General features: G+C 40.3%; 1 protein-coding gene across 20 annotated transcripts; it reads right to left on the bottom strand.

Moving 5' to 3' along the window:
- Window positions 1-5968: 5968 nt before the first annotated feature.
- Window positions 5969-31895, bottom strand: LOC107768932 (uncharacterized). Of its 20 annotated transcripts, none has more exons than XM_075225217.1 (10): window positions 31555-31895; window positions 31395-31437; window positions 30010-30213; window positions 18565-18651; window positions 18348-18473; window positions 15850-18242; window positions 15438-15505; window positions 14299-14359; window positions 13213-13777; window positions 5969-6285 (listed from the first exon to the last, which is right to left on the bottom strand). In XM_075225217.1, the coding sequence occupies exons 3-6, from the start codon at window positions 30085-30087 to the stop codon at window positions 18126-18128; spliced, it is 408 nt and encodes a 135-aa protein (XP_075081318.1). In that variant the 5' UTR covers window positions 30088-30213; window positions 31395-31437; window positions 31555-31895; the 3' UTR covers window positions 5969-6285; window positions 13213-13777; window positions 14299-14359; window positions 15438-15505; window positions 15850-18125. The 20 variants fall into 20 exon arrangements, 18 of the variants coding, with proteins under 18 accessions (XP_075081318.1, XP_075081322.1, XP_075081326.1 ...); XM_075225221.1 differs by having other exon boundaries at window positions 15438-15499; XM_075225225.1 differs by having other exon boundaries at window positions 17810-18242.
- Between the last annotated feature and the right edge of the window lie 34632 nt (window positions 31896-66527).

The raw sequence follows: 66527 nt of genomic DNA, 5'->3' as shown, positions 1-66527 counted from the left end.
GGCAGACGGCCTCGCCATGTTAGCAGCAACCACCAAAAACATTGCAAAAGAAAACGTGGTCACCCTCCTCCACTCGTTAATAGACCAACTTGAGGTACACTCTGTAAATTTGACTTAGGACTGGCGCAACCGTATTATAACATATTTGCAGGAGGGAGTACTCACATTAGACAAAAAGGAAGCCAAAAAGCTTCAAATGCAGGTGGCCATGTACAACATCATAAACCACGACCTATACAAAAGAACAATTTGGAGGCCCCTTGGAGAAATGCCTAGGGCCTAACCAAACAAGATGCATCCTCGAGGAGGTATACGAAGGCCATTGCATTGCCCATACCAGTAACCGAGCCCTCGTCAGATGCTTCATTCGAGTAGGTTATTATTGGCCCACAATGAAGAAGGAAGCCGTTGATTACATCAAGAAGTGCGAGCAGTGCAAGAAATATACTCCTATGATACATCAAGCAGGAGAGCACCTCCACTCGGTTGCATTTCCATGACCGTTCATCAAAAGGGGAAAGGACATTGTCGGACCCCTTCCAGCAGGGTGAGGTAATATACGATTTCTTTTGGTTTTAACTGACTATTTTTCCAAGTGGGTAGAAGCAGGTGTTTTCGCCCAAATACGTGAACAGGAAGTTATCACATTCATATGGAGAAACATCATTTGTCGCTTCGGCATCCCCAAAGAAATCAGCTGCGAATATGGACCCCAATTCACCGGAAAAAAAGATCGCCAAATTTTTCAAAAAATGGCACATCAAGGGAATACTCTCCATACTATATCACCATGCTGGTAATGGCCAGGTCGAATCCTCCAACAAAACAATACTAAACATCTTGAAGAAAAAGCTTGAGGAAGCCAAGGGACTATGGTCGGAATTGCTATCAGAAGTACTGTGGGCATATCGCACCACACCAAAAACAAGCACAGGAGAAACGTCATATTCACTAGTCTATGGGACTGACGCCGTGATACCAGTCGAGGTCGGGAACCTAGTTTGAATACTCCAATGAAAGCGGACCAAGCAACGACGAGAAAAGGAAACAAGACCTCAATGAAGCAGAGGAGCAAAGAGACATGGCTTACATAAGAATGATAGCCCAAAAACAACAAGCAGAACGGTACTACAACAAAAAGGACAAAGTACGACCACTCAAAGTCAGAGACTATGTACTCAAGGCCAAAACACAGACGAGCAAAGATTCAAGAGAAGGTAAACTAGGAACCAATTAGGACGGGCCATACAAAATCACGGCAGCAACAAACAAAGGATCATTCTAACTAGAAACAATGGAGGGAAAGCTACTACAAAACAATTGGAACGTCGCCTACCTCAAATACTTCAACTTCTGAAAATGGACGCCCTCCAAGTTGTACTCTTTTTCCATTGCCCGAGTTTTGTCCCAATTGGGTTTTCTCGGGGAGGTTTTTAATGAGGCGACGAAGGGGACGTCTAAAAGTTCAAGTATGATTCATCGCATTGCCTTCCAACTACTTCTCTAGGCCAAACGATGAAGGGACTGGGTACACTAGAACTTCTCCAATATATGCATGGAACAAACAGAAATATATAATATTCTCCAATGAATGAAATAAAACAGCATCTTTGCACTCCACCAAGTCACTTTACATTTCACATTCGACCTCGCTCGAATTATTTTACATTCGACCTTGATCGAATTATTTTACATTCGACCTTGCTCGAATTACTTTACATTCGGCCTCGCTCAGATTGTTTTACATTCCACCTTGCTCGAATTGTTTTACGCTCGACCTCACTTGAATTATTTTACGTTCGACCTCTCTCGAATTATCTTACGTTTGACCTCACTCAAATTACTTTACATTCGACCTTACTCGAATTACTTTACATTCGACCTCGCTCAAATTGTCTTACATTCGACCTCGTTCGAATTGTCTTACATTCGATCTCGCTCGAATTGTCTTACATTCGACCTCACTCGAATTACTTTACATTCGACCTTGCTCGAATTGTCTTACATTCGACCTCGCTCGAATTACTTTACATTCGACCTCGCTCGAATTGTTTTACATTCGACTTTGCTCAAATTATTTTACATTCGACCTTGCTCAAATTACTTCATATTCGACCTCGCTCAAATTGTTTGATATTTGACCTCATCAAACCTCGATCTCATTCGAGCTAAATTAAACCTCAGGTCAGTCTATGCTCAACTCAACCAATATCAACCATATACAAACAGTCAAAAAATCAGGGGCTTCCCCACATATCAAAAAGAAAAGAAAAGAAGAAAAGAGAACGGGAATCAAGAAGTACATAGCAAAAAGGAACTGTTCCATTTCAACTATTTAATTACAACACTTTTTACAAAGGGCCCAAAGACGACCTCACAAAAATAGCAAAGCAAAACAAAAACTAAGTACAACAGCTTCACGCCACATCATCCCCATCGACATACTCATCATCGTACCAAGGATCAAAGGCAAGCCTATTCGTGGCGTCATTATCCTCATCCCACCAGGCGTACCAGGGTCACACCCACAAGCTTTATGAGTTGCGCGTGCCTTGACACGGATGCCCTCAAGCTCTGCTTTGGAAACTTTCCCAATAGCCTTTAAAGATTTATACACGTCAAGTTGAGCCTCGGCATGAACCCACATCTCATACAACTCCCGCGGCACACCGGGATTGGTAGAAGTAAGAGATGTGGATGGTTGTGACTGCCGCCGCGCCTCCTCGTCCCTCAAGACAACGACCTGCTCGTTTAACCCAGACAACTCTGCCTCAAAATCATGGAACCATTCCTCTAACCTCGCCACCTTAAGCGTCGATGTCTCCACCTCATTAGCCCGCTCGGACCTGCAAATGCGGAGGGAATCTTCTAGGGCTACCGCTTCTGCCATAGCGGCCATTCTACCTTTCTCAGCATGACTCAATTTCTTCGGCCTTGGCACTCAGCGCACCCCTTAGATCGACGACACTTGCCTCCCTCCGCCCGAGTTCAGCCATTAAGGATTCCAATTGCGTTTGAAGGTCAGCATTCTCATCCATCAACCTCTTGCTCACCTCGAGCTCATTTTTTTTGGCCTTTAGAGATGCCTCAAGCTCGTTGCACCTACCTATATCCCTCATAAGCTCATAGTCCCTCTCTCTTAGCTCTTTATCTTTCTTCATCAGCTCATCATCTATCTGTTTAAGCCCATCACAAAGCGACTGAAATTTTCCATCCATGCTAAGGAAGTCAGCCAAGGTTCGGTGCTTAGTACGGTACTCCTTGTACTTGGAGGTCATATTCTTGAAGATGGTCATCCTTTTCTCCTCCCTCCAGTCACGCTCAATCCCCATGATAAGAGTCTAACAAGCAAAAAGAGAGGTGTCACTGTAAGAAAATTACACGTACTAAGCAAATCCTAACAAAAAAGGAGATCACTTTCTCGCAGAGCCATGCCGGATATGCCCAACGATAAATCCGCATCGTTCATCGCCTGTAGCGCATTGTTCTCAGAAGTTGCGCACAGGGGAGCAAAGGCAGGAACCTCCCGTTCTGAGTTGGCCAAAAGGTCGTAGTCCACGGGAATGACTATGTGCTGGTTGGGACCCTCCGTCCTTATCTCCACACGAGTGTTCCTCTCCAGGAAGGCTCGTATCTCCTCAAGGTCGATATCCGAGCCAGAGTCGTCGTCTCTCGCAGGGACCGCTCTATTTCCCTCGACCGCCAATGATGTGCTACCTTCTGCGGCACGTGTAAACTCTTCGCTACCACGAACCCTGTCAACCCCAGAGGGCCTCCTCTTCATAATGGCATCTATCGTGAAAAAGGTCTCTACGTCTGGTGTAATCGCAGATTCTGCTTCCAAAGCGATAAATTTTTCTGGTTCGACGCCAGCGACAATGGCCTTCCCTATTTCCACCCTTTCCTCGACGGTGACTCCTTGCCGATAGATGGCTCGTCTACAAGATGATAGATGGGCTGGGAAGATATTTCATCCTGCACGTCAACAGTTTGAGGGGTGGAGTCCCTCATCGGCGGAACTTGGGTCCACTTCCCCAAGTGGACTCAGCCAAGGCAAATTGCACTCCAACCGACGCGATAGCTTGGCAACTCGACGACCTAGCACCAAAGGGACATTGCATCAAAGAGCAATTGTAAACAACAATAATCTGAAGTAGAAATGACACTTACTAGATGGGTTCATGGGTCCAAAATGCCTCTGAAATGACTCTCAATCACAAATTCCTACGGTGTAGGGTAACACGCGAGCCACCCAATCTTCAATATCGAAGACGGGAGAAGGTGCATGCCTCTCAGCTAAAAAATAAAAAAGCTGCGAGTGATCCGAAAATAAAAGAATGAAAGAAAATAACGAGCATACATTAAGATACTTACAATTATAGTTCCATTGCTCAGGAAACCCAGTCGGGTCCGTCACCAGGTGCTCGATCTTGATGAAGAAATACTTATGCCAAAACCACCGATTCATCTTATCATCCATCCCGACCACCAATCCTCTGGTCCCACGATGTCGTAGGTGTACCAAGTACCTCTATAAAAGCTAGGAGAAAATAGATGCAACAGGTGGCGAACGTCGACCTCACAGCCGACCAACTCTGCATACTTTGCCAGCATCAGGAAATCTTTATACAAATAAAGGGAGAGTTGCGCCGGGCAGACATTGTAAAGTCGACAAAACTCTTCCACAAATGGGAGGAGAGTAAGAGAATAACCAATTAAGAATGGATAGATGTAGTAAGCACAATATCCGGGTCGATGAACCTCTACGATGTCACTTCTAGTCGGAACAATTTCGACGTGAGGAGGAATACAATATCTAGACCGGAGGTCAGCTATGTGAGGTGGTCTTGTCTCAGAAAGCTTCTGAGCAGGAGCAGAAGCGGGTTCCTTTGGGAAGTCAATTCTAACCAAAGGGTTCTTGGGGACTATCTCTTCCGCGGTGGGGAAGCTTTCTTCCTCTTCAGCCATGAATTCCTCACCGTCGGGAGGAAAGGCTACCGATAATGGAGTGGCATCGGAAACCTCGTCATGAATATGAGGGGATTTTGACATATTTCCATAGCAAAACGTATGCAAAAAAATCTAAAGAAGATATTGACTGGGTAAGAAGTAGGGATTAGAATTGATGAGGCTGCAAGGAATTGAAAGCGGAGATCGGAGAAGAAGATCAAAGAAGAGAAATGCACATGCGAAATGAGAAATGATGAAAATTTTAAAAAATGAAGACCTCTCTTTCCTCTCCCCCCCCCAATCTATTTATAGGGTTGGGTGGTACCAGAATCAAAATAGTAGACCGTCAATGGCACAAAAATCAAAATGACAGAAGCAAAAATGTTGCATCGGGAAGACGCATAATGATGACGCGTGTGGCCATGACATCACCCCACGCTAGCCACACCAATCGCGGCCTCACTGACCACGCCATTTTTATTGACCTCAGCCGATTCGACTTAATCAACACGACCAAATTTCTTCTAAACAGATGCAGACCGGGTCCGCTTATCGAGGGTGTCAAGACCACGACCTCAACAAGCGGAGGGACTAACTGTATTGGTCTAAATTTGGCAACTTAATAGCTGCAAATAAACAGGGTCGAGGATAGGGTCGACCATGACATTATAGCCAGAAGCCGTCCTCAGAAGCATTATCGCCAAGGACGAGCAGCTGGAGTAATGAGGTAACGGTAGGATAGGTTTAGATACGGACATAAGGATTATTCCTTTGGATATTCCTTATGTTATACTTTTTAGGGTTTCTTGTGAATATCCCTTATAAATAGGAAGAGATAAAGAACAAAAAGGGAGATCTTCATTTTTCTTGATAAGAACACTTTGAAAAGAGTTGACTACGAAGAATATACAAATGTTGTCTTGTTCAATGACTACTTGGCTCAACATACTGTCACGACCCTAAACCACCCCGATCGTGATGGTGCCTATCACAGTACTAGGCCAGCCGATTCAACATATAAAACATAAAGGTCTTTTGTAAATTCATTTTCTAATCAAATATGATCACAAATCTTTCCTTTTAATATGTCAAAACAAGCGGAAAATAAATACGCAAATACACCAAACACTGCCCGATCTTGGTGTCACTAGTCATGATCCACTAAGATACAGTCCAATAATGTATACTCAATACAAGATAAGACTGAAATATATATAATGTAAGGATAGGAATGAGGAAGGCAGGACTGCGGATGTCGTGCAACTACCTTGCTATCTTCAGAAAAATACTCAGAAGCTGTTGGATGCTCTCACTCGGATACTCTGTTACCTGGATCTGCACACAAGGTGTAGGAAGTAACGTGAGTACGCCAACTCAGTAAGTAACCAAAGTAAATAAAGGCTGAGTGCAGTAACGAGCATTTAAATCATATACATAGTCTAACATAGAATTTTAATAGAAATAATAAAGTCAAATCCGTAGTTCAATTTCCGAACATCTAGTAAAAATTCCAGTCTCAATCAAAGTTATTTAAAATATTTGTTCAACATTTTTCATTAGAGGCACAGTATAAAAGAAGAGTGAAAGCAGTAATTTCATAAACAAGACCCTCGGGAAAAGTATAACTCATATATATAGCCCCTCGGGCAAGCCTCTCCATCACTCGTGACTCAACTCTCGTCAATCAGAACTCACACTCAGCACTCCCACTCAAGAACTATATCATAATAATAATCGCTACGACGTGCAGCCCGATCCGTAAATATATTAGTCGACTGCGCTCACTATGGGTGTGCAGACTCAGGAGGGGCTCCTACAGCCGAAGCGCTTTATCGATGCGGCGTGCAGCTCGATCCAACATATCTCTGCATCATGAAACCCGATCCATATATATATATATATATATATATATATATATATATATATATATATATATATATATATATATATATATGTTGCGGCGTGCAACCCAATCCATAAATATAAAATCCTCACCATCAGGCCCTCGACCTCTCTCAGTCATCAACCTCGCAATCAGGCCATCTTAGTAAAAAAAATCAGGGAACTCTGCCGAAACAATTATCACATATTTAAAATAGAGTAATGAAACTGAATAAAAATAAACAGGTAAAAATCATGACTGAGGATATGCTTTCGAATCAGAACAGTGTGAGGAAAGTAGTAAAATACCCCTGAGGGTCCAATTAGTACGGCACAAGGCCCCAAACATGGCATTTAGCCCAAGTTAACAAAATTATCTCTAAACACATAAATTTCATATAAAGTTTATCAAAAATATACAACTCTTCAGTTGCCATGGGATGGACCAAGTCACAATCCCTACGGGTGCACGCCCACACGCCCATCACCTAGTATATGTGTCACCTCAGTTATCAAAATAGTACAAAGTTCTGGGGTTTCATACCCTCAGGTCTAGATTTACAATCGTTACTTACCTCGAACCAGACTAAAATCTACTCCGCAATGCCCTTGCCTCTCGACTCGGCCTCAAACCACCCCGAATCTATCCAAAATTAGAATCATAACATCAATACATGCCAAAGGAACAAAGTCCACGCGAAAATTATCAAATTAGCTCAAAAATTCCGAAATTAGTCAAACCCGACCCCCGAGTCCATGTCTCGGAATCGAATAAAAATCACAATACTAGACTCATTATCCTCTCACGAGTCTATACGTACCAAAATCATCAAAATCGGACCTCAAATGGCCCCTCAAATCCCCAATTTAAGCTCTCCAATTTCAAGCCCTAATTTCCTAATTTCTTCTATAATTTTCCCATAAATTTCATGATTAAACAATGGAATAATCACCATAAACACAAGATACAAAGCCCAAGTAGCTTACCTCTTTGAATACACTTGATTCCCTCTTGAAATCATAGCTTGGAGCTCCAAAATCGACCAAAAATGGTGGAAGAATGACTAAAATTCGCGAAGTGATGCTTATATAATTTCTGCCCAGTGATTTCCGCACCTGCGGTTCCCAATTCGCTTCTGCGACGCTGCACCTATGGAAAAAGCATCGCAGGTGCGGTTTACACTTGACCCTGAGAACTCCGCTTCTGCGGTCCCGCAGGTCCGGTCCTTAGTGCACACCTGCGGCTTTGCCTGAGTTCCAAATCTTCCACATCTGCGGCCTTGATCACGCACCTGCGTTCCCCAATCCGCAGGTGCGGATATGACAAAAGTAGCAGCTTCAGCTGCTCCAATTCAAGTTCAATCTTTCCGACAACCTTTCGGATTCATCCCAAGGCCCTCGGGATCCCAACTGAAAATACCAACAAGTCACATAATACTATTCAAACTTATTCCAACCTTCGGAACACTCAAAACAACATCGAAACACCAATTCACCCTCGGATTCAAGCTTAAAGATTTCAAAACTTTCGAATTCCGCAACCAATCCAAAAACCTATCAAATCTCACCCGAATGATTTGAAATTTTGCACACACATCACAAATGACACAATAGACCCAGTCCAATTTCCGAAATTCCATTCTGACACCGATATAAAGATTTCCACTGTCGATTAGAAAATGCCAAATTTCTAGTTTCGCCAATTCAAGTTTAAATCTACCACAGACCTCCAAATTACATTCTGAACACGCTTCTAAGTCCAAAATCATCTAACGAAGCTATCCAAGCCATCAGAATTCACATCCGAGAACTTCTTCATATAAGTCAACAACCGATTTACTTTTCCAACTTAAGCTTCCAAATAAGAGACTAAGTGTCTCATTTCACTCCATGACCATTCCGAACACAGAACAACCAATATGATATGATGAAATACATATGAACAACATATAAAGAAGCAGAAATGGGGAGAATGAGACTGTAACTCATGAAACGACCAGTCGGGTCATTACATCCTCCACCTCTTAAGCAAACGTTTATCCTCGAATGAGTCAAGAAACATACTTGGAACCTCAAATAGGTGATGATATATGCTCTGCATCTCCCGCTCAGTCTCCTAGATGGCCTCCTCTAAAGGTCAACCTCTCCACTGCACTTTCACTGAAGTTATATCCTTTGATCTCAACTTTCGATCCCGACGCTCCAAAATAGCAACTGGATCCACATCATAAGTCAAATCACCGTCTAACTGAACCGTGCTGAAATCCAAAACATGAGACGGATCACCAATATACTTTCGGAGCATAGAAATATGAAATACCGGATGCACACTCGACAAGCTAGGTGGCAAGGCAAGCTCATAAGCCATCTCCCCAATCCTCTGAAGCACCTCAAAAGGCCCAATGAATCGAGGACTCAATTTACCCTTCTTCCCAAATCTCATAACATCCTTCAACGGTGAAACCTTCAATAGAAGTTTCTCCCCAACCATGTAAGACACATCACGAATGTTCCTGTCAGCATAACTCTTCTGTCTTGATTGTACTGTACGAAGCTGCTCTTGAATCACTCTCACCTTGTCTAAAGCATCCTGTACCAAGTCTGTCCCCAAAAGCCTGGCCTCGCCCGGCTCAAACCATACTACTGGAGATCTACACCGTCTCCCATATAAAGCCTCATATGAAGCCATCTGAATACTCGACTGATAACTATTGTTATATGCAAACTCTGCGAGCAGTAGAAACTGATCCTATGAACCCCCAAAGTCAATGACACAAGTGCGCAACATGTCCTCCAGAATTTGAATAGTGTGCTCGGACTGGCCGTCCGTCTAAGGGTGAAAAGTTGTGCTCATCTCAACCTGAGTACCCAACTCTCATTGCACGGCCCTTAAAAACTGTGACGTAAACTGAGTACCTCTTTTTGAAATGATGGAAAATAGGACACCATGCAGGCGAACAATCTCTCGGATATAAATCTCTGCTAACCGCTCCGAAGAATAGGTAGTACACATAGGAATGAAGTGCGCGGACTTGGTCAGTCGATCCACAATTACCCAAATAGCATTGAACTTCCTCAAAGTCCGTGGGAGTCCAACTACAAAATCCATGGTGATCCTCTCCCACTTCCACTCCAGAATATCTACTCACTGAAGCAATCCATCCGGCCTCTGATGCTCATATTTCACCTGCTGACAATTGAGACACCGAGCTAGAAATCCCATAATATCCTTCTTCATTCTCCTCCACCAATAGTGATGTCTCAAATCCTGATACATCTTCGCGGCACCCAGATGGATGGAATACCGCGAGATATGGGCCTTATCTAGAATCAACTCCTAAAGCCCATCCACATTGGGCATACATATCTGGCCCTGAATCCTCAATACTCCGCCATCACCAATAGTCACATCTCTGGCATCGTCGTGCTGAACTCTATCCTTGAGAACAATCAAATGAGGATCATCATACTGGTGCTCTTTGATGCAATCTAGCAAGGAAGACCGAGAAACCACACAAGCTAAGATCTGACTAGGCTATGAAATATCCAATCTCCCAAACCGATTAGCCAAGGCCTGAACATCAACTACAAGAGGTCTCTTCCCAACAAGAATATATGCCAAACTGCCCATACTCACTTCCTTCCTACTCAAGGCATCAGCCACTATGAGATCCTTCTGAGATCCTTCTGAGATCCTTCTGCTTGAACAAGTGCTGGAGGCTACGATGATCAGTAAACACCTCACAAGACACACTATAAAGATAATGCCTCCAAATCTTCAATGCGTGAACAATGACAGTCAACTTCAAATCATGGACAAGGTAGTTCTTCTCATAGGGCTTCAACTGATGAGAAGCATAAGCAATTAGTCTACCCTCCTGAATCAACATACACCCAATACCAACTCGAGAAACATCACAATATACTATATAGGCACTAGAAGCTGATGACAAAACTAACATTAAAGCTATGTTCAAGGCAGTCTTAAGCTTCTGGAAGCTTGCCTCACACTCATCCGACCACCTGAATGGAACACCCTTCTGAGTCAATTTGGTCAAGGGTGATGCAATAGATGAAAACCCCTGAACGAACCGATGGTAATAACCCGCCAAACCAATAAAAGTTGTGAATCTCTACGGCTAAGGATGGTCTGGGCCAACTTTGAACCGCCTCTATCTTCTTCGGATCAACCTGGATACCCTCACTGGACACTACGTGCCTCAAGAAAGCCACTGAACTGAGCCAAAACTGACACTTGGAGAACTTTGCATAAAGTTTCTCCTCCCTCAATCGCTACAACACAACTCTCAGATTCTCAGCGTGCTTCTCCTGACTATGCGAATACACCAGAATATCATCAATGATAGAATAACAAACGAGTCAAGATAAGGCCAAAACATGATGTTCATCAAATGCATGAAAGATGATAGGGCATTTATCAGCCCAAAAGACATCATAAGGAACTCATAATGACCATATCGGGTCCTGAAAGTCGTCTTAAGAATAGAGTCCCTGATCTTCAACTGGTGATACCCTGACCAGAGATCAATCTTGGAGAACACTCTCGCTCCCTGAAGCTGGTCAAATAAATCATCCATACAAGTCAAAGGAAACTTGTTCTTGATTGTAACTTTGTTGAACTATCTGTAATCAATATACATTCTCATCGTGTCGTCCTTCTTCATCACAAATAGAACAGGTTCACCCCTAGGCGACACACTAGGCCAAATAAACCCTTTATCAAGAAGTTCCTGAAGTTGCTCATTCAACTCCTTCAACTCCGCCGGTGCCATGTGATACGGTAGAATAAAAATGGGATGAGTGCCCGGCACCAGGTCAATACCAAAATTAATATCCCTGTCTGGTGGCATGCCCGACAGGTCTGCAGGAAACACATCGGAAAAATCCCTCATAATTGGAACAGAATCAATACTGGGAGTCTCAGCACCAACATCCCTCACAAATGCTAGTTATGAAAGACAACCCTTCCCAACCATACACTAGGCTTTCAAGAATGAGATCACTCTACTGGGGACAAAATCAGTCGAACCTTGCTACTCAATCCGTGGCACACCAGGCATAGCTAACTTCAAAGTCTTAGCATAACAGTCCAAAATAGCACGACATGGAGATAGACAATCCATGCCTAGTATCACATCAAAATCCACCATACAAAGCAACAAAAGGTCCACTCGGGTCTCCAAACCCCAGATAGTCACCACACACGACCGATATATGCGGTCTACAATAATAGTATCGCAAACCGAAGTAGATACATGAATAGATGAAACAAGAGATTCACAGAGCGTATCCAAATAACGAGCAAAATATGATGACACATATGAAAAAGTAGAACCAGGATTAAATAACATAGAGGCATCTCTGTGGCAAACTGAAACAATACCTATAATCACGGTATCTGAAGCAATAGCATCTGGCCTAATTGGGAGTGCATAGAAACTGGCCTGACCACCAACTGAGCGATCTTTCCCTCTCAGGCGACCCCTAGCTAACTGACCCCTACTCCTAGCTGCCTGGGCTGGTGGTGAAGTGACTGGAGCTAAAGTCGAGGGCTGACTCCTCTACTTAGATAGACCCCCAAAAAGACAATGACACTGTCTCGTCATATGCCCAAACTCTCCGCACTTATAGCCACTCCCTAGTGCGGGGGACGAGGATTGAAGGGAACCCCTAGCACCGGGATGACCAGTAGAAGAACCTGGTATGGAAGAGCCCTGAACTGATGGAGCACGGGACAAACTCTCGGCTAGAAGGGCATTAAGTGATGAATGGCCCTGATGAGAATTATGGGAACCATGGTCCGATGATGCCCCAAGATGAACTGGGCGAGATGACTGAGCACGTCTGAATTGACGGCCTCTGCCGTGCTGAAACTAGCCTCTCGAAGGAGCACCACCAAAACTACTAGATCCCCGAGACCTCTTGGCCTCCCTCTCATCTCATTCCTGGCGATAAACTGACTAAACCTCTCGGTCAATATTAACAACCTACTAAAAAGTAGCACCCGACACCCTCTCTCTAGTCATGAGAATCCGAAGCTAGTATGTGAGGCCATCCATGAACCTCCTGATCCTCTAGCTATCCGCAGGAACCAACCAAAAAATATGACAAACTAGCTAAGAAAATCTTATCTCACACTACATCACAATCATATCATCTTGATACAATTTCTCGAACTACCCACGCAGCTCCTCTCTGCGAGACTGAGGCACATACTTCTCCAAAAAGAGAGCGGAGAACTGCTTCCAGGTAAGGGGCGCTGCATCAACATGCCTACGCCTCTTATAAGCCTCCCACCAAGTAAAGGCAACTCCTGAAAACTGGAAAGTAGTGAACGAGACCCACTAGTCTCCAAAATACCTGAAGTCCAAAGCATCCTCTAACACTTGTCCAAGAAACCTTGGGCGTCCTCGCCCTTTGCACCACTGAAAGTCGGAGGCTGAAGTCTACCAAACCTCTCCAATCGGTGTTGCTCATTGTCAGGCATAACTGGTACCACATAATCCTGAGCAGGCGTAACCGGCTGTGCTGGAGGTGTCCCAAGTGTCTGAAGTCCCTGCATAACTTGTTCAGGTGTGCGAGCGGCAGGAGTTTGGGTACCTCCTTCGGCCTGAGAAGTAGCTGCAGCCATAGTAACTGAGACCGTCTGAGCCAGGCTAGTGCACAATAACAGAATTTGGGCTAGGGCCTCCTAAAGGCCTGGAATAACAATCGACACAGCCGGTGTCTGAGCTGGTCTTACTGGAGCATCAACAACTAGGAACTGATCGTGAACTGGGGCGGTTGGTGTATCTATAGGTGCTGCTCTAGCTGTTTTGCCAGCTACAGCCCTGCCTCTACCACGGACTCGACCTCGCCCTCTAGTGGCCTCAATTGGTGGTACTGTTGGTCATCCGTCCTGACCAGTAGCACGCGTCCTCATCATCTATGAGAGAATAGAATAACAGAAATTTAGTTACCGGAATCAACAGATTCGCATGACAGGAATTCAAGAATGTGAAGTTTTTCCTAAAAGTTCTGCAGCCTCTCGAAGATAAGTACAAACATCTTCGTACCGATCCACAAGACTCTACTAAACTGGCTCATGACTGGTGAGACCTATGTAACCTAGCACTGATACCAACTTGTCACGACCCCAAACCACCCCGGTCGTGATGGCGCCTATCACAGTACTAGGCCAGCTGATTCAACATATAAAAACATAAAGGTCTTTTGTAAATTCATTTTCTAATTAAATATGATCAAAAATCTTTCCTTTTAATATGTCAAAATAAGCGGAAAAAGAAATACGCAAATACAACAAACACTGCCTGATCCTGGTGTCACTAGTCATGAGCCACTAAGATACAGTCCAATAATATCTACTCAATACAAGATAAGACTGAAATATATATAATATTAAGGATAGGAAGGAGGAAGGCAAGGCCGCGAACGCCATACAGCTACCTTGCTATCTCCGGAAAAATACTCAGAAGCTGTTGGATGCTCTCACTCGGATACTCTGGCACTGGATACACACAAGGTGCAGGAAGTAACATGAGTACGCCAACTCAGTAAGTAACCAAAGTAAATAAAGGCTGAGTGTTGTAACAAGCATTTAAATCATATACATAGTCTAACATAGAATTTCAATAGAAATAACAAAGTCAAATCCGTAGTTCAATTTCCGAACATCTAGTAAAAACTCCAGTTTCAATGAAAGTTATTTAAAACATTTACTCAACACTTTTCATTAAAGGCTTAGTACAAAAAAAGAGTGAAAACTGTAATTTCATAACAAGGCCCTCGGGCAAAGTATCACTCATATATATGGCCTATCGGGCAAGCCTCTTTGTTACTCGTAACTCAACTCTCGTCAATAAGCACTCACACTCAGTACTCCCGCTCAACAACTATCTCATAATAATAACTGCTACGACGTGCAACCTGATCCGTAAATATATATAGTCGACTGCTCACTAGGGGTGTGCAAACTCCGGAGGGGCTCCTACAGCCCAAGCGCTATATCGCTGCGGCGTGCAGCCCGATCCATCCATATATATATATATATATATATATATATATATATATATATATATATATTGATGCAGCGTGCAGCCCGATCCATAAATATATAATCCTCACCATTAGGCCCTCGGCCTCTCTCAGTCATCAACCTCGCAGCCACTCGGGTATCTCAGTAAAAAAAATTAGGGAACTCAAACCAAACAACTTTCACATATTTAAAACATAGTAATGAAACTGAATAAAAAAAACAGGTAAAAATCAAGACTGAGGATATGCTATTGAATCATAATAGTGTGAGGAAAGTAGTAAAATACCCTTGAGGGTCCAATCAGTAAGGCACAAGGCCCTAAACATGGCATTTAGCCCAAGTTAACAGAATTATCTCTAAACACATAAATTTCATATAAAGTTTATCAAAATATACAACTCTTTAGTTGCCAAGGGACGGACCAAGTCACAATATCTACGGATGCACGCCCACATGCCCGTCACCTAGCATGTGCGTCACCTCATTTATCAAATAGAACGAAGTTCCAGGGTTTCATACCCTCAGGTAAAAATTTACAATCGTTACTTACCTCGAACCAGACAAAAACCTACTCCGCAATGCCCTTGCCTCTCGATTCAGCCTCAAATCACCCTGAATCTATCCAAAATCAGAATCATAACATCAATACATGCCAAAGGAACAAATCCTACATGAAAATTATCAAATTATCTCAAAAATCCCAAAACGGGTCAAACCCGACCCCCGGGCACACGTCTCAGAATTCGATAAAAATCACAACACTAGACTCTTTATCCTCTTATGAGTCTATACATACCAAAATCATCAAAATCGGACCTCAAATGGCCCCTCAAATCCCCAATTTAAACTCTCTCATTTCAAGCCCTAATTTCCCAATTTCTTCTCTAATTTTTCCACCAATTTCATGATTAAACAATGGATTAATTATCATAAACACAAGATGCAAAGACCAAGTAGCTTACCTCTCTGAATACACTTTATTCCCTCTTGAAATCACAGCTTGAAGCTCCAAAATCGACTAAAAATTCGTGAAGTGATGCTTATATATTTTCTGCCCAGTGATTTCCACAACTGCGGTACCCAAGTTGCTTCTGCGATGCCACACCTGCGGAAAAACCATCGCAGGTACAGTTTTCACTGAACCGTGACAACTCCGCTTCTACGGTCCAGACCCACATCTGCAGTCCCGCAGGTGCGGTCCTTAGTGCACTACTGGAAAATTGGTCTATGGTAACGTTTGAAACACCGTTCCCATAGACTACCAAACCATTGCCATAGGGATACTGGGACGGTTTAAAGACCGTCACATCAGCCGGCATACCCATAGGTCTACTGGAACGGTTCTTGCAACGGTTTGCATCGCCGTGATAGTAGATACGTCTATCGCAACAGTTTTCCCTTTCTCTATCGAAACGGTTATATTCTTCAATTGGAACGGTTTTAAACCGTTACTATATTGTTTATACAACGGTTTTAAACCATTACCATATTATTTAAAGTAACACTTATATAAGCTATTGCTATGGTTATGTTGGATATAGCCACGATTTGTTTAGGCTATCGTAATGGTTATATTTTTATTTGGAACGGTTTGTAGATCATTTGGAATAGTTTATGGGACCTATTGCAACAGTTTACATTGTCTACTGGAATGCCATTTATGTCCTATTGCAACGGTTCTGGTAGGCTATTGTATCAGTACAGTTAAAACCAAAATATAACACTTGTTATAAATAAATATTTATACATATAATAAATTATAATAATACTCAAATTTAAATACATCATAAAATGAAACTATTATTAATAAAAAATTATCCATCAAACAAATAATATCCATAAAGCAAATATTTTACTCCATCAGTGCATAAGTTTAGTACCTTTCAAGAGAGTAAATAAGTTCAAAAATGTTGGTAACAAAAGATTCCTAGAACATTCATCTATAACAATTGAAAATTCATTTCATGTAAGGTCTAGTTCTACATCGTCTTCATCATTCATTTCCTGATCTACTCCACATACAAAAGAGGATAAATAAAGTTATTACCATTCAAGAGCTTATAATTAATTGTATGTGCAGGGCAATATTTAATACTTTAAGCAAAATAATTTTGATGGATCTCATCCATTTCTTGAGTTCTCAATGTGATTTTCTTTTAGGAATTTGAGTTCAATTCTCCATATGACAAAAACTTGTTTAAAAACAATAAAGTGTACCATGAGACTAGCTACAGCTATAATTCTTGTACAAGCAAAGTATCGAAAAGTTCAGAGTGTATCCACAACAATGATCGCAACTCACTCTTTTTGATTTATGATCATACGCACAACAGTTGGTGTTGCAATCATTCTGGACAATTCATCCAGAATTAAAAAGATGAAGTGCAGCTAAAAACCAAAACATGTAGAAGATTGCTAGGATAGCATATGGAATGATGGGGAAAATTATTAGTGCTTGTACTTCTCCAATAACTTTAGCAGCTTCTCCATTCAATATTTGACTAGTAGAATAGGAACTTTCACAATCTTATTATTTCATTTCAGTCAGTGAGTATTAAGGGGATTAGAAAATCAAAAGTTAAACTACCCAGCATAAAGGAATGGCAAATTCAGCAAATCATACAAAACCCATAAACCTGTGCATAGAAATAATAATTAATGTTTGTTTAAAGTTAACTTTTTAATCGGGAATTGAAAAATCAAGAATCAAACGGCCCAGTAAAGAAAAACGGTAATATCAGCAAATTATCAAGAAACTATGCGCAGACATGCTGAATCCTCATAGTATTATTCATATACTCCTACTAAATAGAAAAAGGATATTACCATATCCACTCTGCCTTGAACCAAAGCAAAATCCCAAGCAAGGAAAGAGGAGAAGAAGAAATAGAAAAAGATGTATAACATTTGGTACGTACTGACCTTGATTGTTACTACCAGCAGATGGTCGATTGTTTAGTTGAACAGTAGCTTGTTGTGTAGAGGAAACATTTATAGGTGAACGTGCACTGAACCTTAACATGCCAGGATCAAGTTCCGGGTTCAGACGCTGAAGTCGTGCAATGACATTCATTGTAATATTTTTTTCCATAGCATCCTTTTGTTCGTTCAACTTTTCATGCATTTTTTGTTGCATCCTCTCTTCCATTTCCTCTATTTTCTACTGCATCCTCTCATCAGCATCTAAAGAAGATCCAAGATTCCATGTTTGTCCTTTTAACAAAGTCTTGGTAACCCCTCATCCATACAATCTCACGCTACCTGGATGTTCAAGTCCCATGGCTAAAGCAAAAGCGTCAACTAAATGACTGCCATCTTCACTTTTCTGAGTTGATTGTATTCTCTCAATTTTAGCCTACAAACCAAATACGAGAGAAAAGAGTTTTAAGTAACTAAAATTGAATCAATAATTAAGAACAAATAAATAATCACGACAAACTTTAAATTAGAAATTTTGTACAATTTTACTAATCGTATTGTCATATGAGCTTTTGTATACTCGGCCAAGTTTTCTTTTTCTTGTAGCCATAAAAATGTCCTTACTTGATAGAGTATCTGAAGTATCAGAGATTTCCTTCTTTTTTTCCTAGTTACATAAAAATAGGTATAAGAATCTTTCCATATAAAGTTAGCAAGTTCATAATTTAAAAAAAAATAAGAAAGATAAAACATCAAACCTCGCGAATTAGAGCAAAAGGTGTCCTGCCAACAGTGTGCAGACACTTCAACTTATTTCGATTCTCTGTATTGGTTTCGGATATTTTCTGCAAATAAACGAGTCAACCAATAGGTGATTGATTTACTGCAATTGGGAATGCTTCTAATGGTTTTGGTTTTCAAGTGAATGAAATAGCAAATAGCTCAACTCGAACACCAAATAAGACAGTGATTTATCACGCTACTTTTGATCCTGATTGTATTTTTAGGCTTATACACACAGTTTTGAAGGCAGAGATGAATCGAGCTTGGAAATCAATTGGTCATCGTTACAAAATCAATGCCAAGCCAGCGGATTCTGTAGTGTAAATAGTTATTGTACTGCAAGAAATGGCAGCAATACAGGTGCTTGTTCTTGCTTACCGGGATTTTTAATGTCAACCATGAAATGAAGACATTTATTGAATCATGCTGATTAAAACAGTTATTGCATCATGTTGTCATTGACCATTGCTATCCAGTTAAGGGCTTAAGAAGAGAGGGATGGACCGCAGCCCAAGCCTGGTTCTGTAGACTACGTCAGTTGGCCAACCCAAACCATTTCCCAGATTAGCCATACTTACTGGATGACAAAAAAATGAGTTCAACAGATTCAATATACTATTCACAAACACCAGGCTGACATTACACGTCACAAACTGTTACACCCCAAGTTTTCATACGTGAGAGTACGTCGTAAGTCATTGATGTAACCTCGGAAATGAGATTCTATTTGGAAGCAAACAAAGTAAGTTAATCATGTTACCTTGGAGGTTACAAATATTTAAGATCATGAATAACGAGTACCAAGAGGGTTGGAAATCTTAGAAGCTAAACCAATTGAAGAAAATAAGTTTCGTCGAAAGTCGACAAGTATCGAATGTTATAACATGTACTTTGGGGTGAGACTAGGGTTCTTAACATGATAAGAAGTTTATTCTATGAGTTATTTTAGTCGTATGATATTCACTTTCTACATTTTGAAAGCAAGCAAGTTGTGGAACAAGAGTTGGCAAAGGTCATCACAAGTTACATTCATAAATTTGCTGAAATTTAGGTCAAATGTATCTGAGAATTTCTCCAAATATACTTGGAATCATGGGGTGTTCTATATACAAAATTGAAGGTCTACAATTCTAGTTTCTAACTCATTAAACCGTTCATCAATACAACATTGGAGTAGAGAGATATTTACGTTTTTGCGAGACCGCGCAAGCAGTTCTCAATGGGACCCACTTAGGCGGTGGTTGACCTACTTCAATTTATAAACGATTTGGACGCCTATTTTTGCTAATTTTTCAACTAAACTTCGTCTCCAAACTTCTCCTAATCCTCCTAAACATATACCACAAGGGTTTGAAGTGATTCCAAAGTGATTACACCATATTTCAACATCAAAACTTAGTTCTAGTGAAGAACAACACCTCTTTGAGGTTGTGTTTTCATTGAGGATTGTTGTGGGCTGTATTTGGATGAAATTCCAAGTTTTTGCTGCTGTCTAAGGTGAGTATAACAGCCTACTAATTGTGCTTAATCTTGCTTGTATGTTGGTTAAGTTGTTAGGATAATAAACTACAAGATAATACTTGGATTAGCTTAAGTCACTTCTATGGTGTTGTATTGCTATTAAGGGTTGTTGTAAACTGAATATAACTTGGATTTTGACTTGAAGTTACTGTATAAGGTATGTATATTGTGATCTTGCTTGTGCCTAAGGTTATCTTGATGTTGATTAAGTTAAATGGATGGGCTAGACATGAACTAGTGAATAAAGTTGCTAATTGAGGATAGTTGAAGTTGTGGATTATTTTCGTTGTTATAAATATATGGTTTAAGGATGGAATCATTGATTAATGACTTCATTATCATGTTAATGATACTTTTATGTTGAAGTAAGAAGTCTATAAGGATTGATAAGGGGTATACGGATTCCAATCGGAGCTTGTCTCGCTCGTCGTAATGTAGTTGTGACTTGTTGTTGTTATATGGTGTCTTGATATTGATAATTATGTATTGATGGATTGCTCTGGTCATTGTTGTTTGTATATGGTATTGGAGGAGGCCCTTGTTACAAGGGAGATGCTTCCAAAATTTACGTAAACGAGCTACTAGCTTAAGTCATAGACTTAGCCTTTGCTCAGCACTGATTTTGAATCTCCTTATACTATGATAGATTGAGTTGACTTGTTTGAAGAGTTGCTTGGAAGTGATTAAGGACTCAACGGGTTTAAGGTATGTTAAGGCACTTTCTTCTTTCTTTTGGCATGATCTAAAGTGTAATGAATACGCTATTTCATAACGGATCTACTCCTAGCAACTAAGGTTGTCCATGTTGTTCTTTCCTTATAAAATTATTCTAAGCAAGCGTGTATGATCCTTGAATCCTACTAAGGTTCATATTGAGGGTATGGATGTCTATAGTGTTCTTAAGTCACTCCAAAAGGTTTAGAAGGTGATTCCATGAGTCTAGCATGCATTATATATAGTATCTATTTTACTCTACCGAGCCGCTCTATAGTCGGCCGGGTACGGCACCTATTGTGCAACCACTGATCAGTTGGGTTTACCGAGCTCCACGTGGCCGGGTACGATTCTACCGAACCTTATGATGGTCGGGTACGCTTTTACCGAGTCCTCTTTGAGGCCGGGTACGATATGATGATGATGATGCCCACAGAGGCGAATGTTTTAAAAAGTTTATGTATATATATGTATTATGCATTTCATATCAGTAACCCCCAGAGGCACTCTGATGTTACAGGTTGTATCTCCTCTATCTCTCTCTTTACATTACTGTTCTTGTTTATGCTTTCCTGCCTAACATACTCGGTACTTTATTCGTACTGACGTCCCTTTTGCCTGGGGACGCTGCATTTCATGCCCGCAGGTCCCAATTGATAGGTTGACAGTCCTCCTAGTAGGCTATCAGCTCAACGAAGGTGTTGGTGCACTCCACTTGCTCCGGAGTTGCCTCTTTGGTCAGTATGCTTTGGATATGTATTGATTGGTATGGCGGGACCCTGTCCCGACCTTTATGATTTGATGTACTCTTAGAGGCTTGTAGACAGATGTCAGGTGTATGGATAATTGTATGGCCTTGTCGGTCTATGTTTCGAGTTTACTAATGGTCGTGTCGGCCTTATAGGCCCGTATGTCACATATATTAGTTTGTATATCATGTTGGGTCTTCATATGTTAAGTATTCCCTTATGTTTTATTCTTGTTATCTCATGACGGGTTTTCATGCTCTTTTACTCATTATAACATGATAAGAAAGATATGTTACGTTGGTACTCGGTTGAGTAAGGCACTGGGTGCCCGTCGCGGCCCTTCGGTTTGGGTCGTGACAGAAGTGGTATCAGAGCAATTCTGTCCTAGGGAGTCTACAAGCCGTGTCTAGTAGAGTCTTGTTTATGGGTGTGTTGTGCACCACACTTATAAGCAGGAGGCTACAGGGCATTTAAGTCTGTCACTATTTCTTCTTACTCTAGATCGTGCAGTAGAGCTCAGTTGTAAGAATTCAAACTCCTAAATTCGACTTTAGTCGTAATACAACAATACCTACTTCCACAAAGATAGTTGGTAAGAGATTGCATGTGGATGTGAAAGAGTTGAGTCAGAGGAACTCGATTTCACATCATGTTTATGATGAGTAAATATGAGGTCTTCAACAGATCATGGGTGTACTAAGATGTATATGCTTCTTAATAAGGAGCCTTAAGGCAAGGATATCTATTCATGAATATGGTGAAAATCTATGAGGGATACAGAAGCTAGATACAAGTTTCAACAAGTAAAAGAAGTAAGGTGAAGAGGGGTACGAGGCACCCAGATAATGAAGATTATCAATATTTTCAAATCAGGCAGAGAAATATAAGCATTTTGGTACCTTCATCAATGACAGAGGTAAGTACAATTGGCCACACCCATCTCAGTTATGTTCTATGGGAGCTAACAGATATTATTTAAGAGAAAGATGGGATATCAGGATCCAGTTGGAGTTAGAGTAACCCAAAAATTGTGGATAGGTTGTTATCATTAACTAACGTTTCCGAAAGATGGTGCAAATGTGGTAATATATCTCCTTCTAAGATACCCAGATGGTGAACTCTAGAGTAGTACAATTAGATACGAATACTGGAATATTCAAAAATTTCAAAAGATAGGCAGCGGGATCCTAGAAGGGACAAATATTTCCCTTAGTATGACTCTAGCCCCGAGTAAAAAAAAAAGAATGTTAGGCATTCCAATGAGATGAAGCTAAGGGAGCTTAAAGGGAAAGAACTTTTTGTTGAAGTTTTCAGAATAAAGTGATCGACAAAAAAATATTATCCGGAGAATAAGAAGAAAATAAATAAAGCATCATGAGTAAGATGTGATATAGGGGTGATAACAGTAAATCAAAATATGACACGATGACAGAGTCTATAGTCAAGTGAAGGAAAATACAAGAGGTGACAAGCCTTAAGGCAATAAAAGAGTATAAGCCATAAAGTCATATTCTTATTTCGAGAAATGAGTTGGTGACTTCAACGTGATTACCAGGAGGAAAGGTTAGACCCCGGAGTAATAAAATTAGTATGGGCTGGTGAATAAGATAAAATCGAACATGAATTAGGGATCGGAGGATTTGATAATGGTCGACATCGTGAGAATTTCAAAGATTGTGCTCCAACAATAATAGAATAGATAACATACGAATAACCTTTAAAGGTTATTTAGGAAGTCGCTTACCTAAAGCAAGCACTCTGAGCAGAGTTAATCTTAAGGGACTAAGTGTGCCAGTTACCGTAGGTGTCACCTTCGTGCGTAAGAAATTTAGTTATCCCTGGTACAGAAGGTTACCATAAGGTGATTAAGGTTCATTGATAATGTGAAAAGACGCCAAAGATGAAGAGGTAAAACAACTATAGGTAGATCGTCGTAGTACTAAATCTTAGTACTCCCCTAAAGGGGGAATATGGTGTGATATGATATTAAGTCGGAGTTAAGCGGTTCAGTTAACTATGGAATGGTAAAGAAAGAATGTGGTAAAAAGGAGAAAGGGATGATGTTGCATTTATTTAGTTCCTGCAGATATGTTGCGACTCCAGAACATTATACAAGCACGACACCGGGGAGAGGCAGTAAAAGTTTCCGGCCAGGATGTTATTGATAAATAAGTGTGAATGGACACTTGATACATTAGGAGCTAGTGGCGAGAGATAAGTTAAGACAAAGGATATATCCCAAGAGGGATTATGCAGAATATATATATATATATATATGAGATGGACAAGAGGGATTATATATATATATATAAGAATGGACCAACGAGTAATTAGTAGTTGATTCAGGAAGAGCCCAGTTATGGCTAGACAAGAGGTCACAGATAAATCAATAGATCATGCAAGATAAATGTAGTGAATCGCAGCATAGTGAATTCAATCTTGCAGATACGAGATCACAATCATTTGAAAAAATTTCAGATAGGAGTTGAGGCAGTTAAAGGTACCATTTTTAAGGTTTATAAAAATAAGAGAGAGTGCCACTAAGGAGACAATAAAAATTTGATCTTAGAAGTAACCCTACAAGCACAAAGGCATAAATTTATGTAACTAAGGATTATTATAGGTGAGTAAGAATAACGAAAATTTCCTTCGGGTGTATGATATATCAAGTTCGCAACTTTACAAGAGCCAGAAGGTCTCCCCAAGTACTACAATGAAAGACTAGCTGAGGAAATAAGAAAGAAGGTTTCCACCTAAGCATAGTGAGCTAAAGAGTAAATGATCTTGTAACAACAGTATCACTACAATATTGTATACACTCCAAAAGAAAGTGGCACCTATCATGGCTAATGAATGGTAAAAAAAAAGCCATCAAAGGTGATGTTTGAGATCATATGAGGTACAAGAAATTATAGTATTCGTGGGCAAAAAGACAAGCCAAGTATTCATGCAACATGTGATAGAACGACCAGCAAAAGTAATTGCTTACATTTAAGGACAACTGAGAAGGCACGAAAGGAAATTTATGGTGCTAGCAAGTTAAAGGAAGGTTTCAAGTAGAATAAATAGATCGGTGTAGGTCCTAAGGTAAAGTATTGTAGAGCAACAAGGTTTTAGGAAGATAGGTATAATGATATGAAAAAGGTGAGTGAGAAGGTGACGAGAATATGTATGTCCTCAGGATTAAACCCATCAAAACAAGGGAGCTGATGATTTCCATATGTAATAAAAAGCTCGGTACAGCCTGAATGAACACAGAGGATTCTGAGACTAGGTGCATTTAGAAGAGATGGAATGTTGCCCTGGCGGTAGAATAAGGGTGTAATTGTGATAGATAAGAGGATGATTCTTAGGCCTTTGATTGAGTAATGATTTAACGAGAAAGGGATTTCATTATTGCACGGGATTAGAATGCCCCCATAAGATGAATCGCGTTGGGATGCAATGAAATACGGTTATTGAAGTATAGTATTATCCCTAGGTGGATCAGGAAAATCACTTCAGATGTTCCCCAATAAGATGTGAGCCCTAGTGACAGTGTATTACGTAAGAGGTTGCAAGTTATCAGTGATAGATTATAGATCAACATTAAGGTGAATAAAAAATAGATGGGTACAAGTTCCAAAGTATGAGATGAGATTTATTTGTTATTCTTGAGATGAATAAAACTAAGGAAGCACTAAAGGACTTAGATTTATACATATAGGATAAGCAGCGAGAGAGTAACCTGGAGTTGGGTAGCAAGCCTCGGTAATTATAAAACGAAGTAAGTTTTATGGTATAGTATAACCTACCTAGATGTAGTAAATCCATAAGGATAGATATGCAAGGCTATGAAACAAGAGATAGCAATAGTCTTATGTTCGATAAAGTACCAAGCGAAAGACATCAATACACCTATAGATGCCTAGAGGGACAGCTTGTCATAATTCTGTATATGTTCTTACGGTGAGGCTTATAGATTGGCTAAAATATGGAGGAAAAAGGGAATACGAGTCGCTAGGCGCTCATACAAGGACATAGTTGTACATACTGCATGACATAAGGTATCAAATGTTACGATGTTGGAAGAATTCCAACTACATGTCATGGTGTGACAAAGAGGCCTAAAAGGGGGGAATGCCCAAGTGTTTGGATTTATTCACAAAACAAATGCTTAGATAGAAAGATGAGCATTAAAGTATTCGTAAGAGCCATAGTTTATGAAACTGATAAGCGCATCAGTCAACATTTGAGGACGAATGTTCCAAAGGGGGGAATGATGTTACACCCCAAGTTTTCATACGTGAGAGTACGTCGTAAGTCATTGATGTAAGCTCGGAAATGAGATTCTATTTGGAAGAAAATAAAGTAAGTTAATTATGTTACCTTGGAGGTTACAAATATTTAATATCATGAATAACGAGTACCAAGAGGGTTGGAAATATTAGAAGCTAAACCAATTGAAGAAAATAAGTTTCGTCGAAAGTCGACAAGTTTCGAATGTTATAACATGTACTTTGGGGTGAGACTAGGGTTCTTAACATGATAAGGAGATTATTCTATGAGTTATTTTAGTCGTATGATATTCACTTTCTACATTTTGAAGGCAAGCAAGTTGTGGAACAAGAGTTGGCAAAGGTCATCACAAGTTACATTCATAAATTTGCTGAAATTTAGGTCAAATGTATCTGAGAATTTCTCCAAATATACTTAGAATCATGGGGTGTTCTACCTACCAAATTTAAGATCTACGAATCTAGTTTCTAACTCATTAAACCGTTTGTCAATACGACATTGTAGTAGAGAGATATTCGTGTTTTCGCGAGACCGCGCAAGCAGCTCCCAATGGGTCCCACTTAGACGGTGGTTGACCAACTTCAATTTATAAACGATTTGGACGCCTATTTTTGCTCATTTTTCAACTAAACTTCGTATCCAAACTTCTCCTAACCCTCCTAAACATATACCACAAGCATTTGAAGTGATTCCAAACTGATTACACCATATTTCAACATCAAAACTTAGTTCTAGTGAAGAACAACACCTCTTTGAGGTTGTGTTGTCATTGATGATTGTTGTGGACTGTATTTGGATGAAATTCCAAGTTTTTTCTGCTGTCTAAGGTGAGTATAACAACCTACTAATTGTGCTTAATCTTGCTTGTATGTTGGTTAAGTTGTTAGGATGATAAACTACAAGATAATACTTGGATTAGCTTAAGTCACTTCTATGGTGTTGTATTGCTATTAAAGGTTGTTGTAAACTGAATATAACTTGGATTTTCACTTGAAGTTACTGTATAAGGTATGTATATTGTGATCTTTCTTGTTCCTAAGGTTATATTGATGTTGATTAAGTTAAATGGATGGGCTAGACATGAACTAGTGAATAAAGTTGCTAATTGAGGATAGTTGAAGTTGTGGATTATTTTTGTTGTTATAAATATATGGTTTAAGGCTGGAATCATTGTGACTTCACTATCATGTTAATGATACTTTTATGTTGAAGTAAGAAGTCTATAAGGATTGATAAGGGGTATATGGATTCCAATCGGAGCTTGCCGTTCGTCGTAATGTAGTTGTGACTTGTTGTTGTTATATGGTGTCTTGATATTGATAATTATGTATTGATGGATTGCTCTGGTCATTGTTGTTTGTATATGGTATTGGAGGAGTCCCTTGTTACAAGGGAGATGCTTCCAAAATTTACGTAAACGAGCTACTAGCTTAAGTCATAGACTTAGCCTTTGCTCAGCACTGATTTTGAATCTCCTTATACTATGATAGATTGAGTTGACTTGTTTGAAGAGTTGCTTGGAAGTGATTAAGGAATCAATGGGTTTAAGGTATGTTAAGGCACTTTCTTCTTTCTTTTGGCATGATCTAAAGTGAAATGAATACGCTACTTCATAACGGATCTACTCCTAGCAACTAAGGTTGTCCATGTTGTTCTTTCCTTATAAAATTATTCTAAGCAAGCGTGTATGATCCTTGAATCCTACTAAGGTTCATATTGAGGGTATGGATGTCCATAGTGTTCTTAAGTCACTCCAAAAGGTTTAGAAGGTGATTCCATGAGTCTAGCATGCATTATATATAGTATCTATTTTACTCTACCGAGCCGCTCTATAGTCGGCCGGGTACGACACCTATTGTGCAACCACTGATCAGTTGGGTTTACCGAGCTCCACGTGGCCGGGTACGATTCTACCGAACCTTATGATGGTCGGGTACGCTTTTACCGAGTCCTCTTTGAGGCCGGGTACGATATGATGATGATGATGCCCACAGAGGCAAATGTTTTAAAAAGTTTATGTATATATATGTATTATGCATTTCATATCAGTAACCCCCAGAGGCACTCTGATGTTACAGGTTGTATCTCCTCTATCTCTCTCTTTACATTACTGTTCTTGTTTATGCTTTCCTGCCTAACATACTCGGTACTTTATTCGTACTGACGTCCTTTTTGCCTGGGGACGTTGCATTTCATGCCCGCAGATCCCGATTGATAGGTTGACAGTCCTCCTAGTAGGCTATCAGCTCAGCGAAGGTGTTGGTGCACTCCACTTGCTCCGGAGTTGCCTATTTGGTCAGTATGCTTTGGATATGTATTGATTGGTATGGCGGGACCCTATACCGACCTTTATGATTTGATGTACTCTTAGAGGCTTGTAGACATATGTCAGGTGTATGGATAATTGTATGGCCTTATCGGCCTATGTTTTGAGTTTACTAATGGTCATGTCGGCCTTATAGGCCCGTATGTCACATATATTAGTTTGTATATCATGTTGGGTCTTCATATGTTAAGTATTCCCTTATGTTTTATTCTTGTTATCTCATGACGGGTTTTCTGGCTCATTTACTCATGATAACATGATAAGAAAGATATGTTACGTTGGTACTCGGTTGAGTAAGGCACTGGGTGCCCGTCGCGGCCCTTCGGTTTGGGTCGTGACACAAACGCTAGGTTGTTTTCACCTATCTATCTATACTGTTCCCTATCTATCTTATCTCAACTTATAAGGCAAAGTTACTTGGTACTTGTTCTGATGGGAAGTAACAAATGTATATGATAAATTAGTCTAAGGTACATAGACTTAATACACACGCTGCAGTTATCAACCAATTGAAATGGAAATATGCAAGAAACTCGCAAACTTATAGTATAAATAACCCGGAAGTACTAGCTAATGTGCACACTAGAATTATTCTGCACAGAATGTACAATCATTAAAACTAGTTGGGGGAAAGAAAGGCATTTAAGGTTCTAGCAATTATCTGTTATTGAATTAAAAGTATTCTTGACCTGGAACCAGCATGTGAATATTTCACCAAATTGGCCTGGAACCAGCATGTGACCCATTAAAACCTCACCTTCTAGTCCTCGAATTATAAGTATTCTTGAATGTATTTATCAACATCTAAACCATTTTAATTGTAAATTTGAGAGTGGATTAGTGGAATAACTACACTGAAAGGATTTGTGAGTAGAGTCGTCCCTTATCTTCTCCATTTTAATCAGCATGATTCTACCTACAATCTCACCATGATTCAAAACTTGAAACTTGGAGGATATCCATTTTCTCAAGTTTCAATTGTTGAGCAAGATTGCAGAAAATCTTGCTTGGACGATTGTACTTGTTGAACTATTTTTTACTCTATCTATCCTGTTTATAGATCATCCTAGTACTTGTAAACAAATAGTTTGTCACATATGGGTAGTAAAAAATTGATGGCTTATAATATTAAGAAATATGCTTTTACATCATCTAGACCTTATACTTAGTTGTGATAGGATCTTTACATTTCAACTGTTCTCTTTTCTTGAGGATATGTTTCGATAAAATTGGCCACATCACATTCGACCAAACTGACTAGTAGTAGTACTAACTTACTATAGAAACATTTCAAACATAACATGGCAGGGCGAAAGATTGGGAAAAAGCAAATGGTCAGAATTGCTACAATGAAACAGAACCAATTTCTGGATTTCCTGGAGTTTGGATGAAACAGAACAATAGATTGTATACATTGGTGCCTTCCTGGAGTTCCTGAACGAGACTAATTACACTTAATGTGATTCTAGGCAGAGAAGTAAGCTCAGCGGACAATAACACATACAAAGGTAACTACACTACAAATGAAACCAATAATAGACTATAGAGAACAAGCACACAGAGAACGTGCAAATAGAACACCTAAACACTTCAGCAGTGGAAAACAGATTTACCAAAGCCTAGGAGAGTAACATCGTCCCAAACCATCTTTGTTCTCTCGGGACAATACAGTATGCCCACTCCTAGTTACAACAATAGTAAAACTTTAGATTTAGTTTATTCTTGAAATGACTAAGACCTTCATGTTCGGTACTATTTTACTTTTGATTTTTTTGACTCAGGCACCAAAAAACAATTATGTTAAAACAAGACGATATTCTGGATCTAATTACCTTGTGATGATTTGAGTTCCAATATTTAAGAAGATCCTTAAAGTGAGATTCCGGAATATCTACTAGCCTATTCTCCATTCGAAGCTCATCCTTCTCATAGGTTGTGAAGTGAGTTGTCTTCAATTGACTCTTATACTTTCTCCAAGCACTACAAACTGATTCAAAAACCCATTGTTTTGCCTCGTCCAGAATGTCATATTTTTCCTACAAATTTAGTGCAATTGGGTTAGTGTAAGAAATAAGAAATATCATCCATGTTTATTGGACATTGGGAACTTCATACCTTGATATATTTCCACATATAATCTTTTGTGTCAAGTTTCCTCTAATTAAATACATTAAGAGGACAAAAAGTCTCAATCCTTGCCAATGTGCCGAGGAAGCTACCCCAGTAAGCATGTATGATGTTTCTAATTACATCCTGAATAAATTAATGTGCAACAACCAATTGTCGTTTCGTACTATCGTTTATCACAAGGTAACCGGTAGCATAAGGAAGTTGCAATATACTTATACTTGACTAATTCAAATAATTAGTGAGCGTTTTACTCTTCGATATAAGATTTTTCAGCGTGAATCCGAATTTAGTCGGATCCCAATATAAACACCTATAGCACATCAAATGAGAAAGAAAAAACTAATTTAAACAAGAAAGGATATAAATAATGAGATTGTAATCACATTCGTTAAAAAGTAGGAAAGGAAATTTGATTCTCTTGCTATTAGCTAGTTAGTGGAACAGTTAGCGTATCTGATATTGAGACTAGCTCGACGACTAAAGATTAGGTTTTCATACTTAGATCAACAAATATATTTTGCAACTGTAAATATACACAAGAGTTCTCAAATCTCAATGCACAAGTCATATTGAATAACTTATGTCAAGTCATTTTGCAACTATAATCTCGGGACAAACTTCAAATTTGATTCAAATTTGCAACTACTGATTAAACTTCGCTTGATTCATAAAAGTGAGGGTGTAGATGTGGTGCTTCTTTTTAAGTATTTATTTATTTATTTCTCCAATATTTATAATAGTTCCCAAAACATAGGCCATAAACTATATAGAATATTTGTTTAATTATGCTCACTTAAAAACGAAGGAACAAGCTCGACTTGACAACTTTTTATTGTAACTTAGATCGCCTACACGCGATAGAATTTTCCCTCACTAAAGGCCTTTTTTCTTGTATTGTATAAATATAATAAGAAACATAACCTTTTATACAACAAAACTAAGGGGGAATAATGTCCATTGAAACATATGTCTCAAATAAGAAAAGAATTTGCAGATAAACCTAAAACCAACATCAGAAAATCAAAAACTTGAAACAACCAAAAACAAAAAAAGATCGGCTAATAGAGGAAAAAGTATAAGAATCTACCTGCAAACTGCATCAGATGAAGCAACAGATCTAAGGTAACCACCTGAAAATCCAAAAGAAACGTTAGACAAAAAAATTGTTGATAAATCTGTTACCTTTCTATTAAAAAAATCTAGATAAAAGAACAATCAAAACAAGAAAAGCATACAAAAAGAATCACCTATTAACAATAAATTAATTTGGGATTTGGGGAAGGAGTGCGGGAGAAGTGCCGGAGCAGCAACTATCCTTGAATAAGTGCCGGCGATGTGCCGGAAAGACCAACGGAACTGTCCTTTAGGTTTTGGGGTTTGGGAACTCTAGGGTTTGATGATTATGGTGGTCTAATGAAGGGGTATTTGATGAAACTCGACCATTAAACTCGACAAAGATGAAAAAGAAAAAGATTAGAGAGGCGATTTTGGGTGAATCGACGAGGGAGATCCGGTGTATCGATGAGGGAGTATGTTTGGATACAGTACTGGGGATACGTTTGGGACTTTGGGAGTTAGGCCAGTAATGTTAAAAATTTAAAAAATAAGAAAATTATATGTCACTAATTAGCATGGCGGGCCACTAAAATTTTCAGCGGAAAAAATGATGGAATTGAATACCCTGTGAGCACGTGATTTTTGCCCTATATGAATTACTCCTATAAATTCAAAACAAAATAATTTCTTTTCATTATTTGCAATTTTTGTGGATTTGTGGCATTTTCTGATAATGGTTTGCATTGATCTGTGCATTTTTATTTTTGTTTAATTAATGAAAAATACAAAAAAATGTTGCATCTGCATTTAGGATTTAATTTTATATTTTTTTAGGTTAATTAGTAAATTAATTTGTTTTATAAGATATCAAAATCACAAAAATAGTTTATTTTGCATTTTAACTCTTTAATTTTGAATTTTATAGTTTTCTATAAATTTAGGATTTAATTAATTATTGTAAATACTATGATGAGTGATTAATCTAATTGGGTAGGTTAATTTGGTTTTAAAAATTAATTTAGGTTTTATTTTAATTTGAAAAGAAAAAGAAAAGAATTTCAATAAGAAGTCTGTTTGGGCCATTTTATTTAAAATTCCCCAGGCCCAAACAAATTACCCGTCCAAACCCCCCAAAACCGGCCCAGAACCAGTCCATAACCCGGCTCCCATTTCCCCTTAAACCAAAACGACACCGTTTAGTCAAGATAGATCTGAGTCGTCAAGGTTAACCGATCTAACGGCTCATAAGTGAGGGACACCCGACATATATATGTCTTAACAGCCCCCTCCACCCACCTAGTCCTCTCTTTCACACCCTCAGAAAGCCCTCACCGTCTTCGCTGTGAGCCGTCTGCTGGAAATCGTCTCCGCCGGCGATGTTGCTCCGATCATTACCAAATTAACACCATAGATTCCCCTCCTTCTCCTCTTCCCAAATCTCCAAAACCCCTCCCTCGAATCCTACTAGAACTCTTCGAATCTTGAATCGAAGAGAACGACGAAAGCCCTAACTCGTCCAATCGGCCCCAAAATTACACCCTATAACCACCTCATTCCCCCATCTCAAATCCACATTCAGTTTCTCTCGAATACCCCCAAAACCGTTTGAATCTTAAATGTAGGGTTTCGAGTTCTAGAAGCCAGGGTCATTTATTTTGCCAGGACCTTCCTCCAGCGATTTCTTAATATTCATAGGCGATTTGGGCACAAAATGACGTTGCTCGTTTGTTCTTGACAAAGAACGAGCGATTAACGTTATTTAGAGACAAAATCAGTGGGTCGAATCCCGGGTTTGAGCTTTTGGTCGGTAGGTGTCTCTTTCTGGTTTTATTGGTGTCACTTTAACTGTCATTCTTCCTCGCCTATCTTCCTGCTTTTCTTTTCTTTTTCTCTGGTCAATTCAAGTAAAGTGTGACCAACATTTTTAATTGAAAATTAATTTGTGTTGCTCTATTCCTTGTTGGCTTTGTTTTCCAAGTTTGTTTCACTAATTTCTTTACTTTATTAAGTCTGGCTAAGTTGTTGACTGTTATCCAGTTTAATCTCTTAGTTCAATTCGATTAGTTTGTTTTGACAACTTAATTAATTCCCTGCATGTTTGTGTGAATTAATTGGTAGATTAGTTAGTTTGTTGATTGGGGAAGATTGTTTAAGTGTTTGTGGCATGTTGTCTTCCAAAGGCATACAGAATTCTGCTGGGCCAATTATTGGTTTGGGATTTGTGTCTCTAACCCATTTAAAAGGGAAGGACAGCATGTTCATTCAGCCAAGCCATTGGGTCACTTTGACCCATGAGCTAAAGGGTAAATAAAATAGGTTTAAAAGGGTAGTTTAGGTAATTGGAGAAGGGAATTTGTCAGTAACAAACTTAGGAAGCTTTCTAGAAGCTGAAAGAGAGCCTTACTTGGCAAGCAAGTCAGAAGTTTAAGGATTAAGTAGCAAAAATGAGAATTGAAAAGGGACTAAGGGGGTAAAGGCTGAAACCTGAAAGTTGCCCTAAATGCCTTGCCTATAAAGGCTCTCTATCTTGGCATTCAAGGGGAGTTTTTTTTAAGAGCTAAAATACAGAAAATCAGAGTCGATTGAAAAAAATAAAAAGAAAAGATTGTTCCCTTGAATTCCCAGTTTTAGTCTCTGAAATTTTTCAAATACTGAAACATTTTCTGACTCTCTGAGATAGAAATGGTTTAAATCTGGTTTTTTGAAAGTTCTGGGTTGAGTGCTGTTGCTTGGTACTGTTCCATTGGATTATAAATCAATCTTGTTTTGGTTTCATTTGCTGAAATTGGGTTGTGTTGTTGCTGCTGTCGATTTCTGCTATTTCTGTTCTGATTTCAACTCAGTTTCTCCTTTTGTTTTGATGCTTGTTACCTGGTATCTTCCAAACCATTGTCAACAAGTGATTAGGAACATGTACTTCGAGCTGAAGCCTGACTAAATACAAGTTGTTAAATTTCCTTTCATTGGCTTCTTCTATGTCTTTAAATATTCTGTAATAGACTCTGTATTACGCATGGTAGCTCGATTATCTTATGTCATTGGTATGCTGTAAAAATGAACTTGTGCTCTTTAAAAGTTTGGGGGTGTTGATTTTTCTTCTTCCTTTAATTCAGGTGAATGGTGCTAATTTCCTAGATTTTGTTACTGTCAATATTGAGAAAGAGTTAAGTGAGTTTAAGTTCAAATTTGTTTGCGAATTTAGCTTAGAATTGAATTTAAATATGACTATTTGGGTAGCTGAAGTCGAGCATGTGTTTTAGTCGCCTTTGAAACTGCTTTGTGTCGCAATTACTGTGTAGGGATATGGGTTAACAGGTTTATTGTTGTTGCAAATGGTAATTTGTTGATTGGAATAGACTCGATATCGAGTCATGATCTTCAGCCTTGATTTTACAAGGTTTGGGTTCACTAAGCCTTGGATTCTGGGCTATGTGCAAAGAAGAACAGTGTGTCACTGCTATCTGGGCTTATGTTTGAGCCCAACAACGTGTTTAATTGTTGTTGCTGGATTAACTTTGCCACAAAAGATTCGGCCTGGATTGTGAGAAATTAGCGTCAGAATTCTGTCTAATCAGTTCATGCCCATATAGTTAATGTGAGCACGTGATTTTTGCCCAAAGAAAATTATTCCCAGAAATTCAAACAAAATAATTTCTTTATTATTTTACAATTTTTGTGAATTTTGGTGTCATCTTCTGTTAATTGTTCCATTTTATCTGTGCATTTTAATTCATATGAAAAATACAAAAATATGCATTTGCATTTAGGATTTAATTTCATATTTTAGTATTAATTAAGGGTTAAATTGTTTTAGAACAATTATAAAGAAAATAACAAAAATAGTTCACTTTTTAATTGTTTTGATTGGGAATTCGTCACGAAATAGTTTTTAAATAATTTTAGGAGTTAATTAGTTTGACTTTGAAACATATTAGGACTTTCTTTTAAATTCTAAATCAGAAAAGAAAAGTATAAAAATACAACAATGAAAAGAAAATAAATACAAAACAAGAAAAGAGAAAAAGAAAACAATTGGAAAGAAAAACAAAATAAAATACATAATAAAGAAATGAAAGTGGGTTGTTACATTTGAATTAGTTCAGGCCCAAATGCCCAATATAATTCGACCCAGTCCAAGCCCTTCCCATCCGGCCCAATTCATTAATCCTCAAAACGACGTCGTTTGGGGGACAGTAAATCCTGGCCATTAAAATCTTTTGATCCGACGGCCAGGAACCCACTTCCCCATTTTAATATAATTGTCCTAAAATCTGATCTTAACCCTAAAGAACCAAGTTCGTCTTCCTCGTATCTCTTCTGTAAACACCGCCGGAGTCACCGCCGCCGGCGAATGCCACCTACGCCAACGGCCACCAGAAATACACCCGTAAATCTCCTCGTTCCCCTCTTTTCAACCATGCCATTGATTTCCCTCGAATCGATGCCAAACCTTTCGAATGTTCGTTTAATGTTTTTCCGGCCAAGTCACAAAGTGGTCCAAATCCGACCAAACTCACACCGTCGGATCTCCTCTACTCCCTTAACCCAAATCTACAACCAGTTGTCCTCAGATATCAGTTAAATGTTTCGAATCTTCAATCGAAGTCTGGCCGAAACCCTAATTGCCCCAATCACCACCAAATTAACACCATGTGACCGCCTGGGCCTCCTCTACCCAACCCCCATAGCCCTATCTCTCGAATCTACTTGGAACAGCTCGAATATCAAATTGAAGGTTTCCAACCAAAAACCCTAATGCAAAGTCTCCATGATTTCGGACCCTAACAACCCTAACTAGGTGTTTTTTTATGAAATCAGAAATTTCGAGGGATTTGGAGAAATAACCACTGGCCGGAGCTCTTTGTTGTCAGTGAGTTCTTGTTGGCATTTTCTTTTATTTCAATTCTTTTTCCTTTTCTGATTTTCTGCATGTGTGAATTCGATGGTTAATGTCTAGTTTAATTTGCGTTTTAATTTTTGTCAATATTATTCTAATCTTGTGTCCTGATTTGTTTTGATTAAGTCTAGTTGTTTGTTTGATTTTAATATGTTCCAATTCCTGATCTTAGTTTGATTTTTAGTTAAGCCGTTGATAATTTGTTAATTAGTTTTACTAAGTTTTGTTTGAATTAATTTCTGGTGTTTAGGTTAATTACTAGTTAGTTCAGTTTCAGTTTAATTAGTCGTCGTTTGGTAGTTAGTTTGGTCATTAATTTTGAGTTCAATCGATAGATTCAACAAGAGTTTAAATTGGGCTATATTCAGAGCTTAAGAAACTGTCTTGGTTATAGCTGTAGTTTTAGCTTAAGTTCAGGGGTAGTTTAGACATTTAGGATTGGGCAGCACATGGTAGTTTAAACTAGAATCTTCTAGGGCCTTCTAGAGTGGTACTTTGGTGTAGATTTCAATAATTTTAGCGGGATTACTTGGGTAACAAGTTAGAAAATAATGGACTAATTGAATAAATAGGTAAGGGACTGACATTGAAAACTGAAAAATCTGAGGGCTGCCCTCATGGGTGCTTATAAAAGGGCATGCCCTTTACTTCATGGAAAAGGTTTTTTTAGCCATCGAATTCCCACCTATAGATCTCACCCTTTCTCAAAATTTCAGATAAGCATTTGAATTCAAATATACAAAAATACAAAAACAGACAAAAATACAAAAAACCAAAAAAAAAAACAATACTGTCCCATGGAGTATTAGGTTGATTTCGAGTTTTGTTAGTAAATACAATGCATCTTCTAGTTTGAGCTTGAGTGCTTTGGATTCTGGAGTTCTGGTTGATTTTTAAATGGTTTTGGTTTCATTTGAGTTGGTTTCGAAGAGATCTGATAGTTCTGCGTAATTTTCAAGCACTTATGGGTTTTGAATCTGTGCTGGACTATTTTTTTTACACTCCATTGATTGCTGCCGGGGATTCAAATTAATTTCTGAGCTGCTGCTCGAGTGTTTTTGCTTTAGCTGACCTCCATTTTGCTTCATTGTTTGTTCTGATTCCAGGTACATGCCCTGAACTCGATGCGTGTTAACATTCAATAGAAATGAAATGAAATAGAGGCTTAATTTCAGTTGCATCTTTAGTTATTTCAACATTTGCTTTTGTAATCAACTGTGGTAATTTGGAGTACTGTTTTGCTAAGAGTGATTTGAATTGACTGAATTTATATTTGTAATGGACTGTTAATTTATAGTTATCAGTTGTAGTTAGCATTTGATTTATGTTAGCATTTCTCTGTTTAGATCTTGACAATCAGAAGTAGCTTGAACTGATGATTAGTTTGAATTGGAAATTTTAATTTGAGTTGTGATGTGCATTCACGTTAGTGACTGACTGCATTCGTACAAAACCAAATTGAAATACGTTGTTAAAGTGACCTTAAGTCCAAACCAAACTGATAACTGAAATTAGATTCAAAGTATGTTCAAATTCGATCCTGATAATAAGTATTAATTGGAGATTAGGAGTTAAACAGGTTTTGTTTTTTTTAAATAATCTTTGTACATGCTAGCCTATTTGCTGAGTTGTAGTGGGATTTAGTGATTTGAACATCAATTGAATTGTGAACTATGTTGGCTTAATTCATTTTAGTAGATTTGAACAATCGTGTAGTAAGCCGAGTTGGGCCTCACGTTAATTGAGCTACTTGGGGCCTGCTTCTCGTCTGAATGCGGCCCATGTCTGGGCAATGCCTTCCAGCACAGGCAAAATTGAATGATGAGGTGCCAAAGGCCCAGACGCTGCAAGCCTCAATGAGGCTAAGTTGTCTCCATTAAACCATTAGTTGGGCATCTTAGTAAGGACACATGAACGCGCTAATTAGGAAGTATCTTTTCGTTATTTTTACAGACAAACAAAAATGGAAATATAGTTCACTTCAGGAAGTCTTTAAATTGATGAGACGAGCCTTGCCGAATAAAACCACAAATTGATCGGCCCTCAATAGATATTGTATTAACTTTAGACTTCGGGATGGGCCATTTAGCGAATTTCACAGCTTTCCTCAAAATAATATTACGTTAGGCTCTTTAAGCACGATTTTAATAAAATTACCTTCTTAAACTCGGGTGCGCATTGATGCGACCCAGATCCAAATCTCAACGGAGTCAAAATGTGTTAACAACCATGGGTGCATTGATTGCGACGTGGTTCGAGACGCATTTTCGCGACGTTGCAATTCTTTTAAAATAACTGATAAAAGCGATTTATAAATAAAAGGCACATAAGCTAGCATGTATTAAAATCAAATAAAAAAAATACAACAGTTAAGTGACCGTGCTAAAACCACGGAACCCGGGAATTCCTGACACCTTCTCCCGTGTTAACAGAATTTCTTATCCGGATTTCCGGTTCGCGGACTGTAATACAGAGTCAAATTTTCCTCGGTTCGGGATTCAAAACCGGTGACTTGGGACACTATTAATTTTCCAAGTGGCGACTCTGAATAATAATAATAAATCCCGTTCTGATTGTTCTTTAATTGGAAAAACTCTTTTATGCCCTTACGGGGTATAGTGAAGAAGGAGGTGTGACAGCTCTAACAACTCTGTTGTGGATCGAACCCAGAATCTCTGATTCAGGGTTCATAATTTGAGCTTAGATAAGTTGTTGTATTTGGTTATATCTGATTTTCCTACATGTTTTATGCTGAATATGCAAAATGTTACTACTTTGGTATCATTTGAACTGTATATAAACTGTGCCGACACCCTTCTCTATTCACCTCCGGGGATGTGCTTACTGGTTGAGACTCCCTATTCTGTTAGTGTCATGCCCTGAAATAAAAAAGAGGCTCGGATAAGTTGCAAAGCCGGACGATCTCGCGGGTCCCCGGTATGCTGCCCCCTCCTCGACTCGGGTTGTCCGCTCGAGTGCACTGTTTAGAACTCATACCTAGGTTTTGAACCTAGAATAACTTGACTTCATGCCGGATCCCTAGTAGGAGCGCTTAATTGCATCATGTTGCATTTGACTTAGGGGACTCAACACAGGGGTTGGGTCCGTCTAGGGCTAGCAACCTGAAATGAAAAGACCATCCTGATGCATCCTACTTGTTCTGTACATATATTTGTTTCGAACCAGCATGTTGTCCAGCTTTTGAATCTCGGGAATGTTGGAAAATTGAGAAAAAGAGGAAAATAGAAAAGAGAGAAATAACAGTTAGGGGGTTAATTGATTATTTTAGAAAAACCAATGACCAAATACTGTCGAAACTCTGCCGAAATTTTGAGAAAATGGAAAATGGAAAATGTTTTATTTTTAATAGTTTGTTTTACTAAAAAGCAAAGGAAAAATAGAAAAAGAGTCTTTTATTTTTGTAAAGTTGTTTGTTGAAAAAGAAAAGAAAAAGAGTCTTTGTTTTAGTTTGGAAAAATAGGTTGTTTATTGTTTGTTGAAAATGAAAAGGAGAAGGAGAGTCGTTATTTTGTCTTGTTTTCAAAAAATAGAAAAGGAAAAAATAGTTTGTCTTGCCATGGAAAATGAAAGAAAGAGCCTTGCTTTCAAAAATATAGTTAGTTTCTTTGCCCGAACTACGCAGGTTTGATTCTCATAAGGCATGAGATACGTAGGCAACCCTCATCAGGTCCAACCTCCCCTTTGCAAAAAATAGCCAAAAAACAATATATATCAAATTTTTAATTTTCGTCGTAAATAAGTTAGGTAATGCCGTTTTTGTCAAAAAAAAAAAAGCTGAATATTCCCAAAAGGGACACCAAAAGGCTGACTTTGCAAAGACGGCCATTTTTGGTCATTTTGATTTTTGACCGGTTGACTCTCACAACCTGATAATCTACGTTCTTGGGAGTGCTGAAAGGCCATGTTCGAAAACCGAGTCTTTCATTTTACATTTGAAAAAAAAAAAGAAATAGTTAATTTTGTTCTGAGTCAAATAAAAGTTTTGTTTTTGCTTAAATCACTTCAATAAATGTGCAGGATGAGCACGATGTAAAACGAACCTTTCTCAATAATGACTAAAATCCCTTTCGAGTTGCGGCTATGGTGGAACGATTTAGGCAAAGAAGGACAAGACGAAGTCAAGAAATATCTGAAAGGTCTTACGGGTTTATTGGAAATCAAGCCTCGGGGTGATATTATAAGAGTGTTGGTCACTTGTTGGGACCCGGCGCACAATGTCTTCCACTTCTCAGATTTTGAGCTCACCCCAACTCTGGAGGAAATCGTCAGGTACACCGGAAATGCTGAGATTCCGTTAAGAGGAAAATATATGGTTGCTCCAAGAGCCTTCACGGTGCATCGGTTTTTAGACTCATTAAAAATACCCAGGACAGTCCATAATCCAGATCTGGCTTCTGCACTCTGCGCTTCATATACGACAGGTACGACCACGTGGGAGGGTTTAACAAGACGGACATCAAGCTATGCAGTAAAAATAATCGTCAAAAATGGGATGAGCACAGACGGGTGGCTTTCATGATAACCTTTTTGGGCCTCCTGGTGTTCCCAAGGAAAGACGAGAATATTGATATAAAAGTAGCCGAGGTCGTCAGTACCTTGCTTACTCAAGATGAAAGCACTCTTGCGCCTATGATCGTGTCTGACATTTTCCGAGCTCTCACTGCTTGCAAAGCCGGAGGCAACTTTTTTGAGGAGTGTAACTTGTTGCTACAAATGTGGATGACCGAGCATCTATGCCGCCGTTCCCAGCTCTTGAGTTATGGTTCGTCTGACAAAACATGTATAGGAGAGTTTTACACAAGGATTGACGGGGTTAGTCTGCCTGAAGGAGTAATATCATGGATATCATACTTTCATACTCTCACGGACAGTCAGATACAGTGGACGTTGGGATGGTTGCCTGTTGAAGAAATCATATACATGCCAGCAGCTAAGTCGCATTTTCTTTTGATGGGACTTAAGAGCATCCAGCCTTATGCTCCATGTCGGGTTCTCAGACAACTCGGGAGATGCCAAACAGTGCCACGGGAGGAAGATCTTAGTGCTCAAGTAATTAAGATTACCCCTGACGGACAGATTCCCGAAGCAAAAGTCCGTGAGATTTGGAATGAATGTCAATATCTACAAGCAGATACTTGTGTGCAGGATCGGGCCAAAGGAGAAATGTCGCCAGAATACCTCGCATGGTACAGAAGAGAGCTTGAGCATCAGAGACCAGCTAAAAGACCCCACATCCGGGATTTCACGGAATCATCACAAGAACAATGGGGTTGGCTAGCAAAAGAAGAAGGCTATCAGGATGAAATCGGCAAGCTGAAACAACAGATTGGAGCTCTGAAATTTGAGAACAGTGTGCAAGTTGCTGCTGATCAGGGAGAAAAGAACAGGTTGGCCCAAGAAAACGGAGCGCTTAGGGCCCAAATCTAGCAAATGAGGATAGCTACCAATAACCAACCAAGGAGCCGGTCGGACGAGCGGTTGATAAAGGGGCTGAAAAAGGAAATTAGTGAGTGTCGGGATGAGCTGAAAAAATCCGAAGGCACCATAGCGGGACTCCGGGCACAGTGGGTAAAAAGAACAGAAGAGCGCACCCTTTACATGCAACAATTAAAGAATGATTATGAAAAGACCATTGCTAGTCTGAAAAGAAAAGTGGTCACCCTTGAGGATAAGGCAACTAAGCAAGCTAAAGCTTTTGAGACCAAAAGTGGACACTGCTATGACTTACTGGCCCAAATGGAAGAAGAAATACCGCAGCTGCAGGATCAACATCTTCAGGATTCTCATATGTTGGAGGCTCGCAATAATCAAGTAAGACGATTGCTTATAGAAAAGGGTCGAACAAGAGACAGGATTGAGACCATTGCCCACGCCATCCTTAGGAGATGTCGGGCATGTGAAGACATGACCCGCACTACCTTCTTCTCGGCAGTGATGATTTATATCAAGCGAACCATGTATGAGCTGGAGCAACTTGAAAGGGATTTGGCACCCAAGCTCGCAGCGAGGCCGAACGATGCCCCGTGGGCACCCACTTTTGAAGCACTAATGTATTCATAGATCGAGTCTGTATTTTCCATTCTAGAGTTTGTTGTTTGTCAGTCTGTTTTCTTGTTGCATCCAAGTATGCAAGTATGTTCGGAGTTTGTATTTGAGTTTAGTTGGAGTCCGTTATTTTCCATTTCAAAATGTTTAGTGTTGTGGTAATGAAAATCTAAAAATTCCCAAAAAATTGTTCCTTTATTTTTGCACTTATTTTCACGAACTACGCATGGTCTGATTCGTGCGAGGTCACGATACGTAGGCAATTTCCGTAGGATTCGAACGTAACCAAGTAAAGAAAAGAAAACAAAGAAAGGGAAAGAAGAAAGGGAAAAGCGGAGAGACGAGGAAAAATGAATGAAAATAGGAGAAGAGCGGAAAAACAAGAAAGGAATAGAATAAAGGAGGAAGGAAAGGAAAATAAAAAAAGAGGAGAAAAGAAAGAGAGAAAAGAAAAGAGAAAAGAAAACAAAAAGAAAAGAGAAAGCTTACAGTTGGAACTAAGGAAATGCCGGGATGACGCACGCGGTTGAACAAATGCATAATAGAAATGGTTAACTGTATAGGTGCATTCATGCCCAATGTGCGTTTATCCAATCTGTTAAAGCCTAATCGCTAACGGAATTGTTTTCTAAATGTGTGAGAACAGGTAGGTGGTTAGTTGTTTGGCATTTTGGCAACTCATCCATACAACACCCGGTCTAAAGATAAAGTGAACATGACTGGCGCGGAATCTGATACGAGTATTGTTGACCCATCGAAAGAAGTAGAAGAAATGGATGTTCATGCAATGAGGGAGGAAATGTATAAGTTGAAACAATAAATGGCTGAAATGTACCAAGCCTGGGCGAAGGGGCATCCACCGCTAGTTTATCCCGCTAACCCCGCTTATATCCCACCATTGGCTCAGCCTTAGGAGCCACTATACCGATAATGCCAAGGCACCACTTCTCATACATCACAGGCTCCTCCATCCAAACAAGTCTCATACCCTCCTCCACCAATCACACGCGTTTTTGTAGCACCTCCGCCTGCTACCCTACACCGATCCCTCAGTGAACCTCTGTTCCAGACGCACGACAACCAGTATTATCCCCCTGAGCCTACCTTCAAAGTACCAGAACCCTACTCTTATACCCCTCATCTTGATCTCACGGCAGGCACCGAGAAGCTGCCTAAAATCCCTGAGCAGGAGGAGATGATCAGAAAGGTCAAAAGCCTGGAGCAATCATTCCGAGACATGAGGGGGTTAGGGGGCCAAGTAAGTGTGGCCTATAAATATTTATGTCTGTTCCCAGATGTTCAGTTACCGGCCGGGTTCAAGATGCCTAAGTTTGATTTTTACGACGGGCATGGCAACCCAGTAGCACATTTAAGGGGATTCTGTAGCAAGATGAGAGGAGCAGGAGGGAGAGATGAATTGCTGATGGCATATTTCAGCCAAAGTTTGAGCGGATCAGCGTTGGAATGGTACACTAGACAAGACCATAGCAGGTGGTACACCTGGGATAACTTGGCCCAAGCCTTCGCCTGTCCATTTCAATACAATCTTGAAATCATCCCAGATCGACTGTCATTGACAAAGATCGAGAAGAAGCCCGGTGAGAGCTTTCGAGACTATGGGTTTCGTTGGAGAGAGCAAGCGGCGAGGATTGACCCCCCGATGAAAGAGAGTGAAAAGGTTGATTATTTCTTGCAGGCTTCGGAGCCCACCTATTTTGGTCATTTGGTGTCACCAGTGGGCAAGTCCTTTAATGAAGTCATGAAAATGGGAGGCATGGTTGAGGAGGGACTCAAATCCAATAAGATCATGAGTTATTCAGCAATCAAAGCAACCACCCAAGCCATTCAAAACGACACTGGGGGTGTGCTTGGGAAGAAGAAGAAAGAAGAGGTTGCAACTGTCGAATCCGGAGTATGGTCCAGGTCTAGAAGCCTTTCACCCTATTACAACCAACCCAGACCCGACCACCCAAATTACCCGTATACCCCATATGGCCCTCCTCAACACTATTATCCACCACCAGAGCCACATTTTTCCGTCCATCATGCCCAAACGTATGCCCAGCCTCCAGCTCACGCGCAATGGTGTGCGCCGGCTACCTAAAACACATACCCAGCTCCACAAAACACATATCCACACCTGAGGGCTTATAGGATAGGATCCGGCTTACGCCCAAGCCAGGCTTTCAAAAATGAGAGAATGCAGAAACAGAAAACATTCACTCCGTTGGAAAAATCCTATACCACTCTTTTCCAAAAACTGAGACAGGTAGGCCTGTTGTACCCGGTTGAGGCCAAAATGCCAAATCCCCTTCCTAGAAATCTGGACCATTCAGTGAGCTGTGAGTATTGTTCAGGGGCTCCCGGACATGATACTGAGAAATGTTGGAGATTGAAAACTATTGTGCAAGAGCTTATTGACACAAACAGAATCGAGGTTTAGGCCCCGGAGGCGCCCAATATCAACCAAAACTCGTTGTCAGCACCTCATGAGGCCAACATGATTGAACTGATACATAAGGGACCAGAGTTTAAGAAGCCCTCATAGGCAGTCATGACGATCCGTTCTAGTGAAGCCAAAGTGAATGAAAAGTCAGCTAGTGTGAAACCATCAGTTCAGTTGAAAAGAATAGACAACAAGCCAGTTGTGGTGATGGGGAAAGGATCTTCCGTTGTTGCGAAGAAACCAGAGCCGATCAAGGTAGTGGTTCGGGGAGTATCAAGCACACCTGCAGCAGTCGTGAAGGGGGCTCACATAGAACTAGTTGTTTTAAAGCCAGTAACCCAGTTACCAGTAATTAACAGTAAAGCCGTCCCGTGGAAGTATGAACAGATAGTTGTGACCTACAAGGGGAAGGAAATCAAAGAGGAAGTCTGTGAAACACAAGGTTTAACTCGCTCGGGACGTTGTTTTTCCCCCGAAGAGTTGAGAAAGGCTAGGGCTCCCAAGGAAAATCCGGCGCCAGTTAAGAAAGCTATTACGGAGGAAGAGGCAGAAGAGTTCTTGAAAAAGATGAAAGTGCAAGATTATTCTATTATTGAGCAGCTAAGGAAAACGCCAGCCCAAATCCCGTTGCTTTCGTTGCTTATCCACTCGGACGAACATCGTCGGGCTCTGATGAAGATATTGAACTAAGCTCATGTCCCCGATAAAATTTCAGTGAATCATTTGGAGAAAATCGCGAGCAAAATCTTTGAGGTAAACAGAGTGACATTTTCTGATGATGAATTGCCCGTGGAGGGTACAGAACATAATAGAGCTCTTTATTTAAACATGAAATATGAAGATTCGGTAGTCACTCGAGTACTGATTGATAATAGGTCCAGTGCAAATATCTGTCCTTTGTCTACATTGAACAAGTTGAAGGTTGATGATGAAAGAATTCATAAGAATAACATCTGCGTTTGGGGGTTTGATGGTGGTGGTACAAACACAGTGGGTGACATCATACTTGAATTGACAATTGGTCCGGTCGAGTTCACCATGGAGTTTCAGGTGTTAGACGTGGCGGTGTCTTATAATCTTCTATTGGGGCAACCATGGATCCCCGCTGCCAAAGCGGTGCCATCTACACTACATTAGATGGTCAAATTCGAGTGGGATAGAAAAGAGATCGTAGTACATGGGGAAGACAACATGAGCATTGTAAGTGATGCCATCGTACCCCTCATAGAAACTGATGATGATAAGGGGTCGTGGGTTTACCAGGTTTTCGATACAGTCTCAGTAGAAAAGGTTCCTGAGGGGAAAAGCGTCCCGATCCCCAGAATAACAGCTGCAACTATCATGGTAGCCTCTAAAATGTTGAAAAACGGGTTTGTACTAGGCAAAGGGTTGGGTGCTGATTTACAAGGTATTGTTCAGCCAGTTTATTTGCCTAAGAATCTGGATACCTTTGGGTTGGGTTTCAAGCCTATGGCGGCGGATGTAAGACGAGCCAGCAAAATGAAGAAAAGAGGTTGGGTTCTTCCCAAACCAATTCCACGTCTGTCCAGGTCCTTCGTCAGGCCAAGTATCGGAAAGCAATTATTGGCAAAGGTGTTTGGTCCAATGATTGGTGCGGATGGGAACTTGGAGAAAGGGCTTGAGAAGGTATTTGCTGAGGTGAACATGGTTGAGGTCGGGGAAGGGTCGAGCAAAGCAGATATACAATACATCGGGCCACATGCTAATGTCAACAACTGGGAAGCCACTCCTCTTCCATCTCGGAGGGAGTCGTGGTAGTGGGTTTTGTTTTCCTTTTGTTTATCTGGATTATTCCAGGGTTTGTAATTCAGTTGCTATGTTCCGTCCGTTTGGATGAGTTAAAACCCTGTTATCTTTACATTCAATAAAATGCAATTCCTTTTCTTTCTTAATTCCTAATTTTGTTTCCATTTCTTTTTCTTTTTCTTTTCTGTACAGTTCTTTTTATGCTGATATCGATGACATGACATGCATGAGGAATCTTCGGCCCAGTTTTAAAAGCCAATCTAACTTAGAAATAATAGTGCAAGAAATCGAGTGTGACGATGAGGTGGAATATGATGATGACGAGCCCTATGAGGAAGTTAGTAAAGAATTAAGTCACTTTGAAGAAAAACCCAAACCTAACCTAAATGACACAGAAGCAATTAATCTAGGGGACCAAGACAATGTCCGTGAAACTAAAATAAGTGTTCATCTGGATCCACAGCTCAAGGAGGAGATAATCAAAGCATTGTTTGAGTACAAGGATATTTTTGCATGGTAGTATGATGATATGCCGGGGCTAAGTACCAATTTAGTGGTTCACAAATTGCCCATTAACCCAGCATTCCCTCCTGTCAAGCAGAAGCTGAGAAAGTTCAAAACAGACATAAGTGTAAAGATAAAAGAAGAGATCACCAAGCAGTTCGATGCGAAGGTTATTCGGGTTACACGGTATCCCACCTGGTTAGCTAATTTTGTGCTTGTGCCGAAGAAAGATGGCAAAACCAGGGTGTGTGTCGATTATCGGGATCTTAACAAGGTAAGTCCAAAAGACAATTTTCTGCTGCCGAACATCCACATATTGATTGATAATTGTGCCAAACATGAGATTGGTTCTTTTGTGGATTGTTACGCGGGTTATCATCAGATTTTAATGGACGAGGAATATGCAGAAAAGACGACATTCGTCACGCCATGGGGAACATACTGCTATCGGGTCATGCCGTTTGGTTTGAAAAATGCTGGGGCAACTTATATGAGGGTAATGACAACAATATTCCATGATATGATACACAAGGAAATCGAGGTGTATGTGGACGATGTGATTGTAAAGTCTAGACAGCAATCTGACCATGTCAGGGATCTGAGAAAGTTCTTCCAAAGGCTTCGCAGGTACAATCTCAGGCTTAATCCTGCAAAATACGCGTTCGGGGTGCCGTCTAGAAAGTTGTTGGGGTTCGTAGTCAGCCGTCGGGGTATTGAGCTGGATCCATCAAAAATCAAGGCCATCCATGAATTTCCACCTCCGAGGAACAAGACCGAGATGATAAGTTTGCTGGGAAGATTGAATTATATCAGCAAGTTCATCACCCAGCTCACAACAACTTGTGAGCCTATCTTTAAGCTGTTAAGGAAAGATGTTGCAGTCAAATGGACAAACGAATGTTAGGAGGCGTTTGGTAAGATAAAGGGGTATTTGTCAAATACACCCGTGTTGGTTCCGCCAGAACCAGGGCGACCTTTGATTCTATATTTAACGGTACTGGACAATTTGTTTGGCTGTGTATTGGGTCAACATGATATCACCGGAAGGAAGGAGCAGGCCATCTATTACCTCAGCAAGAAGTTCAAACCCTACGAGGTTAAGTATACTCATCTTGAAAGGACATGTTGCGCCCTAACTTGGGTGGCACAGAAGCTGAAATACTATTTGTCATCTTATACTACTTACCTCAGATCTCGTTTGGATCCGTTAAAGTATATCTTTCAGAAGCCTATGCCTACAGGAAGGCTTGCAAAGTGGAAGATCCTGCTTACAGAGTTTGACGTTGTCTACGTGACTCAGACTACGATGAAAGCACAGGCTTTGGTGGACCATCTGGCCGAGAATCCGGTTGATGAAAATTATGAACCTTTGAAGACTTATTTCCCTGATGAAGAGGTGATGCATGTTGAAGAGTTGGAACAAGGTGAGAAGCCAGGATGGAAACTTTTCTTTGATGGGGCTGCAAACATGAAAGGCGTGGGAATATGAGCGGTGCTTATTTCTGAAACAGGGCAACATTACCTTGTTACAGCTCAGCTTCGTTTTTATTATACGAACAACATGGCAGAATATGAGGCATGTATATTGGGGTTGAGATTAGCTGTAGATATGGGTGTCCAGGAAGTCTTGGTCATGGGTGACTCGGACCTACTGGTACACCAAATTCAAGGAAAATGGGAAACACGGGACTTAAAGCTTATACCATACCGACAATGTTTGAAAGAGCTTTGCCAATGGTTTCAGTCAATAGAATTCAAGCACATTCCAAGGATTCATAATGAAGTGGCCGATGCGTTGGCTACTCTGGCATCGATGTTACACCATCCGGATAAGGCTTATGTGGACCTTTTGCAGATTCAGGTCCGCGATTAGCACGCTTATTGTAATGTGGTGGAAGAGGAACTTGACGGTGAGTCGTGGTTTCATGACATAAAGGAATATATCAGGATGGGTGTGTATCCGATACAGGCCACAGGTGATCAGAAATGAACAATTCGACGGTTGGCAAGCAGGTTTTTCTTTAGTGGAGGAGTGTTGTACAAAAGAACTCCAGACCTCGGGTTGTTGAGATGCATTGATGTGAGACAGGCCACATCTATCATGACTGAGGTACATTCCGGAGTTTGTGGACCGCATATGAGTGGGTAGGTTCTAGCAAAGAATATTCTCAGAGCAGGTTATTACTGGCTCACTATGGAGCGGGATTGCATCAGTTTTGTGCGTAAATGTCATCAGTGCCAAGTGCATGGAGATTTGATTCATTCTCCACTATCCGAATTACATACAATGTCTGCACCATGGCCCTTTGTTGCTTAGGGCATGGATGTCATTGGTCCAATTGAGCCAGCAGCATCAAACGGACACAGGTTTATTCTGGTGGCCATTGATTATTTCACCAAGTGGGTTGAAGCGAAAACTTTCAAATCCATGACCAAGAAAGCAGTGGTTGATTTTGTGCACTCAAATATCCTCTGTCGATTTGGGAGTCCGAAAGTAATCATCACGGACAATGGCGCTAATCTCAATAGTCATCTGATGAAGGAGACATGTGAGCAGTTCAAGATTACTCATCATCATTCTACTCCATACCGCCTTAAGGCAAATGGTGCGGTTGAGGCAGCCAATAAGAATATAAAGAAAATACTCCGAAAAATGGTAGAAGGATCTAGGCAGTGGCATGAAAAGCTACCTTTCGCATTGTTGGGATACCGCACCACTATTTGTACTTCGGTGGGGGCGACTCCTTACTCTTTGGTGTATGGTACGGAAGCAGTGATACCCGCAGAAGTGGAAATCCCATCTCTTCGAATCATTGCGGAGGCTGAGATCGATGATGATGAATGGGTAAAAAGCTGCCTTGAGCAGTTGAGTTTGATTGACGAGAAGAGATTGGCATCAGTGTGTCATGGTCAGTTATACCAGCAAAGAATGGCAAGAGAGTACAACAAGAAAGTGCATACGAGGAAGTTTGAGGTGGGACAGTTAGTGTTGAGACGTATTTTGCCTCATTGGGCAGAAGCAAAAGGAAAGTTTGCTCCAAATTGACAGGGACCATTTGTCGTAACCAGAGTGTTGTCTAATGGTGCATTATATCTGACAGATGTGGAAGGAAAATGTGTATAAATGGCCATCAATTCCGATGCGGTCAAGAGATACTATGTATGATTTCTTTATTTTGATTGTACTTGTTTGTATTTGGCATATTTTAAAGATTGAAATGACGAAGGCGTTTTGTTCTGTTATCTAAACACTTTTACCCCTTGTCATCCCTTTTGAGCCTTACTTATTTTCTTTTATATCCCTCTTTCGTAATCAATGTCACCATTAAGAAACGCGAGTGCGGAAGAAAAGAAAATGAAAAGAAAAAGAAAAAGAAAGAAAAGTGAAAAGAAAGGAATAAAAGAAGGAAAAGAAAAGAAGAAGAAAATTGAAAAGTGAAAAGAAGAAAGAAGAAAAAAAAAGAAAATGAAGAAAAGAAAGGAAAAGAAGAGCGGGAAAAAAAACAACAACGTAGTCTCTATGACGTGAACTATGTTTGACTTGATCCCGCAAGGGTATGTAGGCAGCCTCGCTGAGGTTCAGTCATACCAAAATAAAATCCAAAAGTCCCCAAGCAAGAAACTGGGGCAGAAGTCGTGGTTGTTGTAAGAAATCTGATTTTGAAAGTTGTAATTTTAACCCATTTTGAAATTATTTTGAGACTTTCATACCCTTTCTTTCTAGCCCCGTCCAAAGCCCACATCACGGTCCAAAGAAAGACTTTCTGATCAATCTTTGTGAAATGCCAAGTCAAGCAGGTAAATGTAATTCATGTCTGGGGCAACACTCTAGTTCAAGCAAGAAAAGCAAAAAGATAAAAATGAGAGAATCTTATTGGTGAAAACCTGCACAGGCACCGTAAGGCGGAGGGAGTTGAGAGAAAGAATAAAATGAGAGTCTTATTGGTGAAAACCCTTGTGGGCACCTTGATAGGAAAGTGAGTTGAGAAATGATTGATGGAGAAAGATCTGTTGGTGGAAAATTGTTTCGAGGCACCACAGGACGAACAAGGCTAAGGTTTGGATAAAGTAATAAAGTGATGGAAATTCTGGGGCAACAAAGGGTGGCGACCAAGAGTTGGTTAGTTGGACAGATTGGGCCGATTAGTCCGAAATGCATGTCATGATGATTGGTACCAGCTGTTCCGGTCAGATAAGTTTCGTTCCCCTTTTCTTTTTAGCAGTCATCCAGTTTTGGATTCTTCTTATCCTTAACTCGTAAACTCATTGCATTTCATTTTCTTTGGGGGTTTTATCTGTCTAAAATGTTTCAATGTCAGTTTCGTTCAAAGCAAGTGGAAAGGGATTTCAAAACTCACTACCAGATTTCGGAAAGTGTAAAGCGCGATGTGGTCAGAGCATGTCAAAAACAATATGATGAAAGGTGGAATACAGGGAATCACCGGAAATGTCATCGATGGAATGATTGGGAAATGTCGTGGGAAGTGCAAAGGTTCAGAAAAGGGGTCAGAGGTATGAAACAACAACATGGGTACAAAACACTCGGTTTGTCAGAGTCAGGGGTTTGAAGATCAGTCAGAAAGTCAAAGCGGTTCAGGGCCAGTTCGGGAAGCCAGTCGGAACAAAACAATGCAGCAGAAAGATCTCCAGCAAGAATGCCACCAACTAACCACCATTTTGAACTAATATATTTTCTTTGATTAAAATAGGGGCAGAAAAGTTCGTTTGTTTCAGAGGAACTCTCTGTGGAGAAAGGCAGTCACCAAAAAGGTTTGTTTTTTAATTTTCAGGACCCTCCTGGAAAATTGGACATAGTTTAAAGTTCAAAAATAACATAATCTAGAATAAACGTACCCTAAAGGAGTATAAGTTGGTTTAGAAGTGTGCATGTTCGAGACAGGATTCAATTAGGAGTTTCCAGGACCTTTCTGAATAATGGGACTTAGCTTTAAGATTTCAATTAGATAACCACATTTAGCGTAAACTCTATTGTAGGGTAGTGTAATTCAGACATGAAAGTTGTCACCTTTAAGATAAAATTTGACCTTTGATTTTCAGGACCCTCCTGGATAATGGGGAGTAGTTTAAAGATCCTCTTAGATAGCAAGATTTATCAGAAGTCACACCTGTAGAAGATATAACTTAGATTTTAATCCGTTGTTTAGTTAAGAGTTGTCAGGACCCCCCTGAATAATGGGACCTAGCTTTCAAATCCTTAGTAATGCTTGGTAATATGGTTTAGTTTTACAATCACATCTGCCCCTAGCCACCAAACTAGGGCAGAAAATTTTCTTTGTTTTGTCTATTTGAAGTCAGGAGCCCGCCTGGAGAGCAGGGAATACATTTCAAGTCAGCAGTCAGGAGCCCGCCTGGAGAGCAGGGAATACATCTCAAGTTAGAAGTCAGGAGCCCGCATGGATAACAGAGGAATACATTTAAATCCAGTTTAGCAGTCAGGAGCCCACCTGGATAACAGAGGAATACATTCAATTTCAAGATTCAGAAGTCAGGAGTCCGCCTGGAGAACAAAGACACACAGTTCAAGTGTCAGTAATCGGGAGCCCACCCGTACAATAAGGGAATACATTCAAGTTCAGCAATTTGAAGAAAGGAACAACACCTCAGTTTGTAGTTTGCAATGGCAACAAGGGATTTTACCAAGAAAACACAAGACAACAAGGCAACGAGGAAGTACAACAACAAGTTTGAAGAATATAGATAAGATTTTGTAATTCATAGGTCATAGTTTAGTTTAGCTTCTTTTATTTTGACATGGTGTAATAAGGAAGGTCAGCAAGCAGTAGCAGCAGCAATCATAGTGAAATCATAGCTCCTGGTAGTCCCAGCTACCAGATACTCCTGAACTACACTGACCTGATTCCTGTTTAGCCCAGGATATGTAGGCAACCTCCGAAGCAGGGTGCGGTCAAACTTTTTTTAAAAAAATGCTTCACACGGAATATTCAAACGGGCAAAAATCGCTCATTTCCGCTCACTTATCTTTGCAAGAAAACTCTTCGTGTTTCCGGGCAAAGAGGGGCAGCTGTGAGCACGTGATTTTTGCCCAAAGCAAATTATTAGAAATTCAAACAAAACAATTTTTTTATTATTTTAAAATTTTTGTGAATTTTGGTGTCATCTTCTATTAATTGTTGCATTTTATCTGTGCATTTTAATTCATATGAAAAGTACAAAAATATGCATTTGCATTTAGAATTTAATTTCATATTTTAGTATTAAATAGGGGTTAATTTGTTTTAGAACAAATATGAGGAAAATAACAAAAATAGTTCACTTTTTAATTGTTTTGATTGGGAATTCGTCACGAAATAGTTTTTAAATAATTTTAGGAGTTAATTAGTTTGACTTTGAAACATATTAGGACTTTCTTTTAAATTCTTGAAAAATCTGTAAAGAAAGTATAAAAATACAACAATGAAAAGAAAATAAATACAAAACAAGAAAAGAGAAAATGAAAACAATTGGAAAGAAAAACAAAATAAAATACATAATAAAGAAATGAAAGTGGGTTGTTACATTTGAATTAATTCAGGCCCAAAATGCCCAATATAATTCGACCCAGTCCAAGCCCTTCCCACCCGGTCCAATTCATTAATCCTCAAAACGACGTCGTTTGGGGGACAGTAAATCCTGGCCATTAAAATCTTTTGATCCGACGGCCAGGAATCCTCTTCCCCATTTTAATATAATTGTCCTAAAATCTGGTCTTAACCCTAAAGAACCAAGTCCGTCTTCCTCGTATCTCTTCTGTAAACACCGCCGGAGTCACCGCCGCCGGCGAACGCCACCTACGCCAACGGCCACCAGAAATACACCCGTAAATCTACTCGTTCCCCTCTTTTCAACCATGCCATTGATTTCCCTCGAATCGACGCCAAACCTTTCGAATGTCCGTTTAATGTTTTTCCGGCCAAGTCACAAAGTGGTCCAAATCCGACCAAACTCACACCGTCGGATCTCCTCTACTCCCTTAACCCAAATCCACAACCAGTTGTCCTCAGATATCAGTTAAATGTTTCGAATCTTCAATCGAAGTCTGGCCGAAACCCTAATTGCCCCAATCACCACCAAATTAACACCATGTGACCGCCTGGGCCTCCTCTACCCAACCCCCATAGCCCTATCTCTTGAATCTACTTGGAACAGCTCGAATATAAAATTGAAGGTTTCCGACTAAAAACCCTAATGCAAAGTCTCCATGATTTCGGACCCTAACAACCCTAACCAAGTGTTTTCTTATGAAAACACATGGTTAGGGATATTACGGGTCAGAAATTTTGGGGGATTTGGAGAAACAACCACTGGCCGGAGCTCTTTGTTGTCAGTGAGTTCTTGTTGGCATTTTATTTTATTTTAATTCTTTTTCCTTTTCTGATTTTCTGCATATGTGAATTCCATGGTTAATGTCTAGTTTAATTTGCGTTTTAATTTTTGTCAATATTGTTCTAATCTTGTGTCATGATTTGTTTTGATTAAGTCTAGTTGTTTGTTTGATTTTAATATGTTCCAATTCCTGATCTTAGTTTGATTTTTAGTTAAGCCGTTGATAATTTGTTAATTGGTTTTACTAAGTTTTGTTTGAATTAATTTCTGGTGTTTAGGTTAATTACTAGTTAGTTCAGTTTCAATTTAGTTAGTCGTCGTTTCATAGTTAGTTTGGTCATTAATTCTGAGTTCAATCGATAGATTCAACAAGAGTTTAAATTGGGGTATATTTAGAGCTTAAGAAACTGTCTTGGTTATAGCTGTAGTTTTAACTTAAGTTCAGGGGTAGTTTAGACATTTAGGATTGGGCAGCACATGGTAGTTGAAACTAGAATCTTCTAGGGCCTTCTAGAGTGGTACTTTGGTATAGATTTCAATAATTTTAGCAGGATTACTTGGGTAACAAGTTAGAAAATAAGGGACTAATTGAATAAATAGGTAAGAGACTGACATTGAAAACTGAAAAATCTGAGGGCTGCCCTCATAGGTGCTTATAAAAGGGCATGCCCTTTACTTCATGGAAAAGGTTTTTTAGCCATCGAATTCCCACCTACAGATCTCACCCTTTCTCAAAATTTCAGATTAGCATTTGAATTCAAATATACAAGAATACAAAAACAGACAAAAATACAAAAAACCAAAAAAAAAACCAATACTGTCCCATGGAGTATTAGGCTGATTTCGAATTTTGTTAGTAAATACAATGCATCTTCTAGTTTGAACTTGAGTGCTTTGGATTCTGGAGTTCTGGTTGATTTTTAAATGGTTTTGGTTTCATTTGAGTTGGTTTCGAAGAGATCTGACAGTTCTGCGTAATTTTCAAGCACTTCTGGGTTTTGAATCTGTGCTGGACTATTTTTTTTACACTTCATTGATTGCTGCTGGGGATTCAAATTGATTTCTGAGCTGCTGCTCGAGTGTTTTTGCTTCAGCTGACCTCCATTTTGCTTCATTGTTTGTTCTGATTCTAGGTACATGCCCTGAACTGGATGCCCTGAACGGATTTGGCATCAGTGCAGATTCTTAGGGCCTAATACTCAAGTACGAGATCTATCCAGAGGGGAGGTAGAGCCTAGTTATACTGCTTGGTATGGTAAAAGGTCCCAAGCTCAACATGAGCCCGAAAGGCCCACAAAAAGACCCCATGTCCAACAGTTCACCGGCGGAGCACAAGTGCAATGGGACTGGTTAACCAAAGAAAGCGAGTACAGGGCTACCATAAGCAAATTGAAAAAACAAGTCAGGGACCTTCAGTTTGAAAATAACTTGCAAGCCGCGGCAGACGAAGGAGAAAAGAAAAAGCTAGCCATAGAAAATGAGGCCTTTCGAGCCCAGATTCAGAAAATGAAAATAGCGGCAGAAAACCCAGCCCGAAGTGCGAAAGATGAAAAACTCATAGCTAACTTGAGATAGAAAGTGAGTGACTATAGTTTTGATTTGAACAAAGCAGAAAGTGAACTAGCCAAGGCTCGAAAACAATTGGCTAAAAATGCAGATGAACGAGCATGCCTGGTTAAGCAGCTGAAAGAAAGTACGATGATGAGGTCGCGGGATTAAAGAAAAAGGTCATCACCACGGAAAACAAAATGATTAAACAGGCGAAAGACTTCAAGGTTGAAAGAGAACGTTGTTATACATCATTGGCACAATTAGAAACAAACTTGCAACAGCTTCAGGAGCAGAATCATGTGGCCGAGCAAACTTTGGAAGAAAGGGCCCAGCAGATCGGGCATTTGCTACAAGAAAAAGGCATCATAAGAGAGAGAATTAGAAACATCACCAATTACATCGTTATGAAGTGCCAAGTCTGTGAGGATATGACTCGCACCACCTTCTTCGCGGCAGTGATGACATTTTTAAGCAGATAATGAGTGACTTGGACCGACGTCAAAGGGATCTTGCATATAGGCTCGCAGCGAGACCGAATGATATCCTACGGGCACCGGGAGCATTGATGTATTCATGATTTTTTGTTTGAGTCGGTATTTCTTTACCCGTTAGAGTTTGTTAGTTGTGTTGAGTTTGTATTTTCTTTCTGATTGTTTTCGAGTCTGTATTTTCTTTTGTTGGAGTATGATAGTTTATTTTTGGAGTTTGTATTTTGTATTTTCATTAGCGTCTGTTAGTTTCTCTTGGAGTCCGCTGGTTTTGAGTCTTTGTAATCAAAGCATTTGCTTTTATGAAAATTGAAAATCTCAAAATATTTTATTATTTACTTTCACACTTATCTCCCAAAACTACGCTCGATCTGATTCATACGGGGTCATGATACGTAGGCAATCTCCATAGGATTCGACCATAACCAAAAGAGAAAAAAGAAGAAGAAAGGAAAAAGAGGAAAAAAAGAGAGAAAAAGAAAAGAAAAGAGAGAAAATAAGAGAAAGAAGCAATGGCAAAACAAGAGGGAAATGAGAGGATAAAAACAAAGAAAAGCAAAGGCCAGAATAAAGAAAGCAAAAAAAAAAGGAAGTTGTAAATAGAAAAGAAATAGGGATGATGCAAGCATCCGATCAAATGCATAATAGAAACGGCTAACTGCTTAGGTGTATTCATTCTCCAAAATATGCGGTTAGCAATCTGTTAAAGCTCTAATCGCTAACAAAGTTGTTGTTGATGTATTGAGTCCAGGCAGGTGGTTAGTTGATTGGCATTCTAGCAACTCACTCATACAACACCCGATCAAAAGACAAGCTGAACATGGCCAACCAAGAATTGGAGGCAAGTATTGTTAACCCGTCAAAAGAGGTGGAAGAATTGGATGTTAATGCGATGAAGGAAGAGATGTATAAGTTAAAGCAGCAAATGGCTGAAATGTACCAAGCCTGGGCAAAGGGACATCTGCCACCGGTTTATCCTGCCAACCCTGCTTATATCCCACCAGCGGCCCAACCTCAGGAGCCTCCCACCGTGATCTCATCTCCCACCTTTCCCCTCTACCAACAATGCCACGACACCACTTCCCATACATCACAATCTCCTCCACCCAAACAAGTCCCATACCCTCCTCCACCAATCACTCCTGTTTTTGTGGCACCTCCACCCGCTGCATTACACCGATCTTCTAGTGAACCTCTGTTCCAGACTCACGACAACCAGTATTATCCCCTAAACCCACCTTCAAAGTTCCGAAACCATATTCCTACACCCCTCATCTTGATCTCCCGGCAGAGACCGAGAAGCCACCCAAAAATACCGAACATGAGGAAATGATCAAAAAGGTCAAAAGTTTAGAACAATCATTCAGAGATATGAGGGGGCTGGGAGGTCAAGTAAGTGTGTCATATAAAGATTTATGTTTGTTCCCAGATGTTCAGTTACCAGGAGGGTTCAAGATGCCTAAGTTTGATAACGACGGGCATGGTGACCCAGTAGCACACTTAAGAGGATTTTGTAGAAAGATGAGAGGAGCAGGCGGAAGAGATGAATTGCTGATGGCATATTTCAGCTAAAGTTTGAGTGGATCAGCATTAGGATGGTATACCAGACAAGATCACAGCAGGTGGTACACATGGGACGATATGGCCCAAGCCTTCGCCTGCCATTTTCAGTACAATCTTGAAATTATCCTAGACCCTCTGTCATTAACAAAGATTGAGAAAAATCCCGGTGAGAGTTTCAGAAAGTATGGATTCTGTTGGAGGGAACAAGCCGCGAGGGTTGACCCTCCGATGAAAGAAAGTGAGATAGTTGATTATTTCTTGCAGGCTTTGGAGCTCACTTATTTTGGTCATTTGGTGTCAACAGTGGGCAAGTCCTTTAATGAGGTTGTAAAAATGGGAGGCATGGTTGAGGAGGGACTCAAGTCCAACAAGATCATGAGCTATTCAGCAATCAAAGCGACCACCCAGGCTATTCAAAATGGTACTGGGGGTGTGCTCGGGAAGAAGAAGAAAGAGGACGTGGCGACAATTGACTCGGGAGCTTGGGTCGTATCCAGGAACCTTCCACGTTACTACAACCCACCTCGACCCTATCACCAAACTTACCGCCACACTCCATATAGCCCACCACAACACTACTACCCACCACCAGATCCCTATTTTTCTGTCCATCACACACAAACCTATACCCAACCTCCTGCTCATGCCCAATAGTGTGCGCCAGCTCCACAAAATCCATACCCAGCTCCACAAAATACCCATCTACTCCTAAGAGCCTATAGAAATCCCCCTGGAATAGGTTTTCGGCCAAATCAAGCCTTTAAGAATGAGAGGTTACAAAAGCAGAAGACTTTCACTCTATTGAGGGAATCATATACTAGTCTATTCCACAGATTGAGACAGTTGGGTATGTTGAATCCGATCGAGCCTAAACTGCCAAATCCCCCTCCCAAAAATCTTGACCGCTCGATAAGTTGTGAGTATTGTTCAGGGACCCCGGGTCATGATACAGAGAAATGATGGAAATTGAAAACAGTTATTCAAGAGCTCATTAATACTAATCGGATTGAGGTCCAAGCCCCGGAGGCACCCAATATCAACCAGAACCCGTTGTCGGCCCATCATGATACAAATATGATTGAGATTGTGCATAAGGGAGGGGAGTCTAAGAAGCCTTCGCAAACCGTCATGATAATTCGGGCTAGTGAAGCCAAGCCATTTGAAAAGTCAACAAGTGAGAAGTCTGTGATCAAGTTGAACGGGGCAAATAATGAACCATCTGTGGAGGTCAAGAAGGGGTCCTCAAGTGACGTTGTAGGAAAACATGAAAGAGCAAAAGTGGTTGTGCCAGGAGTGACGAACAAGTCTGTGGTAATTGTGAAAGGTGCCCGCACAGATCCTGTCATTATCAAACCGGTAACTCAATTACCGATAGTCAACAGCAAGGCAGTCCCATGGAATTATGAACGAGTGACAGTGACTTATAAGGGGAAAGAGGTTAAAGAAGAAGTGTGTGAGACCCATGGTTTGACTCGATCGGGGAGATGTTTTGCCCCCGAAGAGTTAAGAAAAGCTAAGACCTCCAAAGATAACCCAGTGTCGGTGAAGAAAGCTATGACCGAGGAAGAAGCAGAGGAATTTCTGAGAAAGATGAAAGTGCAGGACTATTCCATTGTGGAGCAGTTAAGGAAGATACCGGCTCAGATCTAGCTATTGTCATTATTGATCCACTCAGACGAGCACCATCGGGCTTTGATGAAGATCTTGAACGAAGCCCACGTTCCTGACAAAATCTCAGTAAACCACTTGGAAAAGATAGCTAACAAGATATTTGAGGTAAACAGAGTCACTTTTTCTGATGATGAGTTGCCCGTTGAGGGTACTGAGCACAATAGAGCCCTCTATCTGACGGTGAAATGTGAAGATTCTGTGGTTACTCGGGTACTGGTTGACAATGGTTCCAGTGCAAATATTTGCCCTCTTTCCACTCTGAACAAGTTGAAGGTGGATGATGAAAGAATTCACAAGAACATTATCTGCGTTCGAGGATTCGACGGTGGAGGGAAAAATTCAGTCGGGGACATAGTGCTCGAGCTTACAATAGGGCCAGTTGAATTTACTATGGAATTTTAGGTGCTCGATGTGGCTGTTTCTTACAATCTGTTGTTAGGGAGACCCTGGATTCATGCTTCCAAAGCGGTCCCGTCCACTCTGCATCAAATGGTTAAGTTTGAATGGGATAGACCGAAAATTGTTGTGCATGGCGAAGATAATTTGTGTGTTCCCAGTAATGCCATTGTTCCATTCATAGAGTTTGAAGACGACAAGGGGCCATGGGTTTATCAGGTTTTTGACACGGTATCGGTAGAGAAATTCCTGAAGGGAAGTGCGTGCCGACTCCAAGGGTAGTTGCTGCATCAGTCATGGTAGCCGTTGAAATGTTGAAAAATGGTTTTGTACCGGGCAAGGGTTTGGGTGCATCTCTGCAAGGTATCGTACAACTGGTTTCTCTTCCTAAAAACTTGGATACATTTGGTCTGGGGTTCAAGCCAACAGTCGCAGATGTGAGAAGAGCCAGAAAAATGAAATAGAGAGCATGGGCCCTTTCAAAGCCAGTCCCACGTCTTTCCAGATCATTTGTCAGGCCTGGTACCAGAAAGCGTCCAGTGACGACGGTTCCCAGTTCGGTGGTTGATATGGATGGAGATTTGATGGAAACGTTCGAGAGGATATCCGATGAAGTGAACACTGTGAAAGCTGGAGAGGGTTCTAGCAAGGTGGATGTGCAACTTGTGGGAAGCTACTCCTCTCCCCACCAGGAAGGAGTTTTGGTAGTTTGCTTTGATTTTCTTTCAGTTTGTCTGGATTATCCAAGGGTTGTAGTTCAGATTCTATGTTCCGTCCATTTGGATGTATAAGCCTTGTTATCTCTAGTTTCAATGAAATGAAATTTCCCTTTTTCTCCCTTCCTGATAGTTTTATTTTTGTTTTTCTTTTCTTCCTTGTACAGTTCTTTTTATGCTGGCTTCAATGATATGACATGCATGCGGAATCTCCGGCCCAATCTTAAAAGCCAATCTAATTCTGAAATAGTAATTCAAGAAATAGAGTGTGATGTTGAATCAGAATATGATGAGGATGAAGCCTTTGAAGAGATTAGTAAAGAATTAAGCCACTTTGAAGAAAAACTCAAGCCTAACCTGAGTGATACAGAAGCAATCAATTTAGGGGACCAAGATAATGTCCGAGAAACTAAAATAAGTGTCCATCTTGAACCACAACTCAGAGAGGAGATAATTAAAACATTGTTCGAGTATAAAGATGTTTTTGCATGGTCCTATGATGACATGCCAGGTCTAAGCACTGGCTTGGTGGTTCACAAATTGCCCACTAATCCGGCATTCCCCCCTGTCAAGCAGAAGCTGAGGAAATTTAAAACTGATATGAGTGTGAAAATTAAGGAAGAGGTCACCAAACAGTTTGAGGCCAAAGTCATTCGGGTCACCCGGTATCCCATCTTGTTAGCCAATGTTGTGCATGTGCTGAAGAAGGATGGTAAGACCAGGGTGTGTGTTGATTATCGAGATCTCAACAAGGCAAGTCCCAAGGATAACTTCCCATTGCCGAACATCTATATATTGATCGATAATTGTGCCAAACATGAAATTGGTTATTTTGTGGATTGTTATGCGGGTTATCGAGGGTGTGTGTTGATTATCAAGATCTTAATGGATGAGGAGGACGCAGAAAAGACAGCATTTATCACTCCATGGGGAACGTACTGCTATCGGGTCATGCCATTTGGTTTGAAAAATGTTGTGGCAACCTACATGAGGGAAATGACGACCATATTTCACGACATGATACACAGGGAGATCGAGGTTTATGTGGATGATGTGATTGTAAAGTCTAGAAAGCAGTCTAATCATGTCAGAGATCTGAGAAAGTTCTTCCAAAGGCTTAGCAGGTACAATCTCAAGCTCAACCCTACAAAATGCGCATTCGGTGTCCCGTCTGGAAAGTTGTTGGGATTCATAGTCAGCCGCCGAGGTATTGAATTAGACCCATCAAAGATCAAAGATATCCAGGAGTTACCAGCCCCAAAGAACAAGACTGGGGTGATGAGGCTATTGGGGAGATTGAATTACATCAGCAGGTTTATTGCTCAGCTCACGACAACTTGTGAGCCCATCTTCAAACTGTTAAAGAAAGATGATGCGGTTAAGTGGACAAATGAATGTTAGGAAGAATTTGATAGGATAAAGGGGTACTTGTCAAACCCATCTGTGTTGGTCCCGCCAGAACCAGGGAGACCTTTGATTTTGTATTTGACGGTCTTGGGCAATTCATTTGGATGTGTGTTGGGACAGCATGACATCACTGGCAGAAAGGAGCAGGCCATCTATTATCTCAGCAAGAATTTCACATCTTACGAGGTTAAGTACACTCATCTTGAGAGGACGTGTTGCGCCCTAACTTGGGTAGCCCAGAAGCTGAAACATTATTTTTCATTTTATACTACTTACCTCATCTCTCGCTTGGATCCGTTGAAGTATATCTTCCAGAAGCCTATGCCCACGGGAAGGCTCGCAAAGTGGCAGATCTTGCTCATAGAATTTGACATTGTCTACGTGACTCAGACTGCGATGAAAGCACTAGCATTGACCGACCATTTGGCTGAGAATCCTGTGGATGAAGAATACGAACCTTTGAAGACTTATTTCCCTGATGAAGAGGTAATACACATTGATGAGTTGGAACAGGTTGAAAGGTCAGGATGGAAACTTTTCTTTGATGAGGCTGCTAACATGAAAGGCGTTGGGATAGGAGCGGTACTTGTTTCTGAAATAGGGCATCATTACCCTATTATGGCTCAGCTTCGGTTCTACTATACTAACAACATGGCTGAGTACGAAGCATGCATTTTAGGTTTGAGGATGGATGTGGATATAGGTGTCCAGGAAGTCTTGGTCTTGGGCGACTCGGACCTTCTGGTGCACCAAATTCAGGGAGAGTGGGAAACACGGGATTTAAAACTCATACCGTATCGACAATGTTTACATGATCTTTGTCAGCGATTCCAATCAATAGAGTTCAGGCATATTCCGAGGATTCATAATGAGGTCGCTGATGCTTTGGCTACTCTGGCATCAATGTTACATCACCCATATAAGGCTTATGTGGACCCTTTGCATATTCAAGTCCACGATCAGCATGCTTATTGTAATGTGGTGGAAGAAGAGTTCAATGGGGAGCCTTGGTTTCACGACATCAAGGAGTACATCAGGATAGGAGTGTATCCCGTACAAGCCACAGGTGATCAAAAAAGAGTAATTCGACGGTTGGCAAGTGGATTTTTCTTCAGTGGAGGAGTGTTGTACAAATAAACTCTAGATCTTGGATTGTTGAGATGCATAGATGCTAGGCAGGCCACAGCTATTATGACTGAAGTACATTCTGAAGTCTATGGACCGCACATGAGTGGGTATGTGCTGGCAAAGAAGATTCTCCGGGCAGGTTATTATTGGCTCACTATGGAACGAGATTGTATCAGTTTCGTGCGTAAATGTCATCAGTGCCAAGTGCATGGAGATTTGATTCATTCTCCACCATCTAAATTACATACGATGTTTGCACCGTGGCCTTTTGTTGCATGGGGCATGGATGTCATTGGGCCAATTGAGCCATCAGCATCGAATGGGTACGGTGCTAATCTCAATAGTCATCTGATGAAAGAGGTGTGTCAACAGTTTAAGATTACACATCGCAGTTTCACCCCATATCGCCCTAAGGCGAATGGAGCAGTCAAGGCAGACAACAAGAACATAAAGAAGATACTTCAAAAAATGGTGGAGGGTTCTAGGCAGTGGCATGAAAAGCTGCCATTTGCATTGCTGGGTTATCACACTAATATCCGTACTTCAGTAGGGGAGACTCCTTATTTGTTGGTGTATGGAACCGAAGTAGTGATACCCACAGAAGTGGAAATTCCATCCCTTCGAATTGTCGTGGAGGTTGAGATCGATGATGATGAGTGGGTCAAAACCCGCTTGGAACAATTGAGTTTGATCGATGAGAAAAGATTGGCAGCAGTGTGTCATGGCCAGTTGTATCAACAGAGAATGGCAAGAGCATACAATAAGAAGGTGCGTCCACGGAAGTTTGAAGTGGGTCAGTTAGTATTGAAATGCGTTCTTCCACATCAGGTTGAAGCAAAAGGCAAGTTTTCCCCAAACTGGCAGGGGTCGTTCGTTGTAGCTAGAGTGTTGTCCAATGGTGCATTGTATTTGATAGATGTAGAAGGCAAATGTGTAGAAATGGCTATCAACTTTGATGCAGTCAAAAGATACTATGTATGATTCTTTTGTTTAATTGTACTTGTTTGTATTTGGCATATTTTGAATATTGAAATGACGAAGGCATTTTGTTCTTCTATCTAAATACTTTATCCTTTATTACCCCCTTTGAGCCTTATTTATTTTTCTTTCATACCCCTCTTTCGGAATCAGTAGCAAATATCGGAAACACAAACATGAAAGATAAGTAAAGGAAGAAGAGAAAAAGAGAAAGAAAAGAAAAGAGAAATAAAGGAATGAAAAGAGAAAGAAAAGAATGAAAAGAGTAAAGAAAACCAACAAAAAGAGAAAAAAGGAAAGAAAAGAAAGAGAAAATAGATAACCACAACAACAAAGTAATTCCTATGACACGAACTACGTTTGACCTGATTCCTTGTAAGGATGCATAGGCAGCCTCACGGTTCGGTCTCATCAAAATAAAAATCCAAAAGTCCCCAAGCAAGAAACTGGGGCAGAAGTTGTGGTTGTTGTAAGAAATCCGATTCCGAAAGTTGTAATTTTGAACCCATGTGAATTGTTTTTGAGCCTTTGATACCCTTTCTTTCTAATCTCATCCAAAAGCCCACATTACGGTCCAAAGAAAGACCTTCTGATTAGTCTTCGAGAAATGCCAGGTCGAGCAGCTAGAGGTGATTCATATCAGGGGAAACACTCTGGTCCAAAGAGGGAAAAGAAATCAAAAATGAGAGAGTCTTATTGGTGAAAACCCTCACGGGCACCATAAGGCGATGGGAGCTGAGAGAAATCAAAAATGAGAGAGTCTTATAGGTGAAAACCCTCACGGGCACCGTAAGACGAAAGTGAGTTGAGAGATGAACAAATGAGAGAGGATTGTCGGTAAAAACCCCTCAGGGCACTGCAGGCCGAACAAGGTCAAGGTTTTGGTAAAGAAATCAGGTTATGGAAACTCTGGGGCATCAAAGTATGGCAATTGGAAGTTGATTGGTTGGATAGATTAAGAAGATTAATCCGAAATGCATGTCATGATCATTGGTACCAGTTGTTCCACTCAGATAAGTCTCTTTTCTTTTCCCCTTCAGATAGTCTTCCAGTTTTGGATTTTCTTATCCTTAACTCTCTAATTCATCGCATTTCATTTCTTTTGGGTATATTTTTCTAAGATGTTCCCAATGTCAGTTTTGCTTATGCAGATAAGAAGGAATTTAAAAGCTCACTACTAGCTTCAAGATTGCAAAGCACAGTGCGGCCAAAGAATACCAAAATAGCATGATGTAAAGTGGGATAAAGTGCCAGCAAGAGTTCCATCGGCAAAATGATTTGATAATTTCATGGGAGATGCAGAGGTTCTGTTAAAGGAATCAGAGATGTGAAACAACGGCTCAGGTATAGAACACTCGGGTCACCCAAAGTCATGGGGTTTCGAAAGTCAGTCGGAAAGTCAAGCGGTTCAGGGCCAGTTCGGGGAAGCCAGTCAAAATAAAACAATACAGCGGAGAGACTTTCAGCAAGAATGCCATCAACTAACCACCACATTTTAAACGGACAAGATTTTTCTTTGATTAAAACAGGGGCAGGAAATATCGATTATTTCGGAGAACCCGTCGTGGAGAAAGGCAGTCACCAAACAAGTTTGATTTTTGATTTTCAGGACCCTCCTGGAAAATGGAACCTAGCGTAAAGTTCAGAAATAGCAGAAGCTAGCATAAATGTATCCCAAAGGAATATAAGCAAGTTTAGAAGTTTGCATGTTCGAGATAAGATTCAATTATGAGTTTTCAGGACCCTCCTGAATAATGGGACTTAGTTTTAAGATTTCGGTTAGATAAAAACATTTAGCATAAATTCTGTTGTAGGGTAGTATAATTCAGCCATAAAAGTTGTCACTCTTAAGATAAAATTTGACCTTTGATTTTCAGGACCCTCCTGGATGATAGGATGTAGCGTTAAGACCCTCTTAGATAACAAAATTTAGCGGAAGTCACACCTTTAGAAGATATAACTTAGATTTAAAATTGTCGTTTAGGTAAGAATTGTCAGGACCCCCCTGGATAATGGGACCTAGCTTTCAAATTCTTAGTAATATTTGGTAATATGATTCAGTTTAACACTCACATATGTGCCCAGCAACCAAACTGGGGCAGAAAATTTTCTTTGTTTTTGTCTATTTCGTTGAAGTCAGGAGCCCGCCTGGAGAGCAGGGAATACATTTCAAGTCAGCAGTTAGGAGCCCGTCTGGAGAGCAGGGAATACATTTCAAGTCATGCAATCAGAAGCCCACCTG

The sequence above is a fragment of the Nicotiana tabacum genome, chromosome 11 (assembly GCF_000715075.1).
Source record: "Nicotiana tabacum cultivar K326 chromosome 11, ASM71507v2, whole genome shotgun sequence".
NCBI lineage: Eukaryota > Viridiplantae > Streptophyta > Magnoliopsida > Solanales > Solanaceae > Nicotiana > Nicotiana tabacum.
Note: the sequence above shows the minus strand (reverse complement) of the source record. Positions and strands in the feature narration are given on the sequence as shown.

Coding starts and splice junctions, on each gene's coding strand:
- LOC107768932 (XM_075225217.1), bottom strand. CDS start 30,087: ATGGAGAATAGGCTAGTAGATATTCCGGAATCTCACTTTAAGGATCTT. Junction 18,652..30,009: donor GGAACTCAAATCATCACAAG/GTAATTAGATCC, acceptor GTTTATTTGCAG/AAAATATCCGAAACCAATAC. Junction 18,243..18,347: donor ACAATACGATTAGTAAAATT/GTACAAAATTTC, acceptor TTTGGTTTGTAG/GCTAAAATTGAGAGAATACA.